Source organism: Paramisgurnus dabryanus, chromosome 21 (genome assembly GCF_030506205.2).
Source record: "Paramisgurnus dabryanus chromosome 21, PD_genome_1.1, whole genome shotgun sequence".
NCBI lineage: Eukaryota > Metazoa > Chordata > Actinopteri > Cypriniformes > Cobitidae > Paramisgurnus > Paramisgurnus dabryanus.
The window spans coordinates 9,455,067-9,516,014 of NC_133357.1; the positions used below are offsets into that span (position 1 = coordinate 9,455,067).

At 36.7% G+C, this 60,948-nt stretch overlaps 2 protein-coding genes across 2 annotated transcripts; both read right to left on the reverse strand.

The window, feature by feature from the left end:
• Positions 1-19,521: 19,521 nt before the first annotated feature.
• LOC135775137 (uncharacterized) lies at positions 19,522-32,232 on the reverse strand. The gene is made up of 23 exons (XM_065285155.2): positions 31,980-32,232; positions 31,860-31,883; positions 31,569-31,625; positions 31,326-31,379; positions 31,103-31,238; positions 30,903-31,012; positions 30,772-30,828; positions 30,540-30,675; positions 30,344-30,450; positions 29,672-29,807; positions 29,477-29,583; positions 24,088-24,159; positions 23,960-23,983; positions 23,591-23,647; positions 22,413-22,466; positions 22,174-22,309; positions 21,985-22,094; positions 21,852-21,908; positions 21,628-21,763; positions 21,441-21,547; positions 20,509-20,641; positions 20,312-20,418; positions 19,522-19,699 (listed from the first exon to the last, which is right to left on the reverse strand). The coding sequence occupies exons 1-23, from the start codon at positions 32,008-32,010 to the stop codon at positions 19,686-19,688; spliced, it is 1,962 nt and encodes a 653-aa protein (XP_065141227.1). The 5' UTR covers positions 32,011-32,232; the 3' UTR covers positions 19,522-19,685.
• Positions 32,233-33,323: 1,091 nt separating this feature from the next.
• Positions 33,324-59,955, reverse strand: LOC135775138 (uncharacterized). Its single transcript, XM_065285156.1, has 23 exons — positions 59,839-59,955; positions 59,489-59,545; positions 57,168-57,221; positions 56,905-57,040; positions 56,693-56,802; positions 56,539-56,595; positions 56,165-56,300; positions 55,977-56,083; positions 54,452-54,587; positions 54,256-54,362; positions 52,878-52,957; positions 41,967-42,090; positions 41,833-41,856; positions 41,589-41,645; positions 39,296-39,349; positions 39,035-39,170; positions 38,827-38,936; positions 38,693-38,749; positions 38,411-38,543; positions 38,223-38,329; positions 36,079-36,214; positions 35,885-35,991; positions 33,324-34,463 (listed from the first exon to the last, which is right to left on the reverse strand). Exons 1-23 carry the CDS (start codon positions 59,918-59,920, stop codon positions 34,444-34,446), a joined length of 2,127 nt encoding a protein of 708 aa, XP_065141228.1. The 5' UTR covers positions 59,921-59,955; the 3' UTR covers positions 33,324-34,443.
• Positions 59,956-60,948: the final 993 nt, after the last annotated feature.

Here is a 60,948-nt window from a genome sequence, read left to right on the forward strand (position 1 = left end):
TTTATTTTGGTGGAATGCATTATCAAAATAATTTTGATTTCATATTACCAAAAAAATAACTAAAAAAGCAAACTTTTCTTGTCATAGGTAACTATTAAGGGAAAAGCACAGTCTACATAGTACTTCTGTAAATGTTGTTGGTTAAATGCAGTAATTTGAAAAAATAACATTTGATCTGTAATATTTAGGTTCAAGATGCAACCTTGCAGGATGATTTGGAGAAGGCAGTCAGCTGTTGTGACTCATGGCGATATCAAGTAGAGGGGCTTCCACTCGTAGTCACCATGGCCAACAGAGATGTGTTTGTGAAAAATGCAGTTCTATAACATACTGTTGTGCAACGGCAGAGCTGTCTTGATCAACTCATTGATGGCTTGTCCCACTATGGAGTAAGATTTACCTCAAAGTTCTGTATCATCTTTGATTATCTTTATGGCCTTTCATTAATGGTGTTGAATTCCCTCCAGGTTTTATCACTCATGAGAGAGAACCCCAGCTTGCGTGTGCTACTTGACATACCAGGAGAGGACAAATGTCAAGAAGCTGATTTTGTAGCCGGTATTCTCAAACCAAGCTACTCCGTACTGGGGAGCAACAGAAGAGCTAAGGAGGAGTTGATAGTGATCAAATTTAGGGAGTTTCTCCAATGTGTTGAAAGTAAGTACTGGTATGTATTTGAAGTTTGGTTCCCTAACGCGATAAACGGCATAAAAAAAATGAGTTACTGCCAAAATCAGTATTATATCAGGTCAGTATCTAAAAGTAAATGCTTAATTTTACGCAAAATCCAATATCTGTCGTGTTATTCTGTCATCTTTTTTCCCAAAACGCAATAAACGCCACTCCCCCTTTTCTACAGAATGCAATAAATCCGCTCCACAAATTACAGCGCACCATTCCACACATTGTAAACAAACAATGGCGGCGCGTTGAGTACACGGAATCCTAGTTTTCCTCATCTACTTTGTGATCAACAAACAAACCAAAATAATACCTTAATGGCATTGCTAAACCTGTGGTGGTTTTCTGTGGAGGGGAAGAAATGTAAGCCATCAACATCCAAGTGCCTCTCACGTAAAGTATTAGGAGATGAAAAATGCCGGTTGCTTGTTCGCCCGACAGCATCAAGGTCTCTCATGCTAACACATTGACCCCAGGGGATCTTATAAAAACTTTTATTTTACGCGAAGCCAACGAAAATTGAGCAGGACCAAACATTTTACAGCTGATCGCCGGCAAAAAAGTTCAACGACGACATCCCAAGCAAGCAATGAAAGGGTTCTTAATATGAAAAAGTGTTTTGGTTAATGCCATTAATGTTTATTTAAACGTTTAAATCAGTTGTAAATGAAAAACTAAATGAATTTAACATCGCAAAGATGAATTAACATTTATATATTGATTCAGTAGATTCAATATATAAATATTGAATCTACTGTATTTTGAAAATAAACTTGTCATGGATTTATTGCAGTTTGTGGAAAAAATAAGTTTATAATAAATATTTGAAAATCAAATTTATGGATTTGAATTTTTTTATGTTTTTATAACCTAAAGATGCGATGTGAAAGTTTGTAACAGAAAGTAGTGGTTTTCATCATCTCACTTTCTTGGTATAGAAAACACGTTTTTACCCAAATTAGTCAAAATGAATTTATTGCGTTTTGGAACCAAACTCATTATTTGTAATTCAGTATATTATACAACCAGACAAATCCAGGAAACGTACAAATGTATTTTATTTCTTACAACCCATGAAGCTGTGCCTATCTTATGTTTATGTACCACAAACAAGAATAGAGATGTTATCTGATTGCTTTTCAGAATAAAATTTTCACCAAAATACCTATACATGGATATCAGCTGACGTCAGTCACTTGTCTTCCGCCATTTTGAGGACCTGAAGTGGTCGCAAAAGAACTAGAAGCTATGCCTTCAATATGCTGTGAGCATCAAAATCGCTATTTTAACAACACTAAGAAGGCTCAACACAACATGATATTTTTCTCGAAGTATCGCCTGTGTCTCTACACGTGAACTCGAGCATTGAGAACATTGTTTGTGAACAGAGAGTTAACTAAAAAGAAGGTTTTGAACAACTGACTTTGGATGATTTGGCGTCCGCTCGCCGCCTTCTTACCAGTCAAGATGTATCGATCTCCAATTGCGACGTAAGGAGGGAGGAGAGTAAAGATTGATATCTCCTAAAGCATAGTTCCATAAAAATGCACGAATAATTCGTTGTTTTGTCGCAAGTGAAAAACAATATTGACCTTCTAGTTGAAAAAGGAGCCTCATATGAGATTCATTCATTCACATTCGGAAATCGATTATTTACGTCTGGCAGAGATGACGAGCGGACATCATTACATCCAAAGTCAGTTGTACAAAACCTTTCTTTTTAGTAAACTCTGTGTACACAAACAATGTTCTCAATGCTCGCGTTCATGTGTAGAGGTGATACTTCTTATGTTGTAAAATAGTGGTAGTTCGGTAGCAGCCGACAGCGGCTGGAAGAACGCATCAGGGATCGAGAAGGCATCACACCCTAACCAAGATATATTTTTTTAAAGTAGCGTTTATTTTCATGACAGTCGAGATGCGACATGTTGTCTTTCGTAGCCCTTTACTGTATCCGTAAGAATCATAGACAGTAAAAGATAAGAAATCCGTAAATCGTAGCAAGGTGGCCAATGCTTGTCAATAACCTACTGGTACTTGGTAGGTCCTAAAGATGGCGGCATGAAGTAAAAGATCACATGACTGAAATCCATCTACTGTATACAGTAATCCATTAGTCACTCATTAATTTATTGATTCAGGCTTTCTTAAAGTGATAGTTACCCCAAAAATGAAAATTCTGTCAACATTTAAAATGGAAAAATAATATAAAAATGGAAGTAAATGGGGTCCACGAACAGTTTGGTTACAAACATTTCTCTAAATATCTTGCTGTGTGTTCATTAGACCAAAGAAATTTATATAGGTCTGTAACAACATGAGAATGAGTATATGATGACAGAATTTTCATTTTTGAGTTTACTATCCCTTTAAACCTGAGTATTTTCCTGTCTCAAGTCAACAATGGTTTCCCTTTGCTTTTAGATAAAGAGCTGAGAGACACATATGGGGACAGGACTCTAACCAACAGTGAGGAGGCATTCCTGAAGACTTTGAGACCTGGTCACATCCTGGCGTTTGGTACAGGTAGCAGCAAAGTCCCAGCCATTGGCTTTCATCCATCTCCTAAATTAATGTTTATTCATGATGAAAAAAAACATCTTCCCTTTGCGCACACTTTTGCAAATGAGCTTCACCTTTTTGTAAACGCAAAAACAATGGCTGATGATGATGAATTTAACTACTGCTTCCTAGTAGCACTAATGAATGGATCTTTATTCAGCACCATTTAAACAAACAGTTAATTTGTTAAAGAACCCCTGCAGTGTAATACACCTCTGTTTAGTGCAGGGCTCCACATGTTTTTTCATAAAGGACATAGTTTGTCCATGTTATAAAGCAATGGTTTTAATTACAGTACACAAGAAATCTTAAAAAAAAAAATTAAGCTTGTGTTGTTCCATTTTGCTCCACACTTTGCCCTGTTTAATTACAAAAAATGTTTACCTCTGTGAGGACTATCTGACCCTTCTTTATACTGTAAGATTTTGTACTGTATGATTGGAAAGATATGGAATCAATCATCGCAGTAAAAATACATTTCAAATGTAGTTTCTTTAACCTTGTGATGTGGTTTTTTTAACAATGATTGTTGATGAATTTAATTGACACAGTTTTTTTAAATGAAACAGTAGTGAATGAATAAACTATGTACATTTACTTAATTAAAATACTTCCATAGAAATTTGAAGTACTTTTCAGATTACAATTTTTAATTCCCCTCCTCACCATCGAAAGCCGGGCATATTTAGATTTATTGCTGTTGAATGTTTTGTGATAAACTGAAGATTGTATTTGTTCATATGTTGAAAAAATTCCCACTCCTCAATCAATCACTTTACAAAACCTTTTGGATTAGCTGCAGAATGCAAGAAAAATTTTACCTTATGAACAGCCATCTTCTCAGAGATACATAATAATAATACAATAGTTATGTATGTAATATATAAGATATTATAAAACACTGACAGGTATTGTTTTACTTCACTGAGTACTTTTACTTTGCATATTAAGGTACTTTAAAAAACAGGAACAATGTAGTGGAAATCAGTTATGTATCAATACTGTCTGTAGACAATCTGTAGAGCCCTAAAAAGTATTTTACTGTTCTTTCACATAACATGAGTCATCTTGTTTTTATCCACACTACCATTGCTTTTGACTTGACAGAAAACTAACAGATGCAAAAGTGCGTCTGTAGCCTTTTTAACACTGACATCAAGTATGTGCCATCATGTAATTTTCAAACATCTATATGCTGGCAAGAGGTTTTAAATCTTGTAGTAAAAGAAGCACAACAAAACATCAATATTTGTGTTGTGTACTTTTGAAAGTACAAAAAGGCTAGTGTTACCCAGTTGTCCATGTTATGCTGAAGTCACGCATTTACGAGTTTATCAAAAATAAACTGTTGTGTTCTCTGAAACAATGTTTTGCCATTGTTGTTGTCATTTTGAAGGTGGTTAATGGCATCATTCAGTTCTTGCAAATCCCTATCATTCAATGGGGAAAATCCTCTTTGATAGTTTGGTGAGGAACAAAAAACTACCCCTGCTGTTGAGAGTTCTGGGTTGTGAAAATGAGGCAAATCATTGTCCAGAGTAAAAAGCTGAACTGGTGTTCTATTTCTTTCAGATGATATAGAGTGATTGTTTAATCCAGCTTTGAATTCCTCCAAAGTGCGGTTGATTCTGGGTAAAAAGACATAACGGAGACAAAATAGGTCTGTTGCATTGTCAATGTCTAGAATACCCAGGGATTCCAGTTCATTAAAATTGGGTGCATAAACATGGCTGCAGTTTTTGTTCAAGTCTCGATTAAAACGCTCTATCCTCTGGTTGTGTACAGAACTTCCTGTTAAGACAGAGCCTTCCCCCCTGCTTGCATGCATGTCCTCCCAAATCTGAACGTTCTCTCCTCCGTGATCAGTCCTGATGTGCAGTGGTCTGTCAAACTGTCCAACAGCTGCACTAAAGAGGTCTTTAACAGTTTCAGCACGATTATTGTTGGAGCAGTGAAGAAACATCAACATCCTGCTGTAGCCGTCTATGGCACCATGAACAACTAATTTCTACCTTATCAACTTATGATTTCCATCTACATGCCATATGAAATTTGGATGGGGGACAGAGTATACTCGCCGAGCTATTGCTGTTCTGCTCCTGGCTAGGACACCAATTGGGTGCATCCTTCGCAGTGAATCTCTTACACGTTGTCTTTGAACCACAATGTTTTTGGAGCGGAGATGCCCCATAGGCATCACTTCTCCAACATTTGGGTGTTTAGTTTTTATGTGTGACACTTCAAGAGTGTTGATCACTGATGCTCTTAAATTTTGATGTTGGGATATTAGTCTTGGAGTTACTTGTAGAAAGTTGGCCTTGAGATTGAAAGAATAGATGCCACTTCTGTAAAGGTGGTTTTCAGTGAAAGAACATGTTCAAGCTCCTCTTTGGAAATCTGATGTCTTCCTTGGTAGTCATTCTAGAACACACCAAAGAATATGACATTTGGAATGTAGCTATAACGGTTATTCAAGAGAGAATTATAGGCATTATAACAGATGAGCATTCACATCCACTTATTATCTTTCTGACTAAAGAAAAATATAGATTGTACTATACATTTATTTAAGGAATGCTTAAATAAAATGGAAAATCAAAAGATGAGAAGTTACTGAGTGGTAAATGAGAAATAAATCAAACAAATATGAACATGATTATTAAAGATGCAATTTGTATTTATGCGCCACTAGATGGCGCCAGATCAAATCAATAACAATGGCGTTGTTTAATGACGCTCTGAAGCAGCGTGGAATTATGGGATTTTTAGTCTTTAACTCAACCGCTGATGGCCATCAATCAGATGCGAACGAGAAATCACGTTGACGGATAAGGTAATCAAGTCTTATAAATGTTGCGTTTGATGACATCGTTTATTTCATTATGTAAGTTTATATGTGATGTTCAAAACGAAATTTTTTGTCATAGATGTTACACTATTAGTCCAAATTCGATGGTTAACACAGCACAGAATTAAGTTTTCAACGTACAATCTACAATGATTTTTCACATAATGTATTGACAGTACAAATCTTATTGTGAAGTGTCCTAAAATGACCATTTATATTGCTGTACAATACTTTTGATGTGCATATCGTCCGCGGGAAGACGCGCTGATTACAATCTACACACTAATGTTGTGATCAATATAATAGCATATGTTTTTTGAAGGGTTACAAATCAAAACCACTCACCCATCGCGTAAAACACAAGCAGGATCAGAATATCGGTCTAGTTAAATGTTGTCGTGAAGCTCTCTCCATCCAGATAATGCAACAACAAATTGATCCTCTCTCGTTTTGTTCCAAACTCTTCTTGGGTCGTTTGGTTGGCCCGTACGCTTACAGGAGCTGACACAACCAGCGGCAGACGGTAAAAAGTAATCCATAAGTCCATAAGCAAGCGTGTAGCCCGACAGGCGCTAACGCATAGTTCCGCATTTGTCCAGGACACTGGCTCGCTGCGTCCGAAAACTCAAGGCAGTGACTTGTTGCCTCGCTGCCTCATGAGGACATGACTTCGGAGGCATGAACGCAGCTCAGAGAAAGGCTTTCAGATGCACTTCAAAGGCAGTGTGTTTGAAATATAAACAGAGAGCGCCTTTGTGATAACTTATCACATATTTGAAAACTACAATATTACTTTCTCGCTAGAAATGCAATTAAAATGCTTAAAAAGTGAAAATATACGTTTATTTACACTAAATTTGTGCTCCAGTCGCTTCCTTGGCCGCCATTTGATTTTTTTCGAACTCGACCACTGTTGTCATGTCGTTTTTAGGTCAGTAAAGGCGGTGACAAAGGGTCACAAGGATATTAACGTCATTGACAGGAGACTACACTGCCCCGTGTCAATGTTTTGAATGGCAATTTTCTCACGATTTACAAGTAGTTGAAAACATTACAGATATTGATAGTAATCAGCTGGACAAAATATATAACACTGACCTAGTGGTTTTTGGACATTTTACTGCAAATATTTTACAAATTGGACCTTTAATGAGTACTTACTGACAGACAGGTCACTGGAGCGAAGTCTGTTGCTGGTAAAGGTGTGGTAACGCTGGTGCTAGAGCCCTGAGGGGTTTTAAAATATAAACAAAATACCAAAGACGTTATCTTGTCACATGTTAGTGTTGTGTAAAATATGCCATCATGATTGGAACTAATCCTGAAACATTACACCACACAAAAAAAACACAAAAAAAAAACAAACAAACAGCCAGCTAGGTTACATGAATATGCAAGTATACCGAGCGGTATGATGTCCCAGTGGAGGTGGTGGGTGTGGCTGGCCCCGGTGTGTAATTGTAAGTGGTGGGAACCTGAAGAGACATTAGCAAAATATTAGCAACATTATATTTCATGTGTTTTTAATGTTAAGATGCTCACCAGTCAAAAGTCACAGTTAAGATTGGTAACGAAAACAAAGAGGGATACATTTTATGCTTTTTTACAGTATGCACTCTGACTCTGGTACCTTATTCACATTAAATTAAATGTCTTTATCATTATGACTGCCGCTGTCCTCCATCAGCATTTTTCTCTCTCTCTAGCCAAGCAGAGAATGGTTTTAGCTTGTGAGTAAAGGTCAACAGGTAAGTTAAGCCAAGGTGAGATGTCTGACTGAGGACAGAGGCAGATTTCCATTTGACCAACAATTTAGTGTAATTTGTAAGGTGAGAAGTAGCCTCCGTTAGCTGTAATGCTAAATTATCTAATGTATCATGCTTTGCTGCTCAGCAAATCTTCACATAATCTTACCCTTATGAAAATTAACCATGGTTTTACTACGGTTAAAACAAAAAAAAACATGGTTACTGTGGTAAAACCGTAGTAACCACAAAATAACCATGGGTTTGACACAGGGCCGGCGCCACGAGGGGGCGTGAGGGGGCGTCGCCCCCTCACTGGCACTATCCCGCCCCCTCAGATCACCATTAATGTTGAATGGGATTTTAATGATAAAATGCGCTATTTAAAAATCACGTTTGCCTTGTGTATTGTCTTCCTAAAGTGAATTTTAAAGTCTAATTATTTAACAAAACAAAAAAACAAGTGTGCATGTATTCTACCGTGACACACGCCCACTCATGTGTAGCCTATAGGCTTGTTTGAATTCATCAGGCGAAGACGTCAAAATGCCGCGAGAGCGAGACGAAACGACACTTAGTATGATTTCTCGAATCGTTCTCGCGGTACTTTGACGTCATGTGGTTGTTGGTTCTTGCAGCCGCGCCTGAAGTTGAACAAGTTTGTGTTGACGGCTTGAGGTACGCCGACAATGAGCCCGCGTTCTGAGTCTCAGAGGGAAATCAAGATGTCGAAGTGGGAAATTATATAAAAATTTACAGACAGGAGTGTGAGAGTGACCTGGGCCTGCCCTGTAGCAATGGATATATGGAAAATAGCATTGGAAGTTCTACAAACTGGACTCCGGATTGTCACACATCAATTAATGCCGTGGCCTGGATGAATTATCGGAGCATTTCAGGCGCAAAGATCCAAATGTTCGGCTGTCATTAAGTCAATTCGGGCACCATGAACTTCAGCCAGACTGTTCATAGTTTTGAAAAGTTCAGATGTTCATGTTCTTCAGCATCCTTGCAAGTCAACGTACAACCAACAGCCTATTATTGTTCTGCATTTAACGTTAAAGGTAAGCCTGTACGATCTCTCTCTCTCACACACCTGTTTATCAGGAGTAAATAGATAAAAAATTTGAATTAGCCTATCCTACAGCATAGCTGTACATGTAAACGAGTTATTGTCATTTTGCTATTGTGGTTCTCTAGCTGCTTAATCGCTAGCTTATGGTGCATTACTTGTGGCAGTTAAAATAACTACGTTATATGATCAAATTGAACCAAAATGTTGATAAAATGTTGCGTTTGGACCGTTTTTGGGCTGAAAACCATCAACTCTATTTGCCAACACTGCCCCCCACCATTACGTAAAATTTATTTCTACCTCTGGGTCTGAACTTCAAATGAGTAGTGTTGTGCTAATATGTAACGTTAGGTATGCGTTTTTTTTGTTGTTGTTGTATTGTTCAGAGCTCTGTACGTTGCTCACTATAGCTGTAGTTTTTGTGGTTGTATTACAGAGATGTTTGTTTATAACACTTTAAAACTTAATGTACCAAACCTATGTATTTTCTAGCTGGGGGAATTATATGCATTCATGTGATCGCCCCCTCTGGTATTTTAGACGCCCCCTTATCAGCGCTCGGCTGGCGCCGGCACTGGTTTGACAACCATGGTTTTCCAAAACCATAGTTAAACCATGTCAGTGTAGTAAAACCATGATTTTGCTGGTGGTAATCGATACACAAAAAAAACATGGTTACTACACTTTTACCACAATAAAACCATGGTTTACTGCGTCACTCACGTTAAACGTGTGAGTTTTACGCTTTATAGAAACACATGTGCTACACATAAAGTTCATTTGTTGCAAGTAGCAAATCTCTTTTGCTAGTTTAGTTAAGTTAACCTTTACAAAAATCCAATGCTACGTGGTTTGGAAAACATACTTACCGATGTGGTGGCATGTGGTGGCCCGGAGGCGGTTGTTGTCGTTGTTGAAACATTTTGGATAGACTCCAGGACGGCTCTGCCGATGCTCTCGGCTAACGCCGATTCGTTGGACATTTTGAACGACAGTAACGTTAACGGTTACCGTCCATGGTCGGGGCGGGTGGGGATACCGGCTCTTGTTGGCGATTAAGCATGCGAACATGACAGAGTGATGACATGATGAGTGAGGACATAACATTCAGTCAAAGTGAGACCCCTCGTGGCTGGCTATTATTGCTACAGGTACTGCACTTTTTATAAAAATGACACTTGCCTACTCACTCCTCTACGGAAGAGGATTAGGGCCACTGGTGAAAAAAATATTTGAATTCTGACTTTTTTCCTCAGAATTCTGACTTTAATCTCAGAATTCTGACTTTAATCTCAGAATTCTGACTTTAATCTCAGAATTCTGACTTTAATCTCAGAACTCTGAGATTAAAGTCAGAATTCTGAGATTAAAGTCAGAATTCTGAGAATAAAGTCAGAATTCAAATTCTGAGTCTAAAGTCAGAATTCTGAGTCTAAAGTCAGAATTCTGAGATTGAAGTCAGAATTCTGAGATTGAAGTCAGAATTCTGAGATTAAAGTCAGAATTCTGAGATTGAAGTCAGAATTCTGAGATTAAAGTCAGAATTCTGAGATTAAAGTTAGAATTCTGAGATTAAAGTCAGAATTCTGAGATTAAAGTCAGAATTCTGAGAATAAAGTCAGAATTCAAAAAAAAAATTTCACCAGTGGCCCTAATCCTCTTCCGTACTCCTCAAATACAGTTTCTCCAAATGTGATTATTATTTTAAGTAGTTGTTATCACGATAATCCATGTCCATGAGTCAATTTCCTCGGATGAGATGGTTTTTATTCGTTACTTATTTGACACGATGCTATAAAAACACACACTGACCTCCTCGAGCTTTTATTTTGGCACTTCCGGTTAGCGGCATTTTGAATTTGCATATTAGTTAAATATTTAGTTTCACCCGAAACATTTAATTTCAACATTTATATTTATATTTAACATTTAGATTTTACATTTAGATTTAGAATCATATTTAACATTTAGATTTATATTTAACATTTATATTTAACATTTATATTTAGATTTAACATTTAGATTTTACATTTAGATTTAGCATTTAGATTTAGATTTAACATTTAGATTTAACATTTAGATTTTACATTTAATATTTACATTTAACTATTTAAAATAGTTGACAAATATTGTTGTAAATGTGCTAAAAAGTGAAAGTCAAAAATTAATACCAGTTTTTTAAAACATTGTTTGAAGCTAAATGTGACAAAATGTTGCTGATATTTTGAGTATGCGCCACTTTACAATTGGCACCCCATATATACACAGAATGAGACTGGTTGGTCAGTCCTCATGACCTGAAGGAGTACCAAATGGGACTGTTAACCATCTGTAATCTAAATCTCCTCATGAGGTGACACCACTCGCAGAAGTTTATGTCTTAAGTTCTAAACTTTGGTACACTTTCTCTTATAATTAATTATTGAAATTAATTATAGAAATTAAACTTTTTTAACCATCGCACAATGACCTTCAAAATGAGACTACATATAAATACTGTATAAAATTGCAATCTCAGAACAACTTAACATATAAATATATTCAGCAGATACCCAATGATGTGAGCCTGAAGGTTATGGGCGCACTCACACTATCCAAACCAAACCGCGCTCGGGCGCGTTTGACCCCCAAAGCCTGGTTTGTTTGACTAGTGTGATCGCTCTGTTCCGTGCCCGAGCGCGGATTGGTTATTCGCGCCACGGCCGGGTTGCAGAGGTGGGCCGGAGCGCGGTTCACTTGGGCTCAGGCGCGGAAGGCTGTGGTGTGAGCGCATTCGCGCCTGAGCGCGATTCAAAAGGTGAAGACGTCAGTTGTGCGACCACTCACCTTCATCTGCCTCCGTAAAAACCTTTTGATGCGCGCCGCGGGGTTACGTGAATGTCCGAGCTGCGCACGCAGAGATGTATAAAGTACTAGCGACCCAGACTTGAGTAAAAGTACAAGTGCTCTATCAAAAAAGTGACTTGAGTAGAAGTTGAAGTTCTCTTTAAGCACAGCACTTAAGTGGAAGTACTAAAGTATTAAACATGCTTTGTACTTAAGTATTGCAAGTAGTTTATTTTAAAATATACTACTCAAGTACTGAAAGTAAAAGTACAAGTATTGTGTAATGTAGTTATTAAAGAAAACAGTCAAAAGTTTGAATATGATATTGTTTATATTATTTCAAATGTTTAAGCTAAAGGACACTCACAATTCCTTTGGCTGTAGCAGGAGTACAAGGACATGAATGTTCAGATAATTCAGATTAATTTAACTGATATGACGATAGAGAATTCAGAATTAATGAAATATTTGTCGATAAAATGGTAATAGGTAAAGGTACAAGGTGTTTCATTGAATTTAGGTTTCCTTCTTTCGCGCACACTCGCCCTTTCTTGCGCATTCTCTCTCTCTCTGTCTTTCTCGCGCACTTTGGTTCTCTCTTCGCTTCACATTTGTCCACAACCCCGGCTCATATTTGTGAGTGAGAGGGAGGGAGGGGTCGCACTTCACTATCTCCAATTGGTTCAGACCACCATGTGACCATGATTCGTAACATTTGAGAGTAACGAGTAACTATGCAGCACATAAAAAATGTATTGGAGTAAAAGTATTAAACTCAAAGAAAAAATGTACTGAAGTAAAAGTGGAAGTAGGAGAAAAAAATAATACTTCAGTAGAGTACAGATACTGTCTTTTAGTACTTAAGTACAGTAGTGAAGTAGTTCTACTTCGTTACTATACATCTCTGTGCGCACGTGACAGATGAACTAAGCAATATGATGACTGACATGTGAGAGGGCTGTCTGTAATCGCGCACCAAATGACTCCGAATAAAAAACACAGACTTATCATTACGGTGGGTTCCAGTGTTAAGAGAGCGCTTTACTTCCTGCTTTTTTCAAAACAATCGCATCTTAATGACGAAAGCGCGCCCGGACTCGGATCGATACAAGTACAGTGTGAGTGCGTGCATCTGGGGGAGTAGGGAGGGGTGACAATCGCGCTGGGGCTTGGTTTGGTTTGGATAATGTGAGTGCGCCCTAAGAAGACTGTTCGGGGTAAGAACCTTTGTGATGAAGAGATTAGGAGAACAAAAGAGTTGTAGGTCTGTAACAGCTCCACCCGATATTCAAATTTAGGTTAACAACATCACCTGAGGTTTTATTGTTTTACAGTGTCTCTTCATAGATAAACTTAAAGTTTATTGTATACCAGCTGTCCTACACAAATGTTCAGATCCGGTCTGTGCGTCCTGTAGCATTCGGGCGTTTTCCGTATTATTTCTATGGCAATGACTGGCATGACAATCTATTTCGACGTCTGACATGTTTACATTTTACGTGACGCAACAGCATGATGTAACCAAAAAGCTACACAAATGCGATCAGTCGATCAGGTCAGTCAGAATGAAATGAATTTCCGGAAATGCGATTTCACCTCTGGGTGTAGCCGTTTGAAACGGATTAAAAAACAGATTTCATGTGGTTTTTGGCCATTCACACGTTCTAAATGAGATTGGATTCCTATCGGATATGCACAAAATCGGATTTGTACTGACAGTGTGAACACGGTCTAATACACCTCTTCCTGCATCGGCTGCCTGTGAGAGGCTTGATAGAGCTTGAATTTAAGGTTAAATTCGAGGTTTTAAAACTTTGAGTAGCATGTTGCATACTGAAATTAGGTAGTAGTCTTATAGTTTGATAATTAAATACAATTAAATACAAACCGTTGTAAAGCAGCATAAAACCTTATATGTGGTTCATTCACTTCATGTTTTTAGCTTAAACAAGAATCTCTTTTCATTCTTCCTGTTACTTTTACTTTTTTTATACTCAAGTACAATTTTAATGTGGTACTTTTTTACTTTTACTCAAGTATTATTCTGGCCAGATACTTTTACTTTTAAGTGAGTAAAATTTACACTCAGTACTTGTACTTTCACTTGAGTAACAATTTTGAGTACTTTTTACACCTCTCGTGACCTGTAAAGTCCTGCACTATCTTCTACGCAGCGTCTGAAGTTTGCATGTTATTTATTATTTCTCTCTCCAGAAACCACTCGCGTGCATTTTTGTTTATGATCAGACTATAAAGGAGCGCGTGACGTGCTGTTCTATGCTGGTGAATGATCTCAGCTTCAGAGTGGATATTTGACGAGCTCCCCTAGAGTTAAATATTTGATTTTTACCGTTTTGGAATCTATTCAGCTGATCTCCGGGTCTGGCGCTAGCACTTTTAGCATAGCTTAGCATAATCCATAGAATCTGATTAGACCATTAGCATCGCTCCTAAAAAATAACCAGAGTTTCAATATTTTTCCTATGTAAAACGTAACTCTTCTGTAGTTACATCCTGTTGTCACCGGGTGACTATATAGGGCGGAACCAAAAGCGGCGGAGATTGGTTCCGCCTGAAGATGGTTTCCGCCCGGATCTCGTTTTACAAACACCTGTTAACTTCCTGGTTTCTGTGGTAACACAATCGGGGCTGATAAGCAACAGGTGAGAAGCATTAATGTTGGCAATGCGTGATTGGAAGAGGTAATGAAGATGGGGAGTATAAATAGACCTGCAGCAACACAAGAAGAGAGGTTGATTTCGGGGTGAGCTCCGCTCCGCCAAGGGCGGATCAAACACCCACTCTTCTGAAGAGTCTGAAGGCACCGTTGATCCAGGGATTGCTTAAAGCGAGTGGAAAGAGTGCGGTGGCCGAAGTAGGCGAAAGGAAGGAGTGGAAGCTGTTTGTAAAAGGAGCACCACGGAAAAGTGCTTTCCTCTGCCTTTGTGGTATTGTGTGTTTGTGGACAAACCGATCTGGTGTGGAATAAGCGGAGGCCCGGCTGCAGTCCTGATAGGAAGAAACAGAGGTTGAAATCGACTGGGTGAAGGAAGTATCAAAGATACGAGTCACTTGGCTGAGTATATAAGAAGTGCTACTGTTGAAATACGGATGTGTTTACATGTGTGGATGTCTTTGGACCAGTAACATTGAGGATTACTCACCAGAGCTAGCGTCTAAAACGATCGGCAGCGGCGGATGCTGTAAAGGAACAAGGACCAGCAGTGTGTTAACAGTGATGTGTGAGTAACGGTTTCTGTTTGTATTATGAAGTATTGAGAAGAGAGTATTGCCTGACGTGTGTTGAGAGTTTATCGAACTGATTGCGGCCCCACGGTGGAGAGAAGCGTGGGCGAGCCGGGGAGTAATACTGAAAGCCCATATAGGAAGCCAGCACTGTAAAGTATTGCCATTGCATGTGAGTAACCTCAATACAAATGTACTAAGTAGTATTGAAGAGGGTATATTACCTAAACGTGTGTTGTGAGTCTAACACTCAGAGTAGTGGCCCCACTGTGGAGAGAAGCGTGTGCGAGCCGGAGAGTAATATTGGAAAACAGCGCATGCAGCCAGCATTGTGAAGTATTGTCCTTTCACGTGAGTAAACATCATCTACTGCAATACGTGGTATTAAAGAGGATATATTGCTTAATGTGTGTAGAAAGTCGAATGAACAGATCTGCGGCCCCACTGTGAAGAGGAACGTGGGTGAGCCGAGAAATTCGACTAGGAGTAAACGCAGGAGGTCCGACGTCTATATTAGGTGCTTTTCCCCTATACTGAGAACAACGCCCAATCAGCCACACGACGAACCCGGGACGAGTTTGGCCAAGTCCTTAGTTCACTTAAAGTGTGTGGAGTGTCGTGGGTGAGTCTTTGTCTTCATTGTGTGTGTGTACACTTAAAGCTTGCAGTGTAGTGCTGTGCTTGTGATGACAGAAGCCGCTTCGAGTCCAGAGGAATCGTGAGAAGATTACAGCACGTTGAGGCTAGAGGAACACGAGGTAAAGGCAGTTGCAAATAGGACTTCCTGTATACAAGCGACGAACCCTTCTGACTCAAAAAGAGGGCAGTGGTGAAACATACCTGCAAATCAGTGTGAGTAAACCATTTGTAAATAGTGTGCTGGACTGAGGGTCATTGCTATAACGTCTGCATGAAATAACCATCTTATGTGTGGAGCCTCTTCAAGAGTTCGCCCCTGTTCAGTACCCCTGGAACCGTAAAGGAGGGGGAGCTAGGGAAGCGTTCGGCTCTGCACGGCCATATCCGACATCCTCTTGATATCCAAGGAGCCTCTGGTAGGCTGTGTGCTACCTCTGCCCTTCTGGAGGCCTGTAAATCGAAGATACACAGTGTATGAGTATCGCCCTGTAAGTCCACTGCCCCAGAGTAAACGTTGTGTGAAATAACCATTGTTTTGAGGAAGAAAGTAAAGTCCCAGTCTTGTGTATAACTTACCTCTGCTTACAGCACGAACCTGAGGAAGAAAGTAATGTCCCAGTCTTGTGTATTATTTACCTCTGCTTACAGCACGAACCTGAGGAAGAAGCATGAACCTGAGGAAGAAAGTAAAGTCCCAGTCCTGTGTATTGCTTACCTCTGCTTACAGCACGAACCTGAGGAAGAAGCACGAACCTGAGGAAGAAAGTAAAGTCCCAGTCCTGTGTATTACTTACCTCTGCTTACAGCACGAACCTGAGGAAGGAAGTAACGTCCCAGTTTTGTGTAAAACTTACCTTTGCTTACAGCACGACCCCGAGAAAGAGAGTAACGGTCCAGTCTTGTGAAATTCTTACCTCTGCTTACAGCCACGAACCTGAGGTCGAAAAGTTGAAGTCCCAGTAACCTGTGAAATACTTACCTCCGTGTACAACAAGGAACCCACCATGTTGAACTGTCCTCGTTGGCCGGGAAGTGTCCACTCGAATCCACCACAGAGACCCTAAAGGGGCAAGAGAAAGAGGAGCATCAGACACGTGGAGGACATCAGAGGATTGGGTGCACCCCCGTCGACCCCTGCAACGTCCAATATCAGGTAGCTAATACTTACTGGACCAGAATAATAATTGTGCCTCTCTTGTATATCTGCCTCCAGGAGAAGTGGAGGGCTCCACGGGTTCAAGAAACCAAAATAAAGGAGTCCTGTCCCCTTGTTCCACGTTGAAGCCATACCTGGAGGCCAGTAGAGAAAAAAAACATTTTTTACTTTCCCTTTCCTCATCCCCATAGTATTTTAAATAATTTAAATAAAGTTTCTTTTAATTGTACTTATACTCTGTCTGTCTGGTCATTGGGGTGGCTTTGGGACCTCCTTGAGGTGGAAACTAGGAAGGGGCGCGAATTGTTACATCTGTGGTCCGCCCCGACCTGTGACACTGTACTACAACCGACGGAAAATGAAATGTCGTGATTTTCTAGGCAGATACGGCTAGGAACCATTACTCTCATTCTGGCGTTATAATCAAGGACTTGCTTCTGTAACATGGCTGCAGGAGGCGCAGCATCCGAAAATAGTCCCCTTTGGCCCTGTCCCAAATGGCGAACTTCATGTGGACTTTCGGTCTCGTGGCCTTAAATTGCGCATGCTCGCTTAGTCTACGAGTCCGTAGGGTATCCCATCTGTCATTTTTACGCTCCGAAGTGTGCTCATCAGCGCCCCCTTTGAACCTTGATGCAGTCTTCGGCAAAGCCCACACTGCAGCAGACTTCGCGCACTCTTCCAACCCAGAAGTCATTGTGAAAGAGAAATCAGACCAATCAGACAAGTTCTCTTCCTATTTCCGGCGTGACGATCCCAAAATACAACTTCGGTGCTCCCTCCTGGACTCGCGTCAAGGGTCCCTAGCAGTGCTTTAAGTGGGACAAAAGAGGTGCCGGTACTCAGTTTTTTTTTGCTGACTCGACTCCTATATTGAAGGGGTTTTATATTCAGCAGTCAACAGACGGCCTTGTAAAAAATAATAAATCCTTTAAGTTTGTGGATTTGCTTGAGCTAGAAATCTACTGAACATAAATAAAATGTGCAAAATGAGATATGGGAGTAAAATTTTCAGCATGGTTAAAGATTGAAAGAGCTTGAAAAAGAACTTTAAAATGACACCAAGACCATGTCCATGGGTTCAAGAATAACAAAATACTGGCCATTTAAAACTAGAAAGTCATCACTTCATTTTGTCCCATTGTTTTCCATTTTGCAGGTGTTAAAACTCCTGTGGTCGTCGTCGTTTAAATTAATTGAAATTTTGTTCACTTGTAGTTTAGCATTTAAACTAAATGTCTATTACAATTTTAAGAATGTTTTTACTCTGCACATTGCCTGGGGAAATCCGAAGTCACGTACCTACAAAAGGGTATTGTATTGGATAAAGCTTGCCTCTGACCTGTAGCTGTCATTCTGGCTTGGTGGGATGTCAGCGAATCCTCTGATTCTGACCTTGTTCTTTTACTACTCAGAGTCTAAAACAAGGAGGGCATATTAAGTGTTCATTGTATTTTCATTTTAACTGAGCAGCTATGGTTGCGCGTTACACACACATACACACACCTCTCCAGTCCAGACCACACTGACTGACAGTCAGCGGCAAAAGCGACGCATGCGCTTTTAACTTGTAAACGCAAGGGTGTATGGGTAATGTATTCTCTGCTGTCGGTGGGACGAATTAGGAAGCGTACATTGTGAAGGGTGATCTGAAAAGCAGCAGCGCAGCCAAAGGATTAAATTAAACCTCTGATTTTTAAACAGATGTGCAAATGAGCGTTCCGGTACGCTAAAAGCACGTTCTGGGCGCACGAGAGGTGGTGGTACGCTCAAGAGCTATATTTAGAAGTGGCGGTACTGAGTACCGGCGCGTTCCGGCCCACTTAAAGCACTGGTCCCTAGGGTCTGCACTACATGATGTCATCAAAGTGTGGACTCTGAGGAGGTCCACAAGTCCGGAGTGTGCCATTTGGGACAGGGCCTTAGTATCTGTCAATAACAGGGGACTACTGTATTTTCGGGCACTGTAATATCATTGCGCCTCCTGCAGCCATGATACAAATTAAAAATTCAAACACAACATTTGAAACATAGGTGTCATATTCTTACTTGTGTTTAAATCGTTATAAAAGTATAACTAAACATCATTGTTGCTGTAACATCACGTTTACAAGACAGAAATTAGGTTTATTGAAACACGCCAACATACAAGTATAGGCTAATGAAGGTCAGGTTTTGATGTGGTGAATGTATGATGGGGTTCATCTCATTTAAAGTAGAAGACATTAATATTGACTTTATTTAAAAATGGATTAAAACGGGTGGGACTAAATCACATAAAGCTAATAGACAAGTGTAACATTTAACTGTATTATGAAAGGGGAAAAATATTTAAAAAATAAATACATTTCTGGACTAGATCTACAGTATACAACATTCAGAGGAAACAGAAGAGTTTGCCTTTGAAAGAAATTTATTGAACAGACACAGTTAGGACAGAATAAAATGTACACCTAATTCAGGACGAATCGAAAGAATAATTGTGATTAAAGACAATAGGCTTTATGCCCAGCTGCACTACTTCCTGAACTTCAGCCAGCTCCTTGTTTCCTGTCTGCCATTATTGGACAAACTGATTAATCCAGGTGTGTCTGATTATTGTTGTTGTGACTACTGAGGTCAGGCACACCTGGATTAATCAGTTTGTCCAATAATGGAAGACAGGAAACAAGGAAGTTCATGAAGTAGTACAGCTGGGCATAAAGCCTATTGTAACAACAAACATCCACTGATTTCAGATATTACACAAAGTTTGAAACTTGCTCAGTCTAGAAATCACTCAATATTAAATCTAATTATTAAATCTCCAAAAGAAAGCAGATGAATAAATGAACCAGATGAATTTCCACTTCACTCTACAGAAGGTCACAGAAAGAGATGATTTCCGATGTGTCGATGTTTACACTTTTAGGTCAAAGAGGCTGGAAATACATGGTAAAAAAAATCATAACATTTATAAGTTAACTATTGGCTATAAAGTTTTTGGTATTAATTTAAATACACAATACAGTATGAAATAAAAACGGCATTCGAGAAAAAATTATATAGGGTAAACATTTGATTTTAATGGTTGGAGACTTTAAGGGGGAGCTATCTGTCATTCAAGTCAATGCATTTATAAAGTGCTTGTTATGAATCATATTGCTTCAAAGTTGTTTCACAGTGATGTACAAACTGTCCACCCACATTTATATTTGTCCATGCCAGTATCGTCAGATAAAGATCACTGATGTGTCTGTGTTTGATGGTTAAAAATATTTAGGTGTTTATATTATATATTGTAACCATTATGAAGTGTTTATATTATATATTGTAACCAGTTTTTTTTTTTATAAGTCAGAGAGATGTTTCTGCGTGCCCCTTATAACTATCAGTGGTGATGTCTCACAACGTGTTTTAAGTCACTTGTGATGTGTAAATGCTAAAACGGCTTCCGTTGCAGGTCTGTGATATATTCTTATTTTGAATAGCCTGAAAAACCACTGCATGCGAGCGTTAAAACTTTTCGCTCTATATAACAGTTACTAACTTACCTGGGCCACAGGTGTAGGACAAATCCAGGTATTTGTAGGTTCCTACACAGGGATTACCAAAAACTGTGCTATTTGCAGGAATGGAACAATCCGGTTTTCCATCACATCTGTCAACACACAGAATTACGCACATTTTTAAAAGACTAAAGGCAATTATTTTAATGTCCCATAAGTTGTAATGTTCACACTGTTCTTACTGAGCGGTCAGCACACTTAGGGTTGAACTCTGAGAGCATTGAACATTTGAGATTTGGTCAGCTGGTCGTCCAGTAGAGCAGGTTACACGGTTTGTTCGCCCATAATTGGCTGCAGACACTTTTATAAAGTGATCTGTTGATAAAATGTATAATACACAAGTGTTTGTTTGTGAATAAAAAGACAAAGAAACAGATAAAGAATATTTTATGGACTTATCAATGAACCTTTTCCATGATTTAATAATAATAATAATAATAATAATAATAATAATAATAATGTCCTCTAAAGCTTAACAATAGGTGTGTGAAATGATTATTAAGCATTAAAACAATAGTAACACATATTAGTGCTTAAACCAACTATTGAGCTGATTAAATTGGTTCTTGTAATATTATAATAATACTAAATTTTTGCTTCAGCCATTTTTTCATACACTGTTATTTTCAACCCAGCATTGGGTCAACAAGGAACAAGCCCAGACATTGGGTTAAATTAAACCAGAAAATCTTTATATTTGAACCAACAATTGGGCTTTAAACAACCCAGAATTTTGTGGTGAACCCATGCCAGCATATGTCAAATTACAACACAGCATTTATTTTGTATAATTTTTTTTTTTTTTGAGTGATAAATGTCTAATAGTCATCCAAACACAGCCCGGAATAACAAGACAAAATTTGGGCTGTCAGTGAATATTTCACTGTTGACTGTGCTTACATGATAAAATATAATACAGTTACTTTGCAAAAATTACTGTAAAAAAACTAAATTCAAGTATATTTGGGCTAAAAGATGACATAAATTAAGAGAATGTTTTGTAAACAATTTCTTTCACAAACATGTTCAAATATCTATCAACATAAACTAGTTATGTTTAGAATGAAGGATCTGTAATGTACACGTATATAACAGGATAAAAATATTAACTTACTTGGCTGACAAATGTAGGACACATTCAAGTATTTGTAGGTTCCTACACAGGGATCACCAAAAACTGTGTTACTCGTAGAAATGGAACAAGCCTGTTTTCCATTACATCTGTAAATAAAGAGAATAAACCAATTTTTATAAATAAAAAACATTTTATGCCCTAATAATGATGTTTACAGTGTTCTTACTTAGTGGCCAGCACACTTAGGGATGAAATCTGAGTGCATTTAACATTTGAGATCTGGTTAGCTGGTCGTCCAGTAGAGCAGGTTTTGCTGTCTGTACGTCCATAATTGGCTGAAAGCACTTTGATAAACTGATTGTCTGTTGATAAACAGTAGCATTACTTATGAAAATTATCTCCATTGTTTTTTTATGTTTTTGTGGTTTATACAGATCAGTTAAAACTTACTACAGTTGATACTGAATGTGCTTCCCTCACAAGAAATCTGTGTCTGTACTACAGCACCTGTAGAGAGACAAACAGCCATTCATGCAGATGAAGTTAAATACTTATTTAAATGAAAGGGTTAATTTTAACTTACTTGGTGGTTTACAGATGTAGGACACGTCCAGATATTTGTAAGTTCCTACACATGGATCACCAAAAACTGAGTTACTCGCAGAAATGGAACAATTCTGTTTTCCATCACATCTGTCAACACACAAGTAAAAAAATACATTAAAGGAAACATATCAATGTCCTTATGTAATAATGTTAACGCTGTTATTACCGACTGGTCAGCACACTTAGGGATGAATCTTGCGTGCACTGAATATTTGAGATCTGGTTGGCTGGTTTTCCACTGGAGCAGGTTGCACTGTTTGTACGTCCATAATCGGCTGAAAGCACTACAATGTGTCCCTGGTCTGTTGATAGAAAAGTAACATTATTATATATATATACACTTTTTTTCTAATTGTGCTTTAAAAATTGTGCAAATTCAGTGTTTTAATGATCTGGAGAACTCACCACATTGGAGACTGGCAGTGTCTGATTCACAGGCGATTACATCTGATGTTAAACCTCAGAAAAGAAAAAAAGCATTTTAAGAGCAGTAATGCCACATTAATAAATTAACTACTAGTTTTCATTAAAAACGCTTGAATATAAGCTTGTTTCTGATTTTCACGACTCCTGTCTGACTCCAACTGCAACAATGGGCTCTATCATACGCCCGGCGCAATGCAACACAATGTGCAACGCAAGTGTCTTTTGCTAGTTTCAACTGGACGCAATGACCATTTTTACATTTAGCACCACGTTGTTTAAATAGCAAATGCATTTGCGCCTCCTTTTGCGCCCATTGGCGTTCTGATCTAAAAACGAGGTGTGTTCAGGCGCATTTTGAGGCAACTAAAATAGACTACGCCATTGACCAACTAAAACCTGGTCTAAAGTCAATGGCGCAATTTTTGTTATTTAATGAGCGCGTTAGAAATATGCGCCTATAAACGGGATGACAACGCAGGTTTGCTTATCACATACATGAATGCGCAGCAGCACAAAAAAGCTTTTAAATATGGAAAAGTAAAGCATTCAAATGTAAAAGATTATTATTGAGTCTCTTTGATATAATTGAGGACCGATTATGAGACGTAAGGCGTGAAGAGCAAAAGTGGCATCGGACACGCCCATTTAGACAGTGCGCTGTGTGCTTAGACAATGCGCTTAGATCGTTAAAATAGGGCCCAATGTCTCATCTGAATCAAATTATACAACCATAGCTGTATAATGTTTACAAAAATAACCCTGCACAAAAGTTTACTTACACCTGGATCATAATGCTGTAACTCTTGTTACCTAGACAAGCAAGTGACTCAGTTCTACAATGCTGTATTATTTACACCTTAACAATACCTTACACTATTACCTTACAGTAATGTATGTGGCAGTTTTTGATTTCAATTTATTTTGTTTACACGTCTTGCCACTGTTTTCATGTCATAGATTGTTTTGGATAATTTATCACACACACACACAACCATCACCGAGTTTCTTTTCTAAACTTATTTCCTCATGGGGACCTCAAAAATGTCTTTTTGGAGACATTTGGTCCCCAGAATGTGATGATTATCAGGTACGCACACACGCACGAAACAATATATAGTTATTATAAAATGACAAAGACTGAAAAACACAGAACTAACCACAGGTGAGTCGAGCGGTGTCTCCTTCACAGGTGGTGAGGTCCACGGCTTGGACACCTAGAGAGACAAACAGTTATTTATACACATTTACATCAAAGTACAACAAACCACCACCAGATAAAACCAACACAATGTTCAAGAAACAGAATATGCTAGATTTCAATCAGCACTTGAATAATCCACAGACATATTTTAGCTCCTTTAATAAACTTTTTTTGCTTTATTGTTGACAACTTCCTGGTATTGCTTCCTCATTTGTAAATCTTTAAATAAAAGCTTTTGCTAAATGAGTAAATGTCTATGTAGTTTCAGATGTTCTTACGCTGACACACTGTTTTTTTAAAAGCACCCATAAAAATCAATCCTTACCACACTGACAAAGTAGCACCAACACTGTAAAAAAAGTTAAAGTAACAAAAGTTTAAATTTCTATCTTTTTTTACTTTCATATCTACAGCAAAGTATTTTTTTCTTTAAAAACATCTTAACATACTTACAGAAAATGAAGCTCAGCCTTCCTTGTTGCATGTTGACTGTGCAATGATGCTGAATAAGGTGAAATAGGTCAGCTTCAGTAACCTAGATTTTGTTCTGGAACAAAGAAGTGGGAAAGCCTAGATAAAACCAGTTTATAATGCCGGTCAAGTTACTGTACCTGCACTAAACCTACTTTTCATGAAGCTTAAAAAAACAACAGTATGCCTTGAATATAATGATATTATTATTATATTATATTTATATATATAATTATACAGCAGATTATGTGCAACCATAAATGTTTCGTGTTATTTGTTAACGTTTTACGATAAGGTTTTATTAATACACATTAGTTTAGTTTACAGTACATAAAATTTAAAGCATATTAATCTTTATTTGAATTAATATCACTGCTTATAGTTTATTTGTGTTAGTTTATTGTGCATTAGCTAATTTGAACAAATACAGTATTTTTGATTTAAAAATTTATTGTTGACAAATCGTTAACAATCGTTTGTGGAGGAATGTGTGGAATATTAACAAAATTATAAAGTTTATTGTATTAATATAATGCATATCTACTTTTCCGTATGCATGTTTTGTACATTCTTTGCAATAAAAAAAAGAGGAAAAAAACCTATTCGAGGCGGTTTCCCAGACAGAGTTTAGATTAATCCAGGAATAGGCCTTAATATATTAGGACATTTGAGTAGTTTTTACAAACAAACACCTTGAGACAAAACAATGACAATGATATGTTTTAAGATATGTCAATACAAGCTGTTTTTAAATGAAGGCAGCTTAAACCTGCATTATAGTCTAGGACTAGCATAAGCCCTGCCGGGAAACCACCCCTTCAAGTTGACTATAATTTTTGGTTAATTGTAAATTGTTGTAATATGCTTATGACTTGTGAAGTTCACTTAGGTGTCACATATTTTGCATACCTTTTTCTATAATGAAGAGGTAAATCTAGTTTTAATTTCATTCTATAAATTAATTTCTTTAAAATTGGCAGAAAACAACTTTAATAGATCTGTGTCTGTGTGGCAGTCTCCAGCAGGTGTCGGTATTTCACAACTGAAACTATTGTCAGTCAAAGGCTGTTTCTTAATCGGCTGCAGCCTCTTAAGGTCGCATAGGCTGCATACGTGTTTTATTTAAGTTAACTGAGCATTTAACTCGCAAGTCATACGCATAATATTCTGCATATTACACGATTAACTAATAATAATAGTCAACTGTATAATTGATAATATTCTGATATAGGTCTTGATGACGCATGCAACCTGCAAATGCGACCTCCGTAGTCTGCAGCCTTCGGATTGAGAAACCGCCCAAGTATAATGTTGGTCAAGCAGCAGGAAACTCAAAACGATTCAAAAACTAAATCGAAAAGGCAACAACGATTTAAGTAATTTTAAAGACCAGATACGGACATATTTATTTTAATAGCACAAAGACGACATACTTCTAAAAGACAGTAGGGGAGAGTGGGGTAAAGTGAGACATTTTTTACATTTGCTCCCCTCTAAGCGAGCTAAAATGATATATCAGTCAAATTTACACATTTCCCATTAATTCAGGATGTTTCCTAGCTATGGAAATTACCAGAATGTATTCAGGACGAAGAGCAGTGAAAATATGATTGTTTTAAAAAAAGTGGTCTTGTGTCTCACTTTACCCCAGCTTAGGGGTAAACTGAGACAGACCAGAAAAATCAAGGGGGTAAAGTGAACCAGCTCGGGGTAAACTGATCCACTTACTTTTTACACTCTGAAACTACCATAACAGCACATATTGTAACAGATAAAATCCTGACGGCTAGCTTGACAACCACACATTCCAGAACTAATGTTGGACTAGTAACAGAATCAAGGGGATTGGTCAATTAAGAACATTATTTTTCTAAACACTTGAAAGTACAGTAACTCTGAACCAAAATCAAATACAACATAACATAATTCAAAAGTTATATTTTTTGGCCAGTTTTTGCCTTTATTGGAGAGGACAGGAAAGTACAGGGAGGAGAGAAGGGTATTGGATCGGCAAATGACCACGAGCCGGGAATCGAACTCCCAGAAAGTGTGAAAGCACCACATGTCGGAGCGCTGCCCACTGTAGACCATTGGCTCCGACAATTCAAATTTTTTTAATTAACATTCAAATGACATATAGAACCAGTTAGATTAGAACGCAGTCTGGGGGTCAGAACAAAGGACCCTTAGAGCCAGCTAGTGTCTGCGGGTCAGCGCAAAAGACAATCAGAACCATCTATCAATATTTCTATCCCTTGCAGCTGCTCTTACTGTGGGTTCACACCAGACGTGAGTTCAACGATTTGTGCAAGTAGATTACATTCAAAGTTAATGCAAAGACACGATCAGACGCATCCTCGCCTGGGGCGATGCGAATGACGCCATATGAGCGGAGCATTTGCCGCGAAAACACGCACTATTCACCTCAAACATGTCTTCGCCCAAGTTGAAAATATTTATCTCGAACGAAAAATTTGCATGACACAATGTTAAATCCCGTGAGTAATCTAGAGTGAATAATGCTACGTACACACCAAATGCGGGGCAGTGCGTTACTTGATCTAGATTACTCGCAGGATTTAACATTGTGTAATGGAATTTTTCGCTCAAGTTGAATATTTTCAAATTGGGCGAAGACATGTTTGCGGCGAATAGCACGTGTTTTTCGTGGAAAACGCGCCACCCATATCACGTCAAATTGTTGAACTTGTGTCTGGTGTGAACCCACAGTACCATGATGCCTCGCGTTTGGTGTGTACATAGCATTAGAGAATTCTTTCCTTCCTTGACCTATAAGCAGCTGCACTCTCCATCTCCTCAAGGGTTGTTTTTCCCCAGGCTGTCTTCCTGGTGTATTGACTAGGCATAATGGTTTTTCTGCAATGTTTATAACATTAAAAATAAAACATATGTAATGTAATATTACATTAAAATATGTTTTAGACTAAACTGAACTTGTGCCTCATGTCTCACTTTACCCCACATCATTTGTCTCACTTTACCCCACCACCACATTTTGGAAAAAAACTCTCTCTCTTGGAAATTCAGGCTAATCTTCAGCTAGCATCAACACAAGGTTTTATATGTTGGTAGTTCATAAACATGTGTGATATAAGTTTTTCTACCTGAATCAATTTGCTTTGGCACAACAGTTGATTAAGTTGACAGCAAGAAAATTTACTTTTACAAGCAAAAAATATATTTTTGTGAAAAAAACATGTCAACCACAGCAGCATGAGGTCCTGTCCTTCATGGCCAAGGGGAAATTTGAGGGGCTTAAAAACATAATGGTCATAGGACCACAAATGTGTTCAGTTGCCTAGATACAGGGGGTGTCTCACTTTACCCGATGTCTCACTTTACCCCACTCTCCCCTACTTGTTATTTTCTGATTCATGTTAGTTTCCATTAATTATCGATATAGCACACGAACAGTACAGAGATTACAAGAATTGTTGTAAAATACTTATAAAAAGCTTCACCTCTGTGACTTTTAGTCAACATTTAATGCTTCGAGGCGCTTGTCTATTATTTTGGCAGTCAGCAGCAGAAGCGTCGGCACCGTGTGACGTCATCGCTCTAACTCTATCTAATAGGTCAAAACATTTTTAGCGTTTTGTCAAACTCACAATGTTAACAATATTATCCACATACACTAGAAAATTATATGGGCATCCAAAAAGTCTTGTTTTGTTAGCATTTGTCAAATAATGTTTAGGCCACCTACAAAATAAGGATTTTTCCTATTCAGACAAGTCAGCATCAGAGCCATTTCTTAATGGACATTGCTTTGTGCTCAGTGACTTTGTCATTGAACATATATGACCACATTTATAATGTTTATCTAGACAGATTGAATTCCTGTATTATTTATTTCATGCATCTGCTAATAATGGCCATGACTCAAATAGACAAAGACATTATTTAGAAGAGGGCGGTCCCATTCGTGTATTAAGTGGTTATAGAAATTGCAGCCTGAGTTGAAATTAACAGACTAAAGAACTTGAATACTATTTAAATTCCGATAACTAAAATGTTATTTATATATAAACATATTTCCCATCTATATTTCCATTTGTATATTTGTGCAAAAATTCATTTGTGCAAAAAAAGTTTGAATAAATCGCATTAACCTAAAAGACAAGTGCAGCATAACATTTAACTGTGTTTTGGAGGGGAGCAAAAAATTATTTAAAAAATCAATTAATGAATTTTTCGACTATCTACAACAATGATCACCCACCCTGTTTCTGGAAATCTACTTTTCTTGCAGAGTTCACCTCCAACCCCAATCAAACACCTAAAAAATTGAGGCAGGGGTGCTAAAGCAGGGATGGATCTAAAGTATAGGAGGGTCGATCTCCAGGAACACGGTAGGTAACCACTAATCTACAGTATACAACATTTCAGAGGAAACACAGATACGAGTTTGCATTTGAAAGCCATTTATTGAACAGACACAGTTGGTTACATAAGAACAGAATTAACCTTACACCAAATGCAGGATAAATCAAAATAATGTTTTTGTGATTTAAGGCAATTGTGAGAAACATCACTAATTTCATATATTATGCAATGTCAGTCTCTAACACAATGTTTTAAAACATGCTCATTCTAATTATAAATATCACAAATGATTAAATCTCATGAAGAAAACAGATGAATAAATGAAGAAGATTTCCACCTCATACAGAAGGTCATAGAAATAGAGATGATTTGATTTCTGGCGATGTTTTCACTTCTAGGCTGGGTCTACATAGTAAAAAAGCATAACATTTATAATATTATTTGCAATAAAGGTTTAGGCAATTATCTATAAACAATACAGTATGGTATAAAACAGCATTAGAGAGAAACTCATATGGGGTAAACAATTTATCTTAATGGTTGCAGATTTTAAGGGGGAGCTACTTCACTCAATTCAATGTATTTGTAAAGTGCTTTTTATGATGCATATTGCTTTAAATGAGTTTTACTGCTGTACAACCTGCCTACCAAGGCAACCACTATAGGACAAAATTACAAGTTTGAATCTTAGCCCCAACACACACAGCACTGTAGACACTAGGGGGCGATTTGCTGGACTGGGATTAAACAAGTCCTAGAATAAAATAAATGTAAGAGCTGCCCAAACTGAAAACAACTTGCACTGACATATCTTAAAATACATCAGTGCCCTTTGTTTTGCCTCAAAATGCACACAAGTAATGTTTTTAGTAAGGCATGTTTGTTAAAACGATATTTCCTAATTAAACTAAGGCCTGGCTTAAGATAATCCCTGTCCGGGAAACCACCCCTAGATGTAAGTGTGCTCATTCACTGGGCCTAATGTGAAGGGTAATGGAAACACAACTATATAACAGATACTAACTTGGGCCACAGGTGTAGGACACATCCAGGTATTTGTAGGTTCCTACACAGGGATCACCGAAAACTGTGTTGGTTGCAGGAATGGAACAATCCTGTTTTCCATCACATCTGTTAACACACAGAAATAAGCATTTTTAAAAGACTAAAGGCTATCATTTTAATGTCCCTTAAGTTTGAATGTTAACAGTGTTCTTACTGAGCGGTCAGCACACTTAGGGTTGAATTCTGAGAGCACTGATCATTTGAGATTTGGTCAGCTGGTCGTCCAGTAGAGCAGGTTTCATTGTTTGTCCGTCCATAATTGGCTGTAGACACATTTATAAAGTGATTGTCTGTTGATAAAACATATAATACATAAGTGTTAGCATTCAAACAAAAAGAAAAAGAAACAAATTAAGAATATTATATAATTATTTGAGAAAATAATATAAGAAAATGTTTTATTTAACCCAACAATGGCCCTAAAACAACCCATCATTTTGTTGTGAACCCAACCCAGCATAGGTCAAATTACAACCCAAGGGGTTGGGCTCGTCCCTTTTTGAACCAACGCTGCATGGGTTGAAAATAACGCAGCATTTTTTATATTGAAAGATGTCTATTAGTTATCCAAACACAGCCCAGAAGTCTATGCTAAAAAAAGACAAAATTTTGGCTGCCATTGAATATTTCACTGTTGACTGTGCTTACTGTGTAATTTAATTTTCGCAAAAATTACATGTAACCAAATTCAAGTATATATTGGCTAGAAGATGGCATAAATTAAGATAATTAATTAACAAACATGTTCAAATATCTATCGACTAGATACAATAAAGTGTAAAATCTGTAAGTACACATATATACCAGGATCAAAATATTAACTTACTTGGCTGACAAATATAGGACACGTTCAAATATTTGTAAGTTCCTCCACAGGGTTCACCAAAAACTGTGCTACTCACAGAAACTGAACAAGCGTGTGCTCCATCACACCTAAATAAAGAGAATTAAAGCCATTTATATAAATATATTTTAAAAAAAAACATGTTATGCCCTAATAATGATGTTAACAGTGTTCTTACTTAGTGGCCAGCACACCTAGGGATGAACTCTGAATGCATTTAACATTTGAGATCTGAGCAGCTGGCTTTCTAGTAGAGCAGGTTGCTCTATTTGTTCGCCCATAATTTGCTGAAAGCACTTTAATAAACTGTTTGTCTGTTGACAAAAAGTAGCATTACTCATAATGATTTAGTTTTTACTCAATAGTTTTTGTGATTGATGTGGCAAAAAATGCTTGGATCTGTAACTTACTACAGTTGATACTGAATGTGCTTCCCTCACAAGAAGTCTGTTTCTGTATTATTGCACCTGTAGAGAGACAAACAGCCATTCATGCAGATGAAGATAAACACTTAATTAAATCAAAGTTAATATTAACTTACCTGATGGTATACAGATGTAGGACACGTCCAGATATTTGTAAGTTCCTACACATGGATCACCGAAAACTGTGTTACTCGCAGAAATGGAACAATTAGTTTGTCCATCACATCTGTCAACACACAACGACAAAGTAAAAAAAAACATTTAAGGAAACATATCAATGTCCTTAAAGTTATAATGATGTTCACACCGTTCTTACCGACTGGCCAGCACGCTTAGGGATGAAGCCTGGTTGCATTGAACATTTGAGATCTGGTTGGCTGGTTTTCCACTGGAGCAGGTTGCACTGTTTGTACGTCCATAATTGGCTGAAATCACTTGAATGCGTCCCTGGTCTGTTGATAGAAAAGTAACATTATAAAGGTTATATATACTTTTATTATATGCAAATTCAGTGTTTTAATAAAATCTGGAGAACTCACCACAATGGAGATTGGCGGTGTCTGATTCACAGGCGATTACCTGTGATGTTAAACCTCAGTAGAGAAAGACAAACAGCATTTAAAGAGTAGTAAAGCAACAGTGTTACATTTACTATTTGTTTTCTTGTTGTTACCTGGACAAGCAAGTGACTTAATTTTGAAATTCTGTACTATTACTACTTCAATATAATATAATATAATATAATATAATATAATAATAAAAAACACACAACTAAAACTAACCACATGTGAGTCGAGTAGTGTCTCCTTCACAGGTGGTGAGGTCCACGGCTTGGACGCCTAGAGAGACAAACAGTTATTTATACACATTTACATCAAAGTGCAACAAACCACCACCAGATCTACTAAAACCAACACAATATTCAAGAAACAGAATATGCCAGATTTCAATCAGCACTTGAATATTTTATTTATATATTTATTATTTTATATTTAATTTTAAATGTTTACACACTACTACTTTAGATTTATTTTTTTTATTTTTTTTGCACACACATAAAAATCAATACTTACCACTTTGACAAAGAAGCACCAACACTGAAAAATAAACGTAAATTAGTACAAATCTCACTGCTCATATGTTTGCTATACAGCAAAGTAGTTTTTTCTTTAAAAACGTATAAAAATACTTACAGAAAATGAAGCTCATCCTTCCTTGTTGCATATTGACTGTGCAGATGAATGATGCTGAACAAGATGAAATAGCTTAGCCTTACTAACCCAGGTTTTGTTCTGAAACAAAGGCTAGATATAGCCAATTTATAATGCTGGTCATGTGACTGTACCTGCCCTAAACCTACTTTTCAAAGCATGATAAAAAAAATAGTAATGCTTTGAAAATACAGATGTATAAATACAATACAGAGGGACATAAATCATATTTACAAATGAGTAACTTCTGCATGTTTCCAATTGCTAAGGGACATTTTAATAAAAAAATAAATATATATATAGAGAGATTAAGTGCAACAATAAATGTTTCTTGTTATATAGTAAGGTTTTACAATAAAATGTATTCATATATGTTTAGCTTAAATGAACATTGAAAATGTATGTATTATGAACAAATATCACGGCTTTGTATTTTTATTTTACTATACACTGAAAAAAAAAATGATTCATTCAATTGACGTCATTATTTAAGGTAAGTGGTTGCAATCAATTTATTCACATTTAAAAAAATATATAATTAGAACTTAAACTTAAACATTATGGGGCGGTTTCCCGGACCAGGATTAGCTTAATCCAGGACTAGGCCTTAGTTTAATTAGTAAATATAACTAGTTTTAACAAACATGCCTTACTAAAAACATTGTCTGTGTGCATTTTGAGGTCAAACAAAGGGCACTGATGTATTTTAAGATATTTAAGTGCAAGTTGTTTTCAGTTAGGAGAGCTCTTAAAAGTGTTTAAGGGGTTGTGTACACCAAAACTTTTAAACGAGGCTGAAAACGCCTTGAGGACGCCGAATGCCAGCTGTTTTTCAGCTGAGTGCCAGCTTTCTTCAGCTGAGCACTTTGGAAGCTGTGATACTTCAGCTGCGAGCCGGTTGGTTGCTGTGGTAATGTCCCGCCCCTGCTCCACTGCGATTGGGCGGCCGTGTGAGAACTGACATTGACGAGCGGAGCTTTTCTCCCAAAGTTGAATCTCTTTCAACTCTAGACTCTCAGCGCCGAGCGCGTGAAAACCGCCGAGCGCCGGTTTTCAGCGCGGAAAAAACCCGCTCGCTGCTGGCTTATTTGAAAAATGCCAAGCTTCCATTGGAAACAATTGAAAACATGCGCCGGCCGCGGGCGTAAAAGTTTTGGTGTACACAACCCCTAAGTCTAGGACTAGTCTAATCCCTGTCCGGGAAACCGCCCCTAAAACTTTTCTTTAAATGAAGCTTAAATAAATTGATTGCAACCACTTACCTTAAAAAATTGAGTAAATTGAATGAATCTTTTAAGTGTATTTTATTCATGTTCATATTGTGCATTAGCTAATAAAAATTAATTCTGATTTAATGTCTCTGTAGCAGGTCTCATTTACAAATGCACCACAGATCATAATTTTTTTTTTTTTTGCTTTTATAGAGGCTTCAAATCAAAGTGCTGTAAAAAAAACTGCGTTTTATCAGTCTGTTTGTTTTCTGTAATTGCACTGTAAGCATCACATTACCTATGAGCTACAGGAGCACCTGCGGTAGAGGACATCAAACTCCTGCTCCAGGCAAAAGTTCATCAGTTTGTTTTTGTAGCAGCATTGTTTGTTCAACTGGCAACGTTAATCCAATTTATCATTTCATTTGTACACTTTTACACTCATGTAGACAATGCGTTTTTTTAGATCCTTCAAAGGTCTGGAAGTGTCCCTTTTAGAAGTGCAAATGGTTGTGAGTTCAAGGTCAGGGAACACACATGATGATAAAATGTTTAACTTAAAGAATCTATTGTGAGCTGCTTTGGATAGAAGTGTCTTTATGTCTGGAGTGCGACTTTATAGTTTCCGGCTTAATTTAATCTACTGCCAGAAATTCTTCTGGATAAACTTTCTTTTTAGTCCTGGAACAACTTTTGATCATCCTGTCAAGATTTTAAAGTTAATACATTTATTAAAACACATCACCATACTGTACTTGAAGGTGAGGTTTTGTTGTGATGAATAAACTGATGGTGTCCATCTAATTTACAACACATTAATATTGTCTTCATTTAAATCAAGTGGGGCTAAATCAGATAAGCTTTATGGGTGATGTATCCTGCTAATTTAAGATTTTTTGGACTAGATCTATACAGTATACAACATTTCAGAGGAAACACAGAAGAGTTTGCATTTGAAAGTGATTTATTGAACAGACACAGTTGGTTATATTGACAGAATTAACCTTACACCACAATCCAGGATAAATCAAAAGAATCATTTTTGTGAAGGTAATGTGACAAACATCCACTAATTTCAGATATTACACAATTTTTGAAACATGCCCATTCTAATACAAAATCACCATTTATTTAATCTAAATATTAAATCTCACGAAAACAGTTGAATAAATGAACCAGAAGACTTCCACCTGAAGGTCACAGAAACAGAGATGATTTCTGATGTGTAAATGTCTTCACTTCTGGGTGGCTGGGTCTACATTGTAAAAAAAAGATCAAACTTATAAAATTTATAACAATATTTGCTATTAAAGGCGGAGTGCATGATCTCTGAAAGCCAATGTTGGTATTTGAAATCACCTAAAACACGCTCCTACCCCAATAGAGTCTGGACTCTATTTTTAATCTTTTGATAGACCCGCCCCACACATACAGTACACAACCCAGGCAACAATGTCGGTTAGTAGACATTCCCCTTACTACTGATTGGCTACAAGTGTGTTTTGGTACTTGGCCCGACTTCCTTTTCCAAAGTGTTTTTAAAAAAATAATCATGCACCCTGCCTGTAAGTCTCGGGCAATAACCCAGGGGTCTCCAACGTGGTTCAAAATCAACAAGTAAAACTAAAAAGTTTTGAGTAGACTATATTAAAAAGTAGCTCTCCAGAATGTTTTATCCATTGTGGTAGCCCTTGCTCACAAAAAGGTTGGAGAGGTGGAAACATGCACATTTTAAAGGACGAGTTCGGTATTTTAGACTGAAAGCCCTGTTTTCAGATTGTTTATGGTGAAATAGAATGGTTTTGACTGAAATTTCGACATTTGCGGCTGCCCTGAGAATTTTCGCGTGTTTGTGTTTCAGCTCAGACCTCTACAATGGGTTTAATGGTGCACTGGAACAATCCTTCCTAAAATGCATTAAACTTTCGTTTACAAAGACGTGAAACTCACCGAGTGGTCAGGGGTGTCCACTGGTATGCTCACACAAAAATCGCTGCAAAAGACGCATTCCAACAGGTTTTATCGTAGTTTTGTCCAACTCCATTGACTTGTATTAGTTGTGCTGTGAGGTACGGTATTACTCCGCGCCGGGAACTTTGTTTCTATTCTTGCAATTGGCAAAGGCGGATTAGCGCCACCACCTGGGCTGGAGTGTTTATTATTCAAGCTCTAAGCGGAAGAATGTACGGGTGAGGCGCTTGGAAAAATAGGTCCACAAGTTAACAACGAATGCTAAAACACCTGTTGGAAAGCATCTTTTGCAGCGATTTTTGTGTGCGCATACCAGTGAACACCCCTGACCACTCGGTGAGTTTCACGTCTTTGTAAACGAAAGTTTAATGCATTTTAGGAAGGATTGTTCCAGTGCACCATTAAACCCATTGTAGAGGTGTGAGGTGAAACACAAACACGCGAAAATTCTCAGGGCAGCCGCAAATGTCGAAATTTCAGTCAAAACCATTCTATTTCACCATAAACAATCTGAAAACAGGGCTTTAAGTCTAAAATACCGAACTTGTCCTTTAAGGTAAAACAACATTGTGAAATAACACTTTTTTTCATTAACTGATGTTATGCAACAAAAACGTGATTTTTTTTCCTCCCGTAATTCACAATTTCAATTTGCGCAGTTTAAATGGTAATAAAAACACAACTATATAACAGTCTCTAACTTACCTGGGCCACAGGTGTAGGACACATTCAGGTATTTGTAGGTTTCTGCACAGGGATCACCGAAAACTGTGCTATTAGCAAGAACGGAACAATCGTTTTGTCCATTACATCTGTAAACACACAGAATAACCATTTTTTAAAGAATAAAGGCAATCATTTGAATGTCACATACGTTTGAATGTTCACAGTGTTCTTACTGAGTGGTCAGCACACTTAGGGATGAACTCTGAGAGCACTGAACATTTGAGATCTGGTCAGCTGGTTTTCCAGTAGAGCAGGTTGTGCTGTTTGTACGTCCATAATTGGCTGCAGACACTTTTATAAACTGATTGTCTGTTAATAAATAGTATAACACAAGTGTTTGTGTGTGTAAAAAATCAGATTATATACATTTGCCATTATTTTATGTCCATATACAAAACCTAACGTGTTCAACCATCATTTACTTAAATATTGTAATACAATAAATCACTTTTGCTTCTATTTTGCTTTTAAAAGATTTGTGCTGTCAGTAAAAATGTAATAGACATCTAATCATATACCCTAAACAAACACGGTTTGCTTTGCTTACACGATTAAGGGGCAGTTAAGGGTTTAAAGTAATCCTGGACTAGGCCTTAGTTATATTAGGACAGTTAAGTAGTTTTACAAACAAACCTTACACAAAAAAAAAAATACAAGTGTGCATCTTAAGACAAAACAATGTCACTGATTTAATGTTGTTAACAGTGGCGGCCGGTGACTTGTTTATCAAGGGTATACGATGCAAAGCTCGACACAACATGTTTTAGCCCGTCATGTGTGTGGCTCGTCATTTCAAAATATGTGTTCGGCGCATCATACTTTTGTCAAACGTATGTGTATCACGTGTCAAGTCAAAATGCATGTCTGCTGTAGATGCCTCAAAGTGTTTTTTGATAAAAGAGAGGCTCGCGTTTGCCAGATACTGTACTCACTTAATCTTCCAAGTATTTTGTGAACGTACGCATCTCTTTTATCATAAACCCTTTCAATGCATGTGCAGAGGGCACGTATTTTGAAATGACACATGATGCACATGGTTCACATGACGCAACGAACACATATTTTGAGTTTTAGTTTTTTGGGAGCTCAAATATGCATTTTAGTCTGGGACTTAGAAAAGCCTGTCCACGAAACTGTCCTAAATATCATTTGGGCAAACACGATGTAACCAAATTCAAGTTTATTTTGGCTATAAGTGGGTTTGTCATGTATCTTGTGTTTTGTAGTTCATGTCTTTTATTTTGAAATTTTCTTCCATATGCATGGGCTATTTCTCAATATATGTCAAGTACTGTTCCAGTTACAAGTTCACATCTAGCCAGATGTGTTCATGATACACGCACCTTTTATCGAGGAGGCATCATAAATCACTTCAAACTATCTTTATGTTTGCTATTTTACAAATGCATATTAAACTTGTAAACCATTCGTTTAGTTTTTTTTCCTTTTTAGATTTAAGAGTATTCCTGGTCCGAAAATAAAACGAGTTACTAAAAAATTTCCTGTGTCACGCGCAGCCATCACACCCAGATATTATGCACAGCTACTTCATGTACTACGGCTTTTGATCATTAAGTCCTTATCAATCTGAAATCACTGTTGGTTTCGTTTATAACATGCATTTGAAAAAGCAACACTCGTCAAACATAATCTTTATACATATTCTTTATTTTCATGAAAATACTATCTTTATGTTTGTGATCGCCCATGGATTTAAAATCTTTAAGAGCTTAAGATGTAAAAATCATCTAGTGTGCCCTGGGCATTACCCATAGCCAGATCATTTTTTTTTTAAATAAGACCAAAAACCTGCATCATGTGCCCTATGATTATTTTAAAGTTGACTTATTGAAAAAGTATTATAAGCAAACTTGGCCACTCTGATGTAAAGTGCCAACACTAGTGTTAATGCAAATACAATGCAATGCTGCCATGAATATGCAAATTATCACATGACATCATCTAGCGACATTTATTGTCTTTCTGAGCAGACTTTAGCTACTTTCAATGGATAATTGTTGGCAATACTTCAGAAATCTTACCAAAGCTTGCTTACTAAACACCCATCAATATGAGGGTGAAAGGCAGAGACAGCAAAATAAACTTTAGGGTGGAAGGCGTGTTTTAGTTTTGGTTTTAGTATCACACGAAATGCAAATAAGCTAAGAACAGGAATTGCAATTCCATAGACATTAATAAACGCACATATGTGATATTTGGTTTAACAAACATGTTAAATATCTATCAGGTAGTTACAAAAACTAGTTAAGTTTAGAATGAGGTATCTGTAGCAAAAGCAAACAAAATAATAACTTACTTGGGTGACAGATGTAAGACACATTCAAGTATTTGTAAGTTCCTCCACATGGATCACCAAAAATTGAGTGACTCGCAGAAATTGGACAAGCGTGTGTCCCATCACATCTGTAAATAAAGAGAATTACAGCAATTTATTTATAAAAAAGAAAAGAGTTGATGTCCTAATAATGTTCACGCTGTTCTTACCGATTGGCCAGCACACTTAGGGTTGAATTCTGAATGCACTGAACATTTGAGGTCTGGCCTGGTATTCCGCTAGAGCAGGTTACTCTGTTTGTTCGCCCATAATTGGCTGAAAGCATCTTAATGAACCGATTATCTGTTGACAACAATTTTTTTTTTACATCCACATGGTTTTTTTAGGGTTTTTGTGATTTATGTGCAAAAGATGCTTATACTAATAAGCTACGCAGAAAAGGGAAACTCACACACACGCGTGCACGCACACACAGATCAAATTGAACTTACTACAGCTGATATTGATGGTGCCTGCCTCACAAACAGTCCTTTTCTGTATTATTGCACCTGTAGGGAGACAAACAGCTGTCAATGCAGTAAGTTATTAAGTTATTAAATACTTGATAGTGTTAACATGAACTTACTTGATGGTATGCAGATGTAGGACACATTCAGATACTTGCAAGTTCCTCCACATGGATCACCGAAAACTGTGCTATTTGCAGGAATGGAACAATCTTTTCGTCCATCACATCTGTCAACACACAACATTAAATATAAAAAATAATAAAAGAAAACGTATTAATATCCTTTAACCTGTATATGATATCGATGTATATTACGCTTTTTTACCGACTGGCCAGTACACTTAGGGATGAACTCTGAGTGCATTGAACATTTGAGATCTGGTTGGCTGGTTTTCCACTGGAGCAGGTTGCACTGCTTGTACGTCCATAATTGGCTGAAATCACTTTAATGCGGCCCTGGTCTGTTGATAGAAAAGTAACATTATAAATGTTATATATATACTGTATAAACATATATTTTTCTCATTGTGCTTAAAATGTTTTTAAAATGCAAATTCAGTGTTTTAATAAAATCCGGAGAACTCACCACAATGGAGACTGGCAGTGTCTGAGTCGCAAGCTATTACTTGAGATGTTAAATCTTAAGAGAAAGACAAACAGCATTTAAAGAGTAGTAATGCTACATTGTTACATTAACTACTTGTTTTCATTTAAAATGCTTGGCTTGATTTTTTATGACTTCTCTCTGACTCCAACTGCAACAATATTCCATCTGAATCAAAATATTTATAACCATATATAACACCTGATTCATAATGATGTATCCTGTTACCGGCAAGTGACTGATACTGATATTGGAAATGTACACTCACTTAAAGGATTATTAGGAACACCATACTAATACTGTGTTTGACCCCCTTTCGCCTTTAGAACTGCCTTAATTCTACATGGCATTGATTCAACAAGGTGCTGAAAGCATTCTTTAGAAATGTTGGCCCATATTGATACGATAGCATCTTGCAGTTGATGGAGATTTGTGGGATGCACATCCAGGGCACAAAGCTCCCGTTCCACCACATCCCAAAGATGCTCTATTGGGTTGAGATCTGGTGTCTGTGGGGGCCATTTTAGTACAGTGAACTCATTGTCATGTTCAAGAAACCAATTTGAAATGATTCAAGCTTTTGTGACATGGTGCATTATCCTGCTGGAAGTAGCCATCAGAGGATGGGTACATGCTGGTCATAAAGGGATGGACATTGTCAGAAACAATGCTCAGGTAGGCCGTGGCATTTAAATGATGCCCAATTGGCACTAAGGGGCCTAAAGTGTGCCAAGAAAACATCCCCCACACCATAACACCACCACCCCCAGACTGCACAGGGGTAACAAGGCATGATGGATCCATGTTCTCATTCTGTTTTCGCCAAAATCTGACTCTACCATCTGAATGTCTCAACAGAAATCAAGACTCATCATACCAGGCAACGTATTTCCAGTCTTCAACTGTCCAATTTTGGTGAGCTCGTGCAAATTCTAGCCTCTTTTTCCTATTTGTAGTAGAGATGAGTGTTGCCCGGTGGGGTCTTCTGCTGTTGTAGCCCATCCGCCTCAAGGTTGTGCGTGTTGTGGCTTCACAAATGCTTTGCTGCATACCTCGGTTGTAACGAGTGGTTATTTCAGGTCAAAGTTGCTCTTCTATCAGCTTGAATCAGTCGGCCCATTCTCCTCTGACTTCTAGCATCAACAAGGCATTTTCGCACAGGACTGCCGCATACTGGATGTTTTTCCCTTTTCACACCATTCTTTATAAACCCTAGAAATAGTTGTGCGTGAAAATCCCAGTAATTGAGTAGATGTTGAAATTTTAGACCGGCCCGTCTGGCACCAACAACCATGCCACGCTCAAAATTGCTTAAATCACCCTTTTTTCCCATTCTGCAATTCAGTCTGGAGTTCAGGAGATTGTCCTGACCAGGACCACACTCCCAAATGCATTAAAGCAACTGCCATGTGATTGGTTATTTAGATAATTGCATTAATGAGAATTTGAACAGGTATTCCTAATAATCCTTCAGGTGAGTGTATACCTTGTAATATATTGGAAGTCGATTTGAATAAAAGTGTCTGCCAAATGCATAAATCCAAATGATGAACCAGATTCATCTGAAGCTCACTTATGCCAGAGGGGAGTAGAGACTGTTGCCCATTATTCAAAGCAAACACAGGGCACGCCATCAACAACAATGCATGAAATGAGCCGAGGCTGGTTGGGGGAATGTGGCCTTGCTAATGACCTAAGATTCATAGTGCATCATGTTGATGGCCGAAAGCGGATATGCCGATTACCAACAGAGGCTAAGGCACCTGGATGAACTGTTGGGCGGAGACAGCTAGGCAATGTTTTCTTAGGACACTTTAGGCCTCATTTTCATAACTGCACCATCCCTAGCAGCTGAAGTGCACTCATTCATGGCAACTGTGTTCCCTGCTGGTGATGGCCATTACCAACAGGATAATGAGCCATGCCACATTGCTAGAATCATCAAGTAGTGGTACGGAGAACATGATATTGAATTTCTGTTAATGCCCTGGCCTTCAAATTTACCTGACATGAACCAAATTGAACAGTAGTAGTTCGACTTGGAAAAGCGGGTTTGCGCTACATTACCCCCACCCCAAAATATACGGGAACTTGAGGACATTATGGTACCACAGGAAACCTATTGCGACTTTGTCAAACCAATGCCTCGTCTTATAGCTGCTGTTTAGCAGGCTGGGAGGTGATGACAAAGAAAAAGTCTAATGCAACCTCTGATAGGCAGGTATTTATTGCATATATACAATATTATCTATAAAAAACTAAATAAAAGACTAACCACAGGTGAGTTGAGCAGTTTCTCCCTCACAGGCGGTGAGATCCACTGCTTTGACACCTAAAGAGACACCACAGAGTATAACAAACTACCACCAGATGTATTAAAACTACCAATATTCAAGAAACAGAATGTGCTAGATTTTAAGCACTTGAATAACATACATAAGCAATTACAATATACACAGTATGTTTAATTTAAATCCTTTAATAAACTGACAACTTCCTAAATTGCATAAAAATCTTACCACACTGACAAAGTAGCACCAGCCCTGAAAAATAAAGTAAATTAAGTAAAACTTTAACAAAAGTATACATTTTACTGCTCATATTTACAGAAAAGTATTTTTTTCTTAAAAAAAAAACATGTTAATATACTTACAGAAAATTAAACTCATCCTTCCTTGTTGCATGTTGACTGTCCAAAAATTAATGATGCTGAACAAGATGAAATAGCTCAGCTTCACCAAATCAGGTTTTGTTCTGGAATAAATGAGCTGACAAGACTAAATTAAACCAGTTTAGGATGCCAGTCTTGATTCTTAACATCTGTCAGTTGGTTACCAAACCTGCCCTAAACCTACTTTTCATAAAGCGTGATTTACATATTTACAAATGGAAAACTCTGGATTTTCTTTGAAAGGCACATATTATGCAAAATCCACTTTTACAAGGTATTTGAACATAGATTTGTGGGAAGTGTTTGAAAACAACAACCCAACTAACCTTTAATTCTTTTTTTAATTCCCATTGACCCAAAGCAATATCATGATTAGACATGCTGTTTGATTCTCTTGTTTATGTGACGTCACAAAACAAAGCCCTGCCCTCAGCCACAAACTAAATTTTTAGCCGTTATAGACTCACTGATGTCCTTGTCCGTTTCAGCTGGTTCACGTGTTCTGAATGAAAACGCGTTGTGGAAACGCGTTGGTAGGCTAGTGCTTTTTGTCCCAGCTGCTATTATAGTTTATCAATACGGCAGAACGACATGGAAGCCTCCTTGGACTTACCCGTTCGATGTAAGTAAAGAGAAGAAATTCTAAGCTTACAAAGAAAAGTCAGATCACTGGCAGAGGTCATTTGACACCAACAAGGACATATTTATGAATAAAGACATTGATTTTGATTACCCTACCTTTAACATATAAAATTATGTCACGCATTTTACCTAAGACATGACTCGTATCTGATATCTGTATTTAAATTATACTTTTGCCAGACTGTATTTGCTATGAGTGCAATGATTTTCTGCTTAAGCTCTATACCTTCTCAACTGAACAAATTAGCTATTAGGGTAATAATATAGTGTGCTGCACTTATTACTGTAAATTAATATAATCAAATTCAGATCATTTTTTATTATATTGCTCACGCTGCACTGATCATCATCTTGACACTCATCACCAGCCAATCAGAGCACTGTATGAAGAGCACATTCACATTCAACATGACTGAGTTCTTTACCCTTATACCAGTGCAGTCCCATATACATAGTGTATCCATATGTGTTATAGAAACTGCAGCCTGAATAAAACTACTCACATTATTACAAAAAAAAGCCTAAGCTACTGCAAAAAATGTGTAATTTTCTCTAAGAGACAAGCTTATTCTTTTTTAGATTTATAAACACATTATAGATCAGTATGAAAGAGTAAATCTGTAACATGACTTCTGACACCAAGCAGAAAGGATTTTGGTCATACAGTATTGTGTAGTGCTGAATTAGAAATGTTGTCCTACATGCAAAACAGTTCAGATACACAAACATAAGATACAGAGTTTGCATTGGAAAGTAGTTTGTTCAACAAAAAGTGGTTCATCCCAGATGGAACATATTAAGACCAAAAAATACAAATCTTTAGAAATACCAAAAGAAAGGACAGAAATACCAAAAATTTGAATCAAAAATAATGGCTTGTATTTCTATTAACATGATATTATATTGCCAGATCAAATAGCTTATAGAGTTTCATATTGTTTTTCTGGCATTCAGTAATCTAATGAGTTATTGCCCAATTAGGAAAATGAATGTGTTTATAAAATCACTTATTTCTATCTTAAAAATATAATGGAGAAAACAGATATATAAATAAATTAAGCTTAAGATTTTCTCTTCTCATCATATATGAAGATTACAGAAATAAAGATGTTTTTTGATGTGTGGATGTTTTCATTGCCCGGTCAAACAGTTACTGTAAATTGTAAAATGTGAGACTTGAATTAGAATGATGGCAAATCTGTGAAGTTCTTCTTCCGTATGAAGCATATTGAACTGCCATTTTTTTATTAGATGCTAAAACAACACAAAAGATGTTTAGCATGTCTTGCTATATAGAATATATTAAACATACACTCTAAAAAATGCTGGGTTGTTTTTAACCCACACTGTAAAAAACAACCTATAGAATTTACTCAAAAAAATTGTTGTAACAATTTGCACTCACTTTGTTTAAGTAAATTATATCCTATATATTTGATTAAAAAGTACCTAAATTTAATTACTATGATAAAGTAAAAAAAATTAGGTAAGGTCTACCTATTTTTTCATAACTAATTACTTATAAAAAAATGAATAACATTAACCCTATTGGTATTAAGGCACAGATCTATTAAATTATTATTAATAATGATAAGCCATTAAGAAACATTACATATTACTTATTCAGAGAGGGTTGAATAAGAAAATAGTCATGCACAAGATTGCATAAATTGCTTGCTTTATTGACCAAATAACATTCTGTAAACATTTAAAACGAATTATTGGACGTATAATAACCCCAATACATTTCAAGTGAAATACAACATATCATAGTTTTACATAAAGCTTCTTGAACATATTATTTCATAAAACAAAATAAACCAAGGCTTCATGAGATGTTAAAAAACCATTAAAAGCAAGATTCCTAAATACTGTTCTTCACGTTATCATTAGAAAATTAAAGAAGACAATAATATGAGAGGAAAAACTGATCTCATTTACCTCAGTAGACTAGCATGCTATATCGATACAAACAAACATTTCAACTTCATTTAAAACTTATTAAGTGCAAAAATACAACTTCATATTATGCTATAACTCACAGTACACGTGCATAAAACATTGAACACTAACAAGAAGTACTTACATTCAATTTTAAGTGATTCAACTTCATATACAAGTCTCATATATAACATATGAACTCCGAAATACTTTTTTGAACAGACATTAAAAAGCGAAAGGCAACGTTAAGTATATATCCGTAAATGATAATAATAATAATAATAATAATAAAATGGCTTCATAAATGGATCCCTTCTAAAACAAAACTCAATATATTAACAGATAAATGCAAGAAAACTTTTACAGTAATTATCTAGCATCGACAGCTTTACCGTTGTTTGTTTGTCTGCTCGACGCCCTCCCGTCTGTATCGTACATCAACCGTCCGCTGCTCTCTCTCGTCACGTGGCTTGCTCAAGTTCAACCACTCATATTGAGCAGCTCCGCTGTTCACGAGATTCAGACATGTAAATAATAATAATGGAAGTTAATATTTTAATCATAAATATGGATATTTATTCGTATTCACAGGTGCAAGAACTGGGCGATGTTTCATTCAAAGCTAACCTGACTGACATATTCTAACCTATCAATCTGTCAACAACAGAGACAGAGAAGCACGCAAATGACTAAACTTCTGGTAGATTTTACAGTTAACCAACTTAACATTTCCATTCATGATGATATCAACAAGTTAAATAAAAACTTACCTGTCAACAAACCGCAGTTCTCCCGCCGATATGATATGAAAAAATGGTGACTCGAGTCCCGCCTGGATGTTGATTCATGCGCACTTTGCGGTGCTAAGGCCAATATTTTGGGGTATATGTTACTTATTTTTTTAGTATTGCAGTTATTACTGTTAAAAATTGGATAGTGAAGGTAGAATATACCCATTATTTTTTATTTTACTTGCTAGCTTATATACTTAATTAAATTATAACTAATTTTCATGGGTTAAATTTAACACCCTCCAGAGTAATTTTTTACAGTGCAGGGCTGCAAGGCCGCGTTATCCTAATGGGCAACATGGGCTGCAGCCCAGGGCTCCGAACACTAGGGGGCCTCCGAGACAATTCTATTTTGAGTTTTTAAAAACATTTTGATTGACGTAATTATGCGTAAGCGCTAACTAGAGCAGAGGCCCCCAACCACTGGGTCGCAAGAATGTTCTGAAAAAATGTGTATAATAGCTATAGCTTATGGGATATTTTGTCCTTTAAGAACCGACTTCAAATAACATCGATCATTTCCACTCTTGTAAGGCCGCGGTCTCTCTCTCTCTCTCTCTCTCTCTCTCTCTCTCTCTCTCTCTCTCTCTCTCTCTCTCTCAGCGCATCGGCAATCACATAGCTGTCTTTGGAGTTTGAGTATACAGTACTTTTAAAACACAGAGGTATTATTTATGAATCATTTGCAAATGTACCTCGCAAATCATGTATAAGTGAAAACCATGATCAAAATAAACTCTTTAACTGCAGTAATAATATTTAACGGGTACACTTTTAACGTAAGTTTGAAAAGAACCTAAACAGTGTCAAGCATCATTAAAATCATATCGTAAACGGGAGTCTCTGTGCGTCCGCGCCCGGCCGAAATTCTTCTGGCATCTCTCCTCATCATCTCCTCCTTCACTTAAACTTGGGGCTCGAACCCGTCCTAAGGTCGAGCTGCCTTCAAAAACAGCGAGCCAAGTTCGTTTACCGTTAATTTATGATGACTAAATATAGGCAGGCAATCTCGTGAAACAATGAAAGTAAGCTAAAACAATCCGCCAAAATATGGTTTTACACACCTATAGAAAATATACAATAAATAAAGCAATTATTAATTTTTTTAATGCATGATTGTTTTATCTTTACTTCTGTTTAAAACGTTATACATTTCTCAAAAGAGGATCTTCAGCACTTTTCCAGTTTGAACAGCAACTACAGGAGCTTGTTCAGTTGCTTTTCCCAATGTGTAAATTGCATTATAAGAATCTTTCTCACCATCCTTGTGTCGAATGCTTCGGCAGATTTTCATTTGGGATAAACGAAATTGGGATAAACTGAGGTTGTCAAGTGAGTAAAACATTTTGCATCAACTTGATTTTAATGATTTAATTAAGGAATTCTCTTTGAAAAAGAGCAGAAAGAAGCTCTTTTGGTGAGTTAATAAATGTTATTTTCTGATTTGTATAGATTATAACTTGATACCATTGTTTAATTTAATTACATAATTTAATTACATACATTAAAGTCAAGTGAGTATGACATTTTGCGTCAACTTGATTTTGATGATTTAGTCAAAATTCTCTTTAAAGAAGAGCAGAAAGAAGCACTTTTAGTTGCTTAATAAATGTTATTTTCTGTGCTGTTCTGATTGTAAAATTATTACTTGATAATATTGTTTAATTTGTTTAAATAATTTCAGCCTACTTTTGCGTCAACTTGATTTTAATTATTTAATTGAGGAATTCTCTTTAAAGAAGAGCAGAAAGAAGCACTTTTTGTTGTAAATTTTATTAAATAAATGTTATTTTCTGTGCTATTTCTGATTGTAAAATTATTACTTGATAATATTGTTTAATTTGTTTAAATAATTTCAGCCTACTTTTGCGTCAACTTGATTTTAATTATTTAATTGAGGAATTATATTTAAAGAAAAACAGACAGAAGCACTTTTAGTTGTGAGTTGCATTTAATAAATGTTATTTTATGGGCTGTTTTTGATTGTAAAATTATGACTTGATAATATTGTTTAATTTGTTTAAATAATTTCAGCCTACTTTTGCGTCAACTTGATTTTATTTATTGAATTGAGGAAATCTCTTTAAAGAACAGCAGAAAGAAGCACTTTTTGTTGTAAGTTTTATTAAATAAATGTTATTTTCTGTGCTATTTCTGATTGTAAAATTATTACTTGATAATATTGTTTAATTTGTTTAAAAAATTTCAGCCTATTTTTGCGTCAACTTGATTTTAATTATTTAATTGAGGAATTCTCTTTAAAGAAGAGCAGAAAGAAGCACTTTTTGTTGTAAGTTTTATTAAATAAATGTTATTTTCTGTGCTATTTCTGATTGTAAAATTATTACTTGATAATATTGTTTAATTTGTTTAAATAATTTTAGCCTACTTTTGCGTCAACTTGATTTTAATTATTTAATTGAGGAATTATATTTAAAGAAAAACAGACAGAAGCACTTTTAGTTGTGAGTTGCATTTAATAAATGTTATTTTATGGGCTGTTTTTGATTGTAAAATTATGACTTGATAATATTGTTTAATTTGTTTAAATAATTTCAGCCTACTTTTGCGTCAACTTGATTTTTGATTGAGGAATTCTCTTTAAAGAAGAGCAGAAAGAAGCACATTTTGTTGTAATTTTTGATTAAATAAATGTTATTTTCTGGGCTATTTCTGATTGTAAAATTATTTGATAATATTGTTTAATTTATTTAAATAATTTTAGCCATTTAATGTTGCACATACGCTGTAAAAAACACTGGATTTACTAAAAAACAGTGCATCGTTTTTGCATCACCTTTTTTCAGTAAGTTTTACTAAAAAAATTAAGCAATGGGGCACTATATTTTTTAGGAAATCCAGCCATTATTTTTTTCAGTGTATATTGGGGGGCCTCAAACCAGCGTTAGCCCAGGGCCTCACAAAGGGTTAACCCGGCACTGCAGGGCTGGGTCACTATTGGACCGAACACACTGCCGGGTTAAAATTACCCAACTGCTGGGTTGTTTTAAAGATGCAGTTTGTATTATTTTCGCCGCTAGATGGCGCCAGATCAAACAATAACAATGATGTTGTTTACTGACGCTCTGAAGCAGCGTGGAATTATGGGATTTGTAGTCTTTAACTCAACCACTGATGGCCATCAATCAGACGCGAACGAGAAATCACGTAAGGTAATCAAGTCTTATAAATGTTGCGTTTGATGACATATTTCATTATGTAAGTTTATATGTGATGTTCAAAACGAAATTGTTAGTCATTATGATATTACAGTATTAGTCCAAATTTGTAAAATGTAAGACTTGAATTAGAATGACGGCAAATCTGTCAAGTTCTTCTTCCGTATGAAGCATATTGAACTGCCATTTTTTTATTAGATGCTAAAACAACACAAAAGATGTTTAGCATGTCTTGCTATATAGAATATATTAAACATACACTCTAAAAAATGCTGGGTTGTTTTTAACCCAGGGCTGGGTCACTATTGGACAGAACACACTGCCGGGTTAAAATTACCCAACTGCTGGGTTGTTTTAAAGATGCAGTTTGTATTATTTTCGCCGCTAGATGGCGCCAGATCAAACAATAACGAGAACGAGAAATCACGTAAGGTAATCAAGTCTTATAAATGTTGCGTTTGATGACATCGTTTATTTCATTATGTAAGTTTATATGTGATGTTCAAAACGAAATTGTTAGTCATATTGATATTACAGTAACAGTATTAGTCCAAATTCGAAAGTAAACACAGCACAGAATTAAGTTTTCAACTTACAATCTACAATGATTTTTGACATAATGTATTGACAGTACAAATCTTATTGTGAAGTGTCTTAAAATGACCATTTATATTGCTGTACAATACCTTTTGATGTGCATATCGTCCGCGGGAAGACGCGCTGATTACAGTCTACACACTAATGTTGTGTGATCAATATAATAGCATACGTTTTTTGAAGGGTTACGAATCAAAACAACTCTCCCATCGCGTAAAACACTAGCAGGATCAGAATCTCGGTCTAGTTAAATGTTGTCGTGAAGCTCTCTCCATCCAGATAATGCAACAACAAATTGATCCTCCCTCGTTTTGTTCCAAACTCTTCTTGGGTCGTTTGGTTGGCCCGTACGCTTACAGGAGCTGACACAACCAGCGGCAGACGGTACAGAGATATCCATAAGTTCATAAGCAAGCGCGTAGCCCGACAGGCGCTTTCGCATAGTTCCGCATTTGTCCACAACACTGGCTCGCTGCGTCCGAAAACTCAAGACATTGAGGACTTGTTGCCTCTCTGCCTCTTGAGGAAATTACTTCGGCTTCGGAGGCCTGAAGGCCGCTCAGAGAAAGGCTTTCCGACGCACTTCAAAGGCAGCGTGTTTGAAATATAAACAGAGAGCGCCTTTGTGATAACTAATCACATATTTGAAAACTACAATACTAATTTCGATGGCAATTATTCGCAATAATTTGAATGGGAAAGAGTTAAACATGCTTCCAAGCATATTTGATCATCACTTCAACAGTTGCACGATATAAATGTTAATCTATAAATTAGACAAATGTTAATTTATGAAAATACACACTACAGTCTTTAATCATATTTTCATTGTGTCTATGCTGTGTCTGTGTTGCTTGAGCACCGCGCTCTGTTGCAGTCACACTTGATTCTGAGGAACTACTTTGTTTGGCGGAAGAGTAATATTTGTAATAATATAATTACAACTTATTTGTGTTTCATTTTATGAAATTCTGCTATGCATATGAAGTTATCGTTTTATAAACACAATAAGCCCCGCAAAGCAGTGGTATAACAGTGCATTTTAAAACAGCTGAGGGTGCTTTGCGTCGTGCCTAACAACGCCCCTTAGCTGATATAAAATGCACTGGTAAACCACTGCTTCTTTGGGCTTATTACTTTATTTTGTAACAGTTGAAAGGTGTAAAATGTACCCACTTGGTGGGCCACAGGTATATATCCAGATATTTTAAATGTAAAATAAAAAAAACAACAAGAACTTACTACAGCCTTGGCTTCCACAGTCAAACGGCCCCTGGACATCTGGTCCACCTTAAGAAAAAAGTTATTTAGAAGTATAGATAATACACTAAATTTACCCTTGGTTTCACAGACAAGGCATGAGTTTAGTCCTAGTTTAAAATACATGCTTGATCTGTCTCAACTGAAAATAAGCCAGTGCATTTGATTTGTCTCAAGATACACACCACTAACATATTTTTCTAATGTATGTTTATTAAAGATGCTTAAACATCTTAATTTTAACTAAGGCCTAGTCTTGTGAGAAGAAATTTAAACTTTACAGCCGTATTTTGTCAGGTATAGAAAAACATAAAGGCCTGGGGCCTCATTTATCAAGCGTGCGTACGAACAGAAGTGTGCATAAAGTGTGCGTAAGAACAGTTTTACGCAAAGTGTGGAATTTATCAAATTGTACTTATACGTAGAAATGTGTGTAAATATACGCACACCTCGGAGTATGCGTACGCAGAGCATCTAGTGGTAGAATATTGACAAATTATTGGCAAATCATCCATTTTCAGAGATCGTGCAGATGATGCTGGTTATGCGGCTGTCCAAGGAAAGTTCTGTCATTGTCATGAACGTGCACGAGCATGATGCTTAAGCACAAGTGGGATTTATCATCAAGGATTACTTACTGATGTGCGTATCACATTTAACGTTACGTTACTTGACTTTTAACTTTCAAATGTAAATAGCTTCAGCTCGTTCGTTATATACCAACGGCCAATGTAAACAAACTAATAAAACTCATAGTTTGCTGCCAAATTTGCAACACTTATGCCATAATGTCAAGTTAATATTTAGAATATAACTCACCAAAGCATACATTTTAACTTCTTATTTAAAAGAAGAAGTTCATTCGCAGTGTTTTGATGCTCTGTGATTCTGCATCTGCCTCCGTTCTAATTCTCTATTTTGCTCTCTCCTCACTCTAGCGACAGCTTTTCCAAGTTATCGCATCACTTCAGGAATCCAATAATTTGTTTTAAATCACTGTTTTGAATCACTTTTTCCTCTTAATAAATATTTTAGTTTCTTGAGATCGCCCCGTGCAGCTGCTCATCTGACTCGCTCATCTGACTCGCTTTCACTCTGTGCTGGCAGCGGCACCTGTGTGAACTGAATGCGCTGCTACCATTGGCTCATAAAAGTGTCTGTCACCGTAGCAAGATCAGCGATTGGTTGAAAGTTTCTTCTCCTTCTAGAACACTCGCCTTCTCTCTCTCTTAATTCTTTTCCAACAGCAAATGCATCAATGTTTATGTGCGGTCTGAAAAATGTGTGCGGTCTGACAAATCTATTGCGCGGCCACTTTGACGCGCAGCTTAGAGGGAACATTGCTGCTCATATGTTTGCTATATATATATATATATATATATATATATATATATATATATATATATATATATATATATATATATATATATATATATATGTATATATATATATATATATATATGTATATATATATATATATATATATATGTATATATATATATATATATATATATGTATGTATGTATATGTATATATATGTATATGTATATATATATGTATATGTTAAGTGCAACAATAAATGTTTCTTGTTATATGGTGATATCCTGATTTAAGTCACTGTAGCAGGTCTCATTTAAAAATGCACCACAGATCTTCATTTACATTTATGCTTTTGGCAAAGGCCTTTAATTCAAAGTGCTGTAAAAAGTGCATTTTCTCAGTCTGTTTGTTTTCTGTAATAGCACTTTAAGCATTACGTTACCTATGAGCTACCTGCGGTAAAGGGACATCAAACTCCTGCTCCAGGCAAAAGTGCATCAGCTTGTTTTTGTAGCATTGTTTGTAACATAAATCCCATTTATCATTTCATTTGTACACTTTTACACTCATGTAGAAAATGCGTTTTTAGATCCTTAAAAGGTCTGGCAGTATTCCCATAGCTTATGGTTTGCAATCTATTAGCAGAGCAAATGGTTGTGAGTTCAACGTCAGGTTCAATGTATTCACTGTGAGCTGCTTTGGATAAAATGACTGCAAATGTATATTTGCAGTACAACTTTAGTTTCCTACTTTTTCTCAAACACATTGTGATTTTTGCAAGAAATGCTTCTGGATAAACTTTCTTTTTAGTCCTGGAACAACTTTTGATCATCCTGTCAGATTTTAAAGTTAAAGTGCACCTATTTCATTCCTAAAACAATGTTTTTTTGTGTGTATTTGGTATAGTGTTTGCATGGTTTATGGTCAAAAAACACATTATTTTCCACATACCATACATTTTTTGTAGCTCCAGATATACTACTTTCCTCAAACGCATTGATTTACAAAACTCATCGATCTGGAAAACGCTGTGTCCCTGATTGGCCAGCTAATCTGTACATTGTGATTGGCCTGAATACCTCTGACGTCAGCTGGAAATGTGACACTCCTTACCATGTTTGAAAGATTCGCTAACAATGCAATGCTAACAGGAGTTAACTTACAGACTGTGAGTTTGAAGCGGGAAGAATTATGATAATGTCGGTCTTGTCCACTTCAACAAGTCCAGGAAGTAAACTGTTGCCTACAATCCGTGTATTTATTGTAGTCCTAGAAAAGAGATTTACGTTGGAGGCGATAACTCGCACCATCGTTTACTTTAGGGTATGTACCTTTTGCATATTGTTAACATGTACTAATACACACTTACAAACCAAAGAAAATGTAAAATCGTGAATCGGACAATATGATCTTTAATGTATATTTAAAACATCAATAAACTTAAATTCAAACACAACTTTGTTTGAAACATGTCATATTCTTACGTATGGTTAACAAGAGTAGAAATAAAGATCAATGTTGCTGTAACATCACGTCTACATGAAAGAAATTAGGTTTATTAAAAAATGTCAACACACAAGGGGTGAAGGTCAGGTTTTGTTGAATGTACAACACATTAATATTGTCTTAATTGAAAAATGTATTAAAACGAGTGGGGCTACATCACATAAGCTTTATGGGTGATGTATCCTGCAATTTTTTTTATTTTTATTTTTTTAGATCTACAGTATACAACATTTCAGAGGAAACACAGAGAAGAGTTTGTATTTGAAAGCGATTTATTGAACAGAGACAGTTGGTAATATTAGGACAGAATGAATCTTACACCAAAATATAAGTATTTAAATTAAAAGAATCATTTTTGTGACTAACTAATTCAGATATTAAAGTGTTTCATTCTAATTCAAAATCACCATTTATTAAATCTAATTATTATCTCATGAAAACAGTTGAATAATTGAACTAGAAGATTTCCAACTCATTCTACAGAAGGTCACCGAAAGACAGATGATTTCTGATGTGTCAATGTTTTCACTTCTAGAGTAAAGATGCTGGGTCTACAATGTAAAATAACATAAAATTTGTTATTAAGTCTTAGGCAATAACTTATACAGTATGGTATACATCTACATTAAAGAGAAACTTATATGGGGGTAAAACAAAAAAAAATTAATAGTTGCAGATTTTAAGGTAAAACAACATTGTGAAATAATTTTCCTCCCGTAATAAGTTATTCCAAAAGTCATGCAGACAGATGTTGGTAGGTTTTTGTATATTGTAGACACCACACTTGCTACTATGGTTTAGCGAAGTAGATGCAGGCATGTTTTCCAAGCATTAATGGGAAGCCCCTTACTTGGGAGCAGCCACATGTTGTTTCTGTAAGCTTAAATGATTTCGCATCTTTCAAAAATAATCTACTATAAGGTGACCTGAATATGGGAGTTTTTGTCAAATTGACGTGTTTCCATTTGGCATATTTTCAACGTACAATTTCAACTTGCGCAATTTGAAGGGTAATGAAAACAGTTACTAACTTACCTGGGCCACAGGTGTAGGACACATTCAGGTATTTGTAGGTTTCTGCACAGGGATCACCGAAAACTGTGCTATTAGCAAGAACGGAACAATTGGTTTGTCCATCACATCTGTAAACACACGGAATAAACATTTTTTTTAAAGAATAAAGGCAATCATTTGAATGTCACATAACTTTTAATGTTCACACTGTTCTTACTGAGTGGTCAGCACACTTAGGGTTGAACTCTGAGTGCACTGAACATTTGAGATCTGGTCAGCTGGTTTTCCAGTAGAGCAGGTTACACCGTTTGTTCGTCCATAATTGGCTGCAGACACTTTTATAAACTGATTGTCTGTTGATAAATAGTATAACACAAGTGTTTGTGTGCGTAAAAAAGAATATGATTTGCTATTTTTTATGTCCTTATACAAAACTTAACATGTTCAATCTTATCCATCATTTACTTAAATATTGTAATACAATATATATTGTAATAATAATAATAATAATTCACTTTTTGCTTCAAATACTGGAAAGTTAGATCCCAGCAAGCAATTTTATGTTTAAAAGATTTGGGCTGTCAGTAAAATTATACCATTGCCCAAAAATAAACACGGTTTACTTTATCATAAACCCTTTCGACGCCTGTGCAGCAGGCACATATTTTGAGATAACGCATGATGCACATGGTTCACATGATGCAACAAACACTTATTTTGACAATACGAGCAACACACATGACACTCCGAACACATATTTTGAATTTGTGCCCCATGGAAGAGAAGTCACCGGCCGCCACTGGTTGTTAGTGATGTTTAGATATGTCCGTACAAGGTTTTTTAAAATTAAGGGAGCTCAAATATGCATTTTAGTCTGGGACTTAGATAAGCCCTGTCCAGGAAACTGTCCTTAAATATCATTTGGGCAAAAACTATGTAACCAAATTCAAGTTTATTTTACACATAAGTGGGTTGTCATGTATCTTGTGTTTTGTAGTTCATGTCTTTTATTTTTCAATTTTCTTGTCTGTTTATAGTTCTATGTGCATGGGTTGTTTCTCAATATACGTTCTTGATCAAGCCAGATGTGTTCTTGATACACCCCTTTTATCGAAGATACATCAAAAATCACTTCAAACTGTCCTTATGTTTGTGGTTGCCCATGGATTTAAAATAGTTTAAGATGTAAAAATCATCCAGTGTGCCTTGGGCATTACCCATAGCCAGACTTAATTTTTTTAAATAAGACCAAAAACCTGCAACCTGTGCCCTGTGATTTTTTTAAAAAGGTGACTTATTGAAAAAACTTGGCCACTCTGATGTAAAGTGCCAACACTAGTCTTAATGCAAATACAATGCAATGCTGCCATGAATACGAAAATTATCACATGACATCATCTAGCGACATTTATCGTCTTTCTGAGCAGACTTTAGCAATTTTTAATGGATAATAGTTGGCAATACTTCAGAAATCTTACCAAAGATTGCTTACTGAACATCAGTATGAGGGTGAAAGGCAGAGAGAGCAGCAAAATAAACTTTGAGGGTGGAAGGCGTGTTTAAGTTTTGGTTTCAGTATCAAGCGAAATGCAAATAAGCTAAGAGCAGAATTTTGTCATTCCATAGACATTAATTAACCCACATATATATAAACATGTTTAAATATCTATTAAGTAGTTACAAAAACTAGTTAAGTTTAGAATGAGGTATCTATAGCAAGATCAAACAAAATAATAACTTACTTGGGTGACAGATGTAAGACACATTCAAGTATTTGTAAGTTCCTCCACATGGATCACCAAAAATTTTGTGACTCGCAGAAATAGGACAAGCGTGTGTCCCATCACATCTGTAAATAAAGAGAATTACAGCAATTTATTTATAAAAAAGAAAAGAGTTGATGTCCTAATAATGTTCACGCTGTTCTTACTGAGCGGCTAGCACACTTAGGGTTGAACTCCGAATGCACTGAACATTTGAGGTCTGGTTAGCTGGTCTTCCAGTAGAGCAGGTTTCACTGTTTGTTCGCCCATAATTGGCTGAAAGCATCTTAATAAACCAATGATCTGTTGACAACAAGTTGCATTACTTATAAAAAAAAAAATAAATCCACATGGGTTTTTTGAGGGGTTTGTGATTTATGGGGCAAATGATGCTTATACTAAGAAGCTATGCAAAAAAGGGACACTCACACATGTCCGCATGCACGCACACACACACACAGAGAGAGGGTGAGAGAGAGAGAGAGAGAGAGAGAGAGAGAGAGAGAGAGAGAGAGAGAGAGAGAGATCAATTTGAACTTACTACAGCAGATAGTGATTGTGCCTGCCTCACAAACAGTCCTTGTCTCTATTATAGCACCTGTAGGGAGACAACAGCTATCAATGCAGAAGTTGTTAAATATCTTTTAGTTAATACTTTTAGTATTAGTATTAAGATAGTGTTTACATGAACTTACTTGGTGGTATGCAGATATAAGACACATTTAGATATTTGTAAGTTCCTCCACATGGATCACCAAAAACTGTGCTATTTGCAGGAATGGAACAATCTTTTTGTCCATCACATCTGTCAACACACAACATTAAATATAAAAAATAATGATAAAAAAAAATGTATTAACGTCCTTTAACCTGTATGTGATATTGATGTATATTACACTTTTCTTACCGACTGGCCAGCACACTTAGGGATGAACTCTGAGTGCATTGAATATTTGAGATCTGGTTTGCTGGTTTTCCACTGGAGCAGGTTGCACTGCTTGTACGTCCATAATTGGCTGAAATCACTTTAATGCCTCCCTGGTCTGTTGATAGAAAAGTAACATTATAAATGTTATATATATATACTGTATAAACATATATTTTTCTCATTGTGCTTAAAACATTTCAAAAATGCAAATTCAGTGTTTTCATTAAATCCGGAGAACTCACCACAATGGAGACTGGCAGTGTCTGAGTCGCAAGCGATTACCTGAGATGTTAAATCTTAAGAGAAAGACAAACAGCATTTAAAGAGTAGTAATGCTACATTGTTACATTAACTACTTGTTTTCATTTAAAATGCTTGGCTTTATTTTTTAATGACTTCTCTCTGACTCCAACTGCAACAATATACAGTACCATCTGAATCAAAATATTTATATTATATAATAACACCTGATTCATAATGATGTATACTGTTACCTGGACAAGCAAGTGACTGATACTGAAGAAATGTACACTCACCTAAAGGATTATTAGGAACACCATAATAATACTGTGACCCCCTTTCGCCTTCAGAACTGCCTTAATTCTATGTGATGCTGAAAGCATTCTTTAGAAATGTTGGCCCATATTGATAGGATAGCATCTTGCGGTTGATGGAGATTTCTGGAATGCACATCCAGGGCATGAAGCTCCCGTTCCACCACATCCCAAAGATGCTCTATTAGGTTGGGATCTGGTGACTGTGGGGGCCATTTTAGTACAGTGAACTCATTGTCATGTTCAAGAAACCAATTTGAAATGATTCGAGCTTTGTGACATGGTGCATTATTCTGCTGGAGGATGGGTACATGGTGGTCATAAAGGGATGGACATTGTCAGAAACAATGCTCAGGTAGGCCGTGGCATTTAAATTATGCCCAATTGGCACTAAGGGGCCTAAAGTGTGCCAAGAAAACATCCCCCACACCATTACACCACCAGCCTGCACAGTGGTAACAAGGCATGATGGATCCTTGTTCTCATTCTGTTTTCGCCAAATTCTGTCTCTACCATCTGAATGTCTCAACAGAAATCAAGACTCATCATACCAGGCAACGTTTTTCCAGTCTTCAACAGTCCAATTTTGGTGAGCTCGTCCAAATTCTTGTCTCTTTTTCCTAGTTGTGGTGGAGATGAGTGGTACCCGGTGGGGTCTTCTGCTGTTGTAGCCCATCCACCTCAAGGTTGTGCGTGTTGTGGCTTCACAAATGCTTTGCTGCATACCTCGGTTGTAACGATTGGTTATTTCAGGTCAAAGTTGCTCTTCTATCAGCTTGAATCAGTCGGCCATTCTCCTCTGACCTCTAGCATCAACAAGGCATTTTCGCACAGGACTGCCGCATACTGGATGTTTTTCCCTTTTTACACCATTCTTTGTAAACCCTAGAAATGGTTGTGCGTTAAAATCCGAGTAACTGAGCAGATTGTGAAATTCTCAGACCGGCCCATCTGGCACTAACAACCATGCCAGTCTCAAATTGCTTAAATCACCTTTTTTCCCCCATTCTGACATTCAGTTTGGAGTTCAGGAGATTGTCTTGACCAGGACCACACCCCTAAATGCATTGAAGCAACTGCATGTGATTGGTTGATTAGATAATTGCATAAATGAGAAATTGAACAGGTTTTCCTAATAATCCTTTAGGTGAGTGTATAACATCTGATTCATAATGCTGTATCCTGTTACCTGGACAAGCAAGTGACTGATACTGATATAAGAAATGTATACCATTTAATCCACTGTAAGTCGATTTGAATAAAAGTGTCTGCCAAATGCATAAATCCAAATGATGAACCAGATTCATCTGAAGCTCACTTATGCTAGAGGGGAGTAGAGACTGTTGCCCTTTATTCAAAGCAAACACAGGCCACGCCATCAACAACAATGCATGAAATGAGCCGAGGCTGGTTGGTGGAATGTGGCCTTGCTAATGACCTAAGATTCATAGTGCATCATGTTGATGGCCGAAAGCAGATATGCCGATTACCAACAGAGGCTAAGGCACCTGGATGAACTGTTGGGCGGAGACAGCTAGGCAATGTTTTCTTAGGACACTTTAGGCCTCATTTTCATAACTGCACCATCCCTAGCAGCTGAAGTGCACTCAATCATGGCAACTGTGTTCCCTGCTGGTGATGGCCATTACCAACAGGATAATGAGCCATGCCACATTGCTAGAATCATCAAGTAGTGGTACGGAGAACATGATGGTGAATTTCTGTTAATGCCCTGGCCTTCAAATTTACCTGACATGAACCAAATTGAACAGTAGTAGTTCGACTTGGAAAAGCGAGTTTGCGCTACATTACCCCCACCCCACAATATATGGGAACTTGAGGAGATTATGGTACCACAACCTATTGCGACTTTGTCAAACCAATGCCTTGTCTCATAGCTGCTGTTTAGCAGGCTGGGAGGTGATGACAAAGAAAAAGTCTAATGCAACCTCTGATAGGCAGGTATTTATTGCATATATACAATATAAAAAACTAAATAAAAGACTAACCACAGGTGAGTTGAGCAGTTTCTCCCTCACAGGCGGTGAGATCCACTGCTTTGACACCTAAAGAGACACCACAAAGTATAACAAACCACTACCAGATGTAATACAACTACCAATATTCAAGAAACAGAATATGCTAGATTTTAAGCACTTGAATAATACACATACATAAGCAATTACAATATACACAGTATGTATTAATTTAACTGCTTTAATAAACTGAAAACTTCCTGGTAATGTTATATCATTTGTAAGTCTTTGGATGAAAGCTTTTGCTAAATTAGTTAATGTATGTAATTTTTACATATTTTAGATTTTTTTATCATTTTTTTACACAAACATAATAATCTTACCACGCTGACAAAGTAGCACCAGCCCTGAAAAATAAAGTAAATTAAGTAAAACTTTAACAAAAGTATACATTTTACTGCTCATATTTACAGAAAAGTATTTTTTTCTTTAAAAAAAACCATATTAATATACTTACAGAAAATTAAACTCATCTTTCCTTGTTGCATGTTGACTGTCCAAAAATTAATGATGCTGAACAAGATGAAATAGCTCGGCTTCACCAAATCAGGTTTTGTTCTGGAATAAATGAGCTGACAAGACTAAATTAAACCAGTTTAGGATGCCTGTCTTTATTCCTTAACATCTGTCAGTTGGTTACCAAACCTGCCCTAAACCTACTTTTCATAAAGCGTGATTTACATATTTACAAATGGAAAACTCTGGATTTTCTTCGAAAGGCACATATTATGCAAAATCCACTTTTACAAGGTATGTGAACATAGATTTGTGGGCAGTGTTTGAAAACAACAACCCAACTAACCTTTAATTCTTTTTTTAATTCTCATTGACCCAAAGCAATATCATGATTAGACATGCTGTTTGATTCTCTTGTTTATGTGACGTCACAAAACAAAGCCCTGCCCTCAGCCACAAACTAAATTTTTATAGACTCACTGATGTCCTTGTCCGTTTCAGCTGGTTCACGTGTTCTGAATGAAAACGCGTTGTGGAAACGCGTTGGTAGGCTAGTGCTTTTTGTCCCAGCTGCTATTATAGTTTATCAATACGGCGGAACGACATGGAAGCCTCCGTGGACTTACACGTTCGATGTAAGTAAAGAGAAGAAATTCTAAGCTTACAAAGAAAAGTCAGATCACTGGCAGAGGTCATTTGACACCAACGAGGACATATTTATGAATAAAGACATTGATTTTGATTAATTAAATAAAATCCTTACAGTACCTTTAACATATAAAAAATGTCACGCCTGTTACCTAAGACATGACTCGTATCTGATATCTGTATTTACATTATACTTTTCCCAGACTGTATTTGCTATGAGTGCAATGATTTTCTGCTTAAGCTCTATACCTTCTCAACTGAACAAATTACTGTAGCTATTAGGGTAATATAGTGTGCTGCACTTATTACTGTAAATTAATATAATCAAA

Bases quoted from the DNA above. Each gene is read 5' to 3' on its own strand.
- LOC135775137 (XM_065285155.2), bottom strand. From the start codon at position 32,010: ATGCAACAAGGAAGGATGAGCTTCATTTTCT. The intron at 31,013-31,102 runs GTAAGAACGGTG...GTGTGTTGACAG, and splicing joins CTAAGCGTGCTGGCCAGTCG to ATGTGATGGACAAACTAATT. The intron at 30,676-30,771 runs GTAAGTTACAGA...TTTTGTCAACAG, and splicing joins CACATTCAGTATCAACTGTA to ACAAACAGTTTATTAAAGTG.
- LOC135775138 (XM_065285156.1), bottom strand. From the start codon at position 59,920: ATGAGCAGTAAAATGTATACTTTTGTTAAAGTTTTACTTAATTTACTT. The intron at 56,084-56,164 runs GTAAGAACAGCG...CTTTATTTACAG, and splicing joins CTAAGTGTGCTAGCCGCTCA to ATGTGATGGGACACACGCTT. The intron at 39,350-41,588 runs GTTAGTCTTTTA...CTTTCTCTTAAG, and splicing joins AACTGCTCAACTCACCTGTG to ATTTAACATCTCAAGTAATA.